The 72089-nt window shown below is 43.1% G+C and overlaps 1 protein-coding gene and 3 non-coding genes across 4 annotated transcripts; 1 reads left to right on the top strand and 3 right to left on the bottom strand.

Moving 5' to 3' along the window:
- Nucleotides 1–11710: 11710 nt before the first annotated feature.
- On the bottom strand, nt 11711–15016 carry LOC112089849. The gene is made up of 4 exons (XM_024160603.1): nt 14149–15016; nt 13986–13992; nt 13315–13456; nt 11711–11821 (listed from the first exon to the last, which is right to left on the bottom strand). The coding sequence occupies exons 1-4, from the start codon at nt 15014–15016 to the stop codon at nt 11711–11713; spliced, it is 1128 nt and encodes a 375-aa protein (XP_024016371.1).
- Nucleotides 15017–25335: 10319 nt separating this feature from the next.
- On the bottom strand, nt 25336–25442 carry LOC112090153. Its single transcript, XR_002901503.1, has one exon. It is a non-coding gene; the product is annotated as a small nucleolar RNA R71 (small nucleolar RNA).
- Nucleotides 25443–54465: 29023 nt separating this feature from the next.
- Nucleotides 54466–54572, top strand: LOC112090142. The gene has a single exon (XR_002901492.1). It is a non-coding gene; the product is annotated as a small nucleolar RNA R71 (small nucleolar RNA).
- A 7921-nt stretch (nt 54573–62493) lies between these two features.
- Nucleotides 62494–62600, bottom strand: LOC112090055. Its single transcript, XR_002901414.1, has one exon. It is a non-coding gene; the product is annotated as a small nucleolar RNA R71 (small nucleolar RNA).
- Nucleotides 62601–72089: the final 9489 nt, after the last annotated feature.

Raw genomic sequence — 72089 nt, 5'->3', positions numbered from 1 at the left:
AGAATTGGAGACAAGAAGCAAGAGGATCTGGATACCTTTTCTCGGATATTCACCACCGCGGTCGCGTGTGCGCTACCAGCGGCCAAACCACCTTTCCCCGTGGTCGCGTGTGCGCTACCAGCGGCCAAACCACCTTTCACCGTGGTCGCGACACTTCTACCAGCGGCCAATGCTCTTTTTACCAATTCTCCAACAGTTCAAGCCATGGCGACACCTCTCCAAGCAAACTGTCCTCACCTTGGATGCTTAACCATCTCCACCACTTCAGATCATAAAGAATCATCTGTCCTTGTATCTTGCAACATGGTTTAGACTCATGTCACAAGTGGTGTTGAAGACTCATACCTCAAAGAAGTTCCAAGACTGATTTTTGATCCTGGAGGAGGCTACCATCTCGAACCTGCTAAGCAAAGCAAGGAGATGTCGAAAAAGACTTGTCTCAGGACAAGGTCTTCTTCATCAGACTAAGCAACGTCCAACACCAAAAGTCGAGCTAAACGACTTAAAACAAAAGCGCTTAATGGGAGGCAACCCATTTAGGTATTGTTTTCTTTAGAATTTTTCTTTCTTTTTCTTTTGATCTTTTTCTTTTTCTTAGTTTCAGGTGTTTCTTATAAAACAAAAAAGCCAAAAAAATCAAAAAACCAGAAAAAAACCAAAAAGAAGGAAGGTACCTGACTGCTCGGCCCAGCAGGAACCAAGGAGAAGCAGGAAGAGGCCGCGATATTAGCCCCCGCGGTCGCAGGTGTTTGGACCACGGGAAACACATCATCGACCGCGGTCGCGTGAATATGATCGCGGCCAAGTACTTGTTTGCCGCGGTCGTATGGCCCTTGACCGCGGCACTTGGTCGTTGAGATCCAAACCCGACCCAAACCACCCCTTTCACCCCATTCCACCTCACCAATCACCCTCCACCTCATTCATCACCTTCCACCACCTTCATCACCACCTAATCACCTTCCTAAACCCCTTCGAATGAATCCGGTTCATCTCCACCAGCATCCCAGATCCAGGTAAGTTCTCTTTGTCCTTACCAATTCGACTATCTATGCATTTTTCTCATCCAATCTCGACTTGTTTCACACTGAGGACAATGTGATTTAAGTCTGGGGGAGGATTTCATCCCTATCTAACCACTTTTCTTTCATGATTCTTGCATTATCTACACTTTTTGCATTTTCCTTAAAGTTTTTCAAAACCGGTTTTCAAAACAAAATACGTTTTAAAGGGAATGGTGAACATGAATCAATGATAGTTGACTGTGTGCTTTAGACTGTTCCTAGTGACATGCTCATTCATGATTTAGGACTAGACTAGGCGGTAGCTAAGCACATTTGAAACGAAGTACCCCAGAGGAATTTGAATGATTTCGATTTAGATGAAGGGATACACTAGCTCTGTTTTATTTGGACTTAATTTGGACTTAATTTTCTCATTGAAGCATTAGACCAGGGAAACGAATCATACATTCAGGACTCCTTTATCCTTTTACCACTCTCTGTTGATTCTGAATGGCTAGTTCATCTTTAGCTTGTTCCCTACCTTAACCAATCTTCTTTCAAACCACATGCACTCTTGTTTTCTATTGTCTTATATGCAGATAAGTGCAAAAACGTTGGAGAGAAAGAGGAACGACGCAGTTTTCAGTCACCAAGGACAGAGACCTGCGATATGCCGGAAAAGTTCCCGGAAGAATTCAACACAAGAGGAAGCTCAGTTGCCTTAGAAAAATCTCAAATTTTGGTACAATCTCGTCCTCTAGTCTCTCTCTCTCTTTAAAATGCATTTCCTTTCCAAAAAAAAAAAAAAATCCGAAAATAAGAAAAGAAAGGAAATAAAAGCCTTAGAGAGTCTAGAGAGGTCGAATTTTAAGTCCCAAGGCAACTGGAGTTTGATTTTATGGAGTTTTTGAGATTGTTTTCTGATTCCCGGAAAGAATCTAAGTCTGGGGGAATAGCTATTTACAACAAAGGAGGAAGGATTATGCAACAACATTTGGCAAGAAGAAGTGACTGAAAACTGTGGTCATCAACAGCTCCTTATCTCTCTTGCGGTTTTGCATATTATCTTGCATCCTCCAGATCTTCTGGTAACCCGAAACACTTTAACTCCACCACTTAAATAGCCCTTTAATGCCAAACGCCGTCTACCCTGGATGATGTCTTTAATGAGAACTCACTACTGAACTTAATGAATGTAGAGAGCTAGTTGACTGAAATCAAGATTTAAATTGTTTAAGTTTTGCATGACGGAAAAAGTGGACTAGTATCTCTTGTGCATTAGTGAGAATTTTCTAGACTAAGTTGTGGATTGATGCACTATCTTTGGTCCTAGTTTAGGAGTTCATTTCTATGAGATTTGTGCATTCCCTATTTTTTTTTTCACTTAACCAGTTTAGGCTTTTGCTTTGTTTAAAGACAAACAAAGGTTTAAGTCTGGGGGAGTTGATAACACCGTATTTTGATCACTTTTATGGATCGTTTTGAAATACTTTTTCTATGTTTTTAATTGCTTTTAAGTACTTTTATTACGGTTTTCTAGTATTTGTAGTTCCAAGACTCTTTTCAGGTAACTTAGGGAAAAGCTTAACAAAATGGATAGAAAACCAGATTTCAGCTCAGAGTCAAACCATCAGAAGTTCACCCCTGATTGAAGACCTTCTCACCGTCTGATCCAGCTCAAATTTGGAAACCTTAAAGATAGAAGTATCAGCTTTCCAGTGCACTTTACAGCTTGGCAATCCAACGGTTCAATCAAAAGATACGCGAAGAGCAAGATTTTCTGTAAACCAGCCGGCAAGCACTTCCACCCGCGGCCAACAAGCAATTTCCCGCGGTCAGGAGCATCCCGACCGCGGCAAACCACTCATCCACCGCGTTCACACTTGTCCCGACCGCAGCCTTCAACCTCCGAGCCCAAAAAGCCCATTTCTGAAGCCCACATTTGGAGAAACCCTAAGTGACGTCCAGAGAGGTCTTGAGGACTATAAATACATGTCTTAGGAGCCATAGAAATCGTGGAACCGAATATCATCTATCATTACTTTATAATTTTATTGTTTTTGCCTTAGCTTTTAGGGAGAGAGAGATTTGTTCTCTTGAACCCTTGTTCTTTCATTTTCAATTTCGGTTTCTATTCTACTTTTTAATACTATGTCTTTGATTTCGTTTATTATGTCTGAGTAGTTTTATTGTTGGGATTAAGGGATTTTCGATGGGGATTTATATGTTCGATGAGGATTCCATGAGCTTTTGAGCCGAATCTTAGAACTTTTTCTTCTGAATTCGTTTTTACTGCATGAGAGTAGCGTCATGAACTACAATCTGATCCAGATGCTTGGTGACACGAAAGTGTTCATCAGGTATCAGATCTAGTTTGGGAGAGCAAAACAAACATAGGAGTGGAAACCTACCTATGGGTGATTTGTGAATTAGGACGAGTCTTAAACATAATGCATCTCATCTCTTCCAGGGCCAGAGTGGAAACCTACTGGTCAGGGTTGAGAGAGATAGTTGTCTATGATCACGACAGTGGAGTCCATGACTCCAGTTCGAAAAGTTTAAGCTAATATCTTATAAAATTTCCTCTCTAGCAATGTTTTGAATCGTTCGTACCTCTGAGAAAACTTCCCTGAACCCCAACGCTTTCTTCTCCATTGATTTACACCGATTTTCTTTAAAGCTTTAGTTCAATATTGTCTTTCCTTTTTAGTTCATTTTCATTTAAGCATTAGAATATCCGTTTTTATCATTTTTAGTCATTTTCATTAAGTTTAGTTATTACGTCATTTAATTCTCGTATTCTCTTTTAATATTTCGTTTTTACATTTTAAACACACTACCAAACCCCCACTAAACCGTTTTTGTTCTAGACTTCCTTACTTTAACTTATTTCAAAGGCTTTTTACAGGAAAAGATCCTCCTTCCCTGTGGATTCGATCCCTAAGTACTACAATCGATCAGCTGTGCACTTGCGGCTATTGATTTCAATTAGGGTAAAACTTGACAACCCTCGACACACACATCAAGTCACCACCACTAGTTGAGAGGCAAGGCAAGGTGTGTGAGAATATCCTTCATAAGGCTTCCCATTCTCATAAGTTGGCATCAACGGTTTCAGTCCCACACCAAGGAGGTTCAGATCACCTTTGTGAACTCTCCCGACATCAAGCTTGAAATAGAAGCTGTGAGCAAGGATCTTATGAACATATCTTAGCACATGGCTACTCCAAGAAGCCTTAGCTACTCCATCTGTGTACTTCCCACATGCAATTGATCCCGACAAAGCTTGAAGTTCTTCCTTGTAAAGACCGATCTTGTTGGAGAGAGGTGTGTTTTCAGGTGCAGAGAACCCAAATATCTGAGTCAACTCCTTGAATGTTACTGATACGATCCTAGGTGATCAACTCTGAAGCAAGGGCAATAGATGTGGCGATATGATGGGTGGAATGCAGCGATGATGCGATGGGGTGGCGATGGTGGCTGGTGGATCGGATCGATGGTTTGAGATGGTGGTGTGATGCGGCGGATCGAGTGAGATGAGAAGGTGGACGTGGTGTGATGATCGATTAGGTGATGATGGAGAGATAGAAAAATCTCTTGTAAACAGATTAGTTTTTAAGAGATTCGAATTTCAGAGTTTTTAGTTCTCAGTAATCAAGGAGAGAAGAACACGTTAAAAGTTTGATCAAAATTCTTCACTGAATAACACTTAGGAGATTTTCTCTCTTAAATAGACTTAGAGAGAAATTGCAGCCCTAAGAAACAAACTACATGAAGTTTGAAATCTAAAACAACAAGAAGTTTGATTTAAAAATAAAACAGCGAGGCGTCCCTAAATTCCTAAGTGGTGCGCCAAAATACTAAGTGCACAATTCATTGTGACTTTGCACATTATTACCCATTAGTAACAACTTCTAAGTAACTCGACGTAGCAATGATTTCTGCCTCGTTAAAAACCTTGGAGAAGAACCTCCTTGCCTTCCAAAATCTTCACCAAGGAAAAGAGTACAGAATCATCACCTAAGTTACCTAGTCATTGTTACTGGGTTCTTCATTCTTCAAGATAGAGATGTTGAAGATGTGAGCTCCAGCCTCCTAGTGATCGCTGTCCTCTATGGCAATGAGTGCGTGAGCCTCCTTAGCCATCTCTCTAGCTCTGGAACGAGTGATCCTGCCAGCTACCTCTGGTTCCTCCTCCTCTGAGCTGGTCACGATCATATCATCCTCTCCCTCTTGAAAAGGATTTGTCCTCAAATCTGAATCTGCAACATAAGGAAGCAAGTCAGAAACATTGAAAGCATCAGAAACGTCATACTTACCTTGAAGATCAATCTGATAGGCGTTGTTGTTGATTCTTTTGATGACTGCGAATGGTCCATCAACTCTGGGCATTAGCTTGTTCTTTCGCTCAGCTGGAAATCACTCCTTCCTCAGATGGATCCACACCAGATCGCCTTCTTCAAAAATCAGCTCCTTTCGTCCTTTGTTGGCATGCTTCTCATACTGCTTTGTCTTCTTCTCGATATTCTCCTTAGCCTTAGCATGTATTCTTCTGACCTGTTCAGCTTTCTCCTTGCCATTCAAACTGCATTTTCCACTTAAAGGCAAAGGTATCAAGTCTAGAGGTGATTGTGGATTAAACCCATATACAATTTCAAAAGGAGAAAAGAGAGTAGCAAAATGCTTAGCGTGATTGTAAGCAAACTCGACATGAGGCAGGCACTCTTCCCATGTCTTGAGGTTACTTTTCACCAACGTCCTTAGAAGTGTGGACAACGTTCTATTCACCACCTCGGTCTGTCCATCTGTCTGAGGATGACACGTAGTTGAGAATGAGAGCTTTGTTCCCAGCTTAGCCCAAAGCGTTCGCCAAAAATGTCCTAAGAAATTCGTGTCTCGATCTGAAACGATGACCTGTGGCATTCCATGCAATCTTACTACTTCCCTGAAAAACAAGTTAGCTACATTCACAGCATCATCTGTCTTGTGGCTAGCGATGAAGTGAGCCATCTTGCTAAACCTGTCAACAACTACAAAAATAGAATCTCTACCATTTCTGGTTCGAGGTAAGCCAACTACAAAATCCATAGAGATATTAGTCCAAGGTTGAGAAGGAATAGGCAAAGGAGTATACAAACCGTGAGGTTGAACTTTACTCTTAGCCATCTTACATACGACACATCTAGAGCAGATTTTCTCAACGTCCTTCTTCATGTTCGGCCAGTAGAAGTGCTCTTGTAGCCCAAGAAGTGTCTTTGTGACACCGAAATGTCCAGCTAATCCACCACCATGAGCTTCTCGTACCAGTAAATCTCGAATAGATCCTCGTGGTATGCACAATCGGTTACTGAAGAACAAGTATCCATCCTGTCTATAAAATTTCTCACAGGCAAACTTATGACATTTGGCATAGCTCTTAGAAAAGTCAGTATCAGATTCATAAAGATCCATAATGTGTTCAAATCCAATTAACTTTGATGTTAAAGTCGAAATAAGAGTGTACCTCCGGGATAATGCGTCTGCGACCACATTATCTTTACCTTTTTTGTACTTAACAATGTAGGGGAATGTCTCAATGAACTCCATCCATCGCCCATGTCTTTTGTTAAGCTTCTGCTGACCCTTGAGGTGCTTTAGAGACTCGTGATCGGTATGAATGACGAATTCCTTAGGCCATAGGTAATGCTGCCATGTCTGGAGAGCTCGAACCAATGCGTATAACTCCTTGTCATAAGTGGGATAATTCAACGTCGAACCTCCTAACTTTTTGCTGAAGTAAGCGACGGGCTTCTTATCCTGCATAAGAACTGCTCCAATACCTACACCAGAAGCATCGCATTCAATCTCAAAAGTCTTAGTAAAATCAGGAAGTACTAGTAAGGGCGAATTGATAAGCTTCTCTTTAAGGGCTGTAAAAGCTTGTTCTTGCGCCTCTCCCCACTTGAACCCACGTCTTTCTTTATCACTTCTGTTAAAGGCGCGGCTATGGTGCTGAAGTCTCGAACAAAACTCCTGTAGAACCCTGCTAAACCATGGAAGCTTCGGACTTCTCCAATATTCTTGGGGGTTGGCCACTCCTTGATAGCTTTTATCTTCTCTTCATCTACTTTAACTCCTCCTGCACTGACTACAAAGCCTAAGAAAACAATTTCGTTAGTGCAGAATGAACATTTAGATAAATTAGCAAAGAGAGATTGAGAGCGAAGAACATCAAGAACCGATCTGATGTGATCTAGATGTTCTTCCAAACCCTTACTGTAGATGAGGATATCGTCGAAATAAACCACTACGAACACGCCAATAAATGGTCTCAGGGCATGATTCATTAATCTCATGAAGGTGCTGGGCGCATTGGTGAGGCCAAACGGCATAACTAGCCACTCGTAGAGTCCTTGCTTTGTCTTGAATGCCGTCTTCCATTCGTCCCCTTCCTTCATTCTGATCTGATGATACCCACTCTTCAAATCTATCTTCAAGAAGATTGTCGATCCACAGAGCTCATCCAGCAAATCATCTAGTCTTGGATGTGTGATAGCTCGGCAGTCTACACACATCCTCCAGGAACCATCTTTCTTTGGTACTAACAGAACTGGAACCGCACATGGACTCAAGCTTTCTCGGATATGGCCTTTGCTCATCAGCTCCTCCACTTGCTTTTGCAGCTCCTTAGTCTCTACAGGATTGGTTCGGTATGCTGGCCTGTTAGGTAAGACTGATCCTGGTACCAAGTCAATCTGATGCTCTATCCCGCGAATTGGAGGTAGCCCTGGTGGAATTTCTACTGGAAAAACGTCCTTATATTCCTGCAAAATCTCAAACATAGCACTAGGAAGCTCCTGTGAAGGGTTAGTACTAACAAGGGATTCCTTGTACACAAACATAAAAGTAGTCATTTCAGGATCAAAGAGTTTAGAAAATTCACTGTGGTTTATGTAGAGGCTGTTGGCGACTTTCTCCTTCTCCTTGAGCTTCATTTGAATCTGATCTTGGTAAATCTCGGTAGGCGTGAGAGGTAGGAGGGTAATTTTACGACCTTTGAACTCGAATGAGTGCTTGTTGGTATAACCGTCGTGTATCACCCTACGATCTGATTGCCACGGCCTGCCTAGCAACACATGACTCGAACCCATGGGAATGACGTCACATAGAATCTCATCTTCATACTTCCCAATAGATAGAGAAACCATAACTTGCTGAGATACAGTCAAGGCTCCACTGTCATTCAACCACTGAAGCTTATACGGTCTTGGATGAGGAATAGTCTTGAGCTGGAGCTTCTTAACCATCTCTTCACTTGCAGCATTAGTACAACTTCCTCCATCTATGATCAGGCTACAAACTTTTTCCTTAATGAAGCATCTCGTATGAAACAGGTTCTCTCGCTGACAAGTCTCTTCAGGTTGACTCTGAACACTCAAAGTCCTTCTGGCAACCAGCATCTCGCCCACGGCAGCAGCTTCTTCCTCTTCCTCTATTTCATATTCGGCCTCTGAATCCTCTTGAGGAACTATCTCTCCTCCCTCTTGTAACAAGAAAACCTTCTTGTTTGGACAATCTCGAGAGTAATGTCCCATTCCTTGACATTTGAAACACCTCACATTGCTGATAGAAGTACCACTTCTAGGTTTGGAATCAGCTTTAGCTTCTTCTTTAACTCCAGTAGAGAGTGGTTTGATGTCTCTGGAGTAAGCTGGTTTGCTGATCTCCTTAGGCTTAGGCACACTAGGCGTGAACGTGGACTTGATGATTCGCCTCTTGACTTGAGATTCTACCAATTCAGCCTTATGCACCATCTCTTGTATGTCTGCAAAATCCTGAAGTTCCACCTTGTCTTGAATTTCTCGGTTAAGTCCTCCAAGAAATCTTGACATTACCATCTCTTCTCCTTCTCGTAAATCTGCACGAATGAGCAAAGTTTCCAATTCCTGATAATAATCTCGAACAGATTTCGTACCTTGGACGAGGCGCCTAAGCTTGTTGAGTATTTCGCGCTGATGATGGGCCGGAACGAACCGCTTCCTTATTTGTATAACAAGCTGATCCCAAGTAGTAATCGGAAGTTCCCTAAGGCGATTTCTGGTGACTCCCAACTGCTCCCACCATAGAAGCGCATACCCATGAAATTCTGAAACTGCAATTTTCACCTTGTTGAGCTCGTAGGTTCCTTGGACCAGAAAATTAGACTCCATCTTCCTTTCCCAATCTAGATAAGCTTCGGGATCATTGTTTCCATGGAAAAGAGGATACTGGATTTTGATATGACGCAGCTGCTGACGTAGATGATCATAATCTCGACCATGTCCTCGGCCTCGATCTCGTCTCACAGTTTCTCTGCTATGATCAGAAGCTTCGTCCTCCTCATAGTATTCTGGATCTGATTCCAGGGTAACTCGATGCCCAGCAATATATTCCTCTCGGCGGTGCTGACGATCTACCCTTGGGCCATCTCGTTCTGCACCAGTAGGATTCCTCCTCGGATTAAACGTAGTCTCTCTGCCCCCAATCTGGCTTCGACTGGACTTAGCTTTAGTCCTGGCTTCGGAAGCTGTTGGGTGGCGTGGAAGTTTCCGGGAAGATCCTATGTGCCCTTTACCCTTTGCTAAGCGCATTGCTTCCGAAGGAGTTGGAGTTTGAGACGACTCTTCTCCACTTGCACTGAGGTCTTTGAGCAGATCATTCATCTTTGTCTCGAACTTGTGATTGAGTTGTTCGATTTGTTGTGTGAGCTGAGTTGCTATGGCTTGATTCGCTTCTTTAATTTGTTGAGACATTGCTCGGTTCAGAGCTTCCATCGCCTCAGCCGAAAGCTCCATGGTACCTAAAAAAATTAAAAAAAAAACTCGCAGTAACTTGTTCTAGAAGGAATCACAAAAACAGCAAAACTAAACTCATCATAAAAAAAAATTAAACGATCCCCACGAAATCTAAAAACAAACTTAACGAAACTAATGAAATTTAACGAAATTTTTTTTTTTTTAATCAACCCTAAAAAAAAACAAAAATACGAAGTCTCTTATCAAATCTAAACGAGAACGACGAAACAGCCGAAAAAAAAGACTCTTAACAACCTAATCGAACACGAGAACAATGGATAAACAGACTTGAATTCAGACTCGCGATCTATCAAACCTAACGAATACGATGAACACGAAATATCAAACCTAACTAAATCGCAAATTAACGAACCCTAACACGATCTCGCAAACTCGATCTAACAGCAAACGACGATACGAAACTTGGGAAACAGATCGATGCACAGAACTCGCTAAACCCTATTGACACAGATACGAAAATTTAAAGCACAGAGATTAGGGTTAGAGTTTCGCTCAGCCTTTGGTTCAGAGTTGGCTCTGATACCACGTGATACGATCCTAGGTGATCAACTCTGAAGCAAGGGCAATAGATGTGGCGATATGATGGGTGGAATGCAGCGATGATGCGATGGGGTGGCGATGGTGGCTGGTGGATCGGATCGATGGTTTGAGATGGTGGTGTGATGCGGCGGATCGAGTGAGATGAGAAGGTGGACGTTGTGTGATGATCGATTAGGTGATGATGGAGAGATAGAAGAATCTCTTGTAAACAGATTAGTTTTTAAGAGATTCGAATTTCAGAGTTTTTAGTTCTCAGAAATCAAGGAGAGAAGAACACGTTAAAAGTTTGATCAAAATTCTTCACTGAATAACACTTAGGAGATTTTCTCTCTTAAATAGACTTAGAGAGAAATTGCAGCCCTAAGAAACAAACTACATGAAGTTTGAAATAAAAACAACAAGAAGTTTGATTTAAAAATAAAACAGCGAGGCGTCCCTAAATTCCTAAGTGGTGAACCAAAATACTAAGTGCACAAGTCATTGTGACTTTGCACATTATTACCCATTAGTAACAACTTCTAAGTAACTCGACGTAGCAATGATTTCTGCCTCGTTAAAAACCTTGGAGAAGAACCTCCTTGCCTTCCAAAATCTTCACCAAGGAAAAGAGTACAGAATCATCACCTAAGTTACCTAGTCATTGTTACTGGGTTCTTCATTCTTCAAGATAGAGATGTTGAAGATGTGAGCTCCAGCCTCCTGGTGATCGCTGTCCTCTATGGCAATGAGTGCGTGAGCCTCCTTAGCCATCTCTCTAGCTCTGGAACGAGTGATCCTGCCAGCTACCTCTGGTTCCTCTTCCTCTGAGCTGGTCACGATCATATCAGTTACTGTGTAGACCTTTCCTTTCACCTGAAACTGTATAATTCCAAGACCTCTTCCTTGAATCACTCTTGGATCCCTTGGCATGTACATATCAACATCAAAAGAAGCTGAGAACTCTTGAGACTCCTTTTCATAGGCTATTTCTCTCAGTTCCAAGAGTGATTCAATCCCCATGTTCCCAAACAAAGTCTTGACATCCTCATAGATGCCAATCTTCTTCAAAAATTCCACATCAGGGAACTGCCCTTGCTGGATCCCCATCTGTTGAAACTTGGCCAAGTAGTCAGCAGTCTCTGGTTATCTTTTCTTAGCCCTCTTATTTACCTCTTGAATGGTGCGTTGAGAATGCCCCAGATGAGCTGCTTGAACCACTCTCGGTCTGTTCATCATCAGAGACCACAGCCAATTGTTTTCCTTTCTTCTTGGGGCTAGAAGCAACCACCAAAGCTTTCTCCTCATTCCTTGTTCTTTTGGCACTTGTTCACCCTTTCCTTGCTTTGTACCCTTTTAGGTGCCTTTTCCATTTCCTTTTGGCCTTGAGGACTCTGAGACCAAGCTCTTGTCTTTTGATGCAAGACTCTTCTTCATGCGAGCAATGGCCTTGGTTCTATCAGTCATCTGCAAACAATTTTCTCAAAAACCAGTGAGCACAAGAACAAGTTCCACAAAAGTTCTCAAAAACTTTGAAGAATTGTTGGAAAAACCGATTTCTAAAGAACATGAACAAGTTTCTCAAGCCAAGCATCAGTCCAATAAATTCACAGCAATGGAAAAACAAGAATGCAAGGCAAGGATTAAGCAAGAAACAAGTTCATCTCTTTTTTAAAAAAATCGGTTTTCAAATGAATTATCTTGCAACAATTTTCAAAACTCAAGAACAATGAATCACCAAGAAAAATCTCGGTTTCCCATGATAATCTAGCACCATAGCATTTATGAAAATAATCATAAGGTCTCTAACAACCTATTAAAATGGATTCCACACATTGAAGCTCAAAAATCACCATTTAAGAACATGGAAAAAGATGAGTTTTAACAGAGTGGATACCTTGGGATTATGATGCAATGAGTTCGAAATGCTAACAGGATGAGATTACCAACTCAAAAACGAGCTCAGAGCACTTTGAATCAGAGAATTTTGTGAAGTAATGAGAGAGTTATGAAGGAAACAATGGAGAAGATGGGTTTAAGAAAGCAAACTCGTTTTCTCTTGAAGAATAGAGAGTGTGGGACTACGTGCATGCTTTTGTCCTTTGGTCAATAGATCCACTTTGACCAGTCAAGGTTTGACTTCCTCTTTTTTGTTGACCAGGCTCCTTTTTGACCACTTGTGCGACCTAGACGCGGCTCGGCCATCTCACAGACTTAACTCGGTCCGTTCAATAAGTTTATGTGCAACTTGGGACCTTCTCCTTCCTGTCTTGCACACCCAAGTGTCACATAGAATTCTTTTGTAAGCTTTGGCCTTCTCTTTTGTTGTGCGACCTGGGCTGATCTCAAAACGACCCGCAGGCCCAAGTCGGTGTAAACCGCGAGTTTCTGTGCGACTTGGGCTCTTCTCTTGACTGTATCGCACACTCAAGTCGCACGGCTCAACTCTTGCTCGATATGGCGTCCTCCTTTGGTGTGCGGCCTGGGATCCTTCTGGTCTGTCTTGCAGGACTAAGTCGCACTTTTTCATCTTTCGACGACCTGGCACCTTTTTTTTTTAACCTGCGACCTGGCTCTTTGTTGAACTGATCCGCAAGGCCATCTCAGTGTAAACCGCGAATGTTTGTGCGGCCTGGGCAGATTCTGAACCATCTCGCACGACTAAGCCACACAAATCAACACCTGAACATCCTGGCTGCTTTTCCTGTTGTGCGACTTAGGCTGCTCTTAAACCATCTCGCATGCCCAAGCAGGTCTAAACAGCCAGCATCTATGCGACTTGGAATCTTCATGATCTATCTCGCAAGACTAAGCCGCACAGATCATTCCTTTAAGAGCCTTGTCTCATGCCTGGTGTGTGGTATGGTCTTCTGTTGGAACTGTGTGGCATGCCCAAGGTGGTCCGTTCAGCGAGTGTTTGTGCGGCCTGGTTTTCACTTTGTCTAACTCGCAGGCCTTACCCGCACTTTTCCTCCCTTGAATGCCTTGGACTCTTCCTTTTGTGTCCGGCCTGGTCTCTCCTGAATCAACTCGCAAGACCAAGCAGGTCTCTTTTGCGCGTATTCGTGCGACTCGGTCTCTCCTCGGTTCAAGCCGCGTGCCCTAGTCGCACATATCACCACTTGGACGTCTCAGCTCTTTTACTCGGTGTGCGACTTAGTTTGCTCCTTGACCGTCTCACATGTCCAAGCCGGTTCATTCAGCGAATACTTGTGCGGCCTGGTCTTCTCTTGTTCCAACTCTCAGGCCTGAGTCGCAAAGAATACGAATTGAACGCTTTCTTGGTGTGCGGCTTGGGATGATATTGAGCTAACTTGCAGAACCAGGTAGGTCCATTCAGCGAGTATATGTGCGGCTTGGTCTAACATTGATCCATCTCGCAGACCCGACTCGCACCTCAGCAACACTTAGCATTTTTCTTGCTCAAATCCTTTGCTGCTAGATGACTAACCCGCAGACCCAAGTAGGTCTTTTCTGCGAGTTCATGTGCGACTTGGTTTGCAGCTTGATCGAGTCGCAAACCCAAGTAGCACACCAGGCTTCCCTCTAGTTTTCATGCCTTAAGCCCTTTCTCAGCTTTCTCACAAGCTCCATTCCACTTTGTTTTTGAGCCATAGCCCCCAAAAGTTACCTGGGACCTGAGAACACTTCACAAAACCCATCAAAATATCCTAAAACATAAAAAAAAAAGGAAAAGAAAAGTTTAAAAAGAACTATGTACAAGGATAAATGGGGTGTCTCCCAAGAGCATTTTGTCTAATGTCACTAAGTTTGACATTGAAAACCTGTTTAACAGGTTGGTGGATCATAAAGAGGAACTGTAGAAGCTTCCTCTCTCTTCTCTGAAATCAGGTAATGCTTGACTCTTTGTCCATTCACAACAAAACCCTTTTCATCCTTTCCCTCGAAGACCAATGCTCCATACCTTCTAACCTCTAAAACCCTGAATGATCCTGACCATCTTGACCTTAACTTATCAGGAAAGAGCTTGAGCTTTGAGGTAAACAAGAGAAAAAGGTCTCCTTCCTTGAATTCCCTCTTAAGAATCTTCTGATCATGCAAGATCTTGGTCTTTTCTTTGTAAATCCTTGCACTCCCAAAAGCATTGAGTCTTATCTCTTCTAGCTCATGTAACTGAAGAATCCTCTTCTCTTGGGCTGTCTTAATGTCAAAATTCAACATTTTAACAACACAGAGAGCCTTGTACTCAAGCTCTACTGGTGAGTGGCAGCTCTTTCCATAGAGAAGGTTGAAGGGAGATGTGCCAATATGTGTCTTGAAAGTCCTATACGCCCAAAGAACATCATCTAACTTCTTGCTCCAATCCTTCCTTGAGTTGCTCACTGTTCTCTCCAAAATGGCCTTGATCTGCCTATTAGAAACCTCCACTTGACAACTAGTCTGAGGGTGATATGGACTTGATATCTTGTGTTTGACACCAGGCTTCCTTAACAACCCCTCTAGAGTCTTGTTCACAAAATGTGTGCCACCATCACTTATCACTCTATGAACCCAAAACCTTGGGAAGATGATACTCTTGAAGAGCTTGCATAACACCTTAGAGTCATTGGTTGGGGAGGCAATGGCCTCAACCCACTTTGAGACATAATCAACTGCTACAAGGATGTACTGGTTCCCATATGAGCTCACAAAAGGACCCATGAAGTAAATACCCTAACAGTCAAAGAGTTCCACTTCCAAGATGGGATTTTGGGGCATTTCACTTCTCTTGGAGATGTTGCCCTGTCTTTGGCATTGATCACAGCTTGACACAACACCATGAGCATCTCTAAACATTGTAGGCCACCAAAAACCGCATTGTAGCACCTTGGCCATTGTCTTGAAAGCTCCCAAGTGACCTCCATAAGCAGAACCGTGACACTCCTGCAACACAGGTTGAACCTCTTCTTCAGCCAAGCACCTTCTATAAAGATGATCCTTGTTGAGCACATAAAGGTATGGCTCATCCCAATGGTATATCCTCACATTTTTAAAGAACTTTTTCCTTTGATAAGAATCCATTTCAGGTGGCTCTAAACCGCATGAGAGGTAATTAACAAGATCAGAAAACCATGGAAGACTCCTCTCTCTGATTGTCTTAGCTTGTTCAACCTCCAAGTAGGACATGATCACCATTAGATTCTCCTCAGGTAAAGAATCATCTAGGGGCACATCTGAGTCCACCTTTTGTTAGAATATTTAGAGACTAAGCGGAATAAAGAGATTTGAGAGAGTGTGCAAAAGAGATGAGAGAAAGAGTTCCCAAAGTAGTGTGTTTATTCATTCTCGTCTTTGATACATATATAGAGGAGACAGAATAGAAACTAGGTTTAGCTAAGCTACAATACAAAAGAAAGTGGTTAGAGACATAAGGAAACATGTGAGTCTTGAGCATGGATCCCGAGAGATAGTGACAGCTCCAACGGTCACAAGACCAAGTGTAAACGACGCGCCAAGGGGGGACCATTGTACGGACACCAACTCTCTTCTTCCTTAAACATCACACGTGATCCCTTGAGCCTTCTCTCCTTATTAAAGGCTAACACCGATTCAAGCCCTAAAGCATAGAACCTTTCTTGACCAATACTCCCCCTCAAGCTTAGCCATCGAAGTTGTTTAGATTGCTAAGCTTGAAGACCCATGAGCATCACCTCATTAAAAACCTTAACAAGGAAAACCTCATGGGACAAAACCTTGTTAAGGGGAAAAGAGTGTGATGTCCATGGATCAAGGACTATGATCAAGGGCGACTAAGGTCCACAAGTCCTAGCTTGCTAAAGAGATTGTTGCAAACTTTAAGACTTGCGGCCTTAGTGAAAATATCAGCCAACTGGTCTTCACTTCTTGTGTAGCACGGTAACACCACACCTTCCTCAATCTTCTCACGGACCTTGTGGCAATCTATTTCAATAGACTTTGTTCTCTCATGAAACACCGAGTTTGTTGCAATGTGTATAGCAGCTTGGTTATCACAATGCATTGTAATCGGACCTTCTTGCTCAATGCCAAGGTCTTTAAGGAGCGCCTTAAGCCAGGTTAATTCACTTGTAAGCTTCCTCATTGCCCTATATTCAGCTTCTGCGGTTGAGCATGAGACCACCTTTTGCTTCTTAGTCTTCCAGGTTACAAGATTTCCACCAATGAAAGTACAATACCCACTTGTTGACTTTCTATCAACACGATCACCAGCCCAATCTGAGTCACAATATCCCACAATCTCTGTATTATTGTTCTTTCCCATCCAAATGCCTTGTCCTGGACTCCCTTTGAGGTATCTGAGAATTCTTTCCACCATACCCCAATGATACACTGTCGGAGCTTGCATATGTTGGCTTACTTGATTCACGGCAAAGCAGAGATCTGGCCTTGTGAGAGTGAGATAGATCAATTTGCCAACAAGTCGTCGATACCTAAATACATCCTTGAAGGCTTCATCTGATTTCTCCCCCTTTCGATTGACTTTGTAGCCCTCTTCAAGCGGCGTTTTGGCTGGTTTAGCTCCAAGTTTTCCTGTCTCTTTGAGAAGATCAACTGTGTATTTCCTCTGAGACAGAAAGAGACCCTCAGGAGACCTACACACCTCAATGCCAAGGAAATACTTGAGCTCGCCGAGGTCTTTAATGTCGAATACCGAGTTAAGAAAGGCTTTTGTAGACTGAATTCCCTCCTTGTCATCTCCAGAAATGATAAGATCGTCTACATAAACAAGAACAACCACCAGACCTTGAGAACTTTGGAGGGTAAACAAAGTATGATCCGAGTGAGACTTCTTGAACCCCTTTTCCATCAGAGTGGTACTAAGCTTGTTATACCAGGCTCTTGGAGATTGTTTCAATCCATATATAGCTTTCCTCAATCTCAAAACGTTACCGGGTGCAACAATATCCTCTAAGCCTGGAGGAGGGGTCATATACACTTCTTCCTGAAGTTCCCCTTGAAGGAATGCATTTTTCACATCCATTTGCCACAGATCCCACGAGTGATTAGTAGCGAGTGAGAGGACTACTCTTACAGTATGGAGCTTGGCAACCGGAGCAAACGTGTCTGTATAATCTTCTCCAAAGGTCTGAGTGAACCCTCTTGCAACCAACCGAGCCTTGTATCTCTCAATTTCACCGTTACTCTTATACTTGATAGTGAAAACCCACTTTGAGCTCACAGCTCGCTTCCCTGGTGGTAACTCGGCTTCATCCCAAGTATGGTTGCGCTCCATAGCTCCTCTCTCGTCACCTATAGCTTCAATCCACTCCTTCTTGTCTTTAGCTTCTTCATAGATTTGAGGAATTTCGTGTTCCTCAATTTTTCCCATGAACGCTTGATGATCAGAGGGCAACAAGGCAAGAGAACAAACAGCCTGAATTGGATGAGCTACAGCTTGACTATTGTAGTAGACTCTGGTGTTCTTGCTGAGCCTAGTACTTCTTCTTAATGGCTGAACAGGTTCCTCTACAATACAATTAGATGGATCCTTGATGAGCCTAGTACTTCTTCTTAATGGCTGAACAGGTTCCTCTACAACCGCCTCTCCTTGTTCTTGTGGGACTGATTCCTCTGCCTCCACTTCTAAGTCATCTGGAGTTGGCTCTTGACTCTGCTCCTCTTCTTGATTTACTTCTGTACTCAATGGTACCGGCTCAGCTTCTTCTTGAGTACTTGTAGGAACCAGCTTATGCACTTGCTTGGGCAGGACTGGGTTCCCAAGGTGATCCAGCAAGAACCGCAGACTGGTAGCGAGATCTGATTGGGAGCTTGACAGGTCTTTGAGACTCTCCCAATTCTTCTTGTCATAGTATCCCTGGTTCTCAAGAAATTTGACCTCCCTGGACACATAAGTGCGGCTATTAACAGGATCATAGCACTTGTACCCCTTCTGAGTTGTTGAATACCCAAGGAATATACACTTTATGCTTTTGGCCTCAAGTTTGTTTCTCTGTTCACCTGGAACAAACACAAAACAAACACACCCAAAAACACGTAAGTGATCTAATGAGGGTTTAGTTTTGTTAAGTACCTCAAATGGTGATGAGTCTTGTAAGACTTTTGTTGGGGTCCGGTTAATGAGATAGCATGCGGCTAAGACAGCATCTCCCCAAAAACGTTTAGGCACATTTGTATGGAACATCATCGACCTGGCCACCTCCATTAAATGTCTATTCTTCCTCTCAGCAACTCCATTTTGTTGTGGAGTGTAAGGGCAACTGGTTTGGTGTAAGATGCCATGCTTTGCTAGATGTTCTTTGAATCTTTGACTTGTATACTCACCGCCATTATCTGATCTAAGAATCTTAATCTTGGCATTAAAATGATTAGTCACATAATTTTGAAAGTTTGTGAATGCTTCAAATACACGATCTTTAGAGGGAAGTAAAGTTATCCAGGTATATTTTGATTTTTCATCAATGAAGGTCACAAAGTATTTATTACTATCCCTAGACATGCAAGGTGAAGTCCACACATCAGAATGAACCAAGTCAAAGCAATGTTCATAAATAGTAGATAATTTAGGGAAAATAACTCGACAATGTTTACCAAGAATACAAGATTCACAACTTGTGTGATCAAAAGCAACATCAGGTAACATTAATTCAAGAGCACGCGAGTGAGGGTGACCTAATCTAGCATGCCAAATAGAGTTCAAACTTGCAGAAAAACATGAATTAAAAGAGAAAGCATTTGAGTCGCTTGGTGAAGAATCCTCGAGAACATATAGATCATCTTTGGTTCCCCCTTTTCCAAGTACCTTCCCATTCTTAATATCCTGAAAGTGAACATCATTAGGACCAAATATCGCATAAAAGTCTAAGTCCTTGGTAGCTCTACTAACCGATAATAAGTTAGAAGTGAACTTAGGCACAAACAATGCTTTACTATCTTTATCAAATAACTTTAGGTTACCAGTTACTTCTATGGGAATTCCATCACCATTAGCTATCACAACATTTCCTAAAGCCGGTTTTATGTTGTTTAACAGTTCAGGGTTACTAATCATATGATGAGATGCACCTGAATCTACAACTAAAGCGGTTTTAGGTTTATTAGAGAAGAAGGTGATACCAGACTGTTTTGCGGCTAAGGCTTTGATAAGAGCCTCAAGGTCGGTCTTTCTCACAAACTCAGTCGAGACATTCATGGCACCATCTCCACCTTGTGTCAATGCACCGGCTCCTTCTTGAGCAAAGCTAGCTCTTGCATCCTTGAACTTGCTCGGCTTCAGGTGGGGATGAAGAATCCAACATTTATCTTTGATGTGGCCCTTCTTCTTGCAATGGTCACAGATCCATGGCTTCCTGTCATCGGGTTTAAAGACACCTTTGTTGGACGAGATGAGCTCTTGCTTCTTGAAGAGACCAATAGAACCTTGCTCCTTTTGGATCCTTGCAGAAACGTCTTCAAGGCTTGGGAGCTTATCCTCTCTCAAAATGTGCTTGATGAGGTCGTTGAAGATGGGGTTTAGCGTGAGAAGAAGTCCAAAGACTTTGTCTTGCTCTCGCCTTTCATTGAGAACTTTAGGATCCAAAGTGCTCGGCCTCAGCATCTCTAGCTCAGCCCACAAAGATCTGAACTTCCCAAAGTGAGCTTTGAACTCCATGTCTTCCTGGCTCAGGTCATTAATCGCCTTCTTGACTTCAAAGACTCTGCTCAGGTTTGTATCATTACCGAACACATTCTTGAGAGTTTCCCACAGAGATTTTGCTGTCTCACAGTAGGAGTAAGCTTCAAGAATCGTCGGCTCAAGGGAGTTTTGAATGATGCCAAGCACGGTCTGGTCTTCTTGGAACCATTTTGCTTCCACAGCTTTGGCTTCTTCATCCTTCTTTCCGTCTTTGGTGGCGTCTTCTTCGGGAATCTGTTCTTATAAGACGTGATTCCAAAGCCCTCGTCCACACAACGCCGTCTTTGTGGTTCTAGACCACAACAAGTAGTTTCCTCCTTTGAGGATAACAGGAATCACCACCGGTTTTGAGATCTCGGTGTTTGCATCGTTTGAACTCATTTTGTTCTTGAGGGGTTTTGAGAAACAAGAGAATAAGAGATGAGCGAACTAGAGAATGAGAGATTTAGAGAATAAGGTTTGAAGAATAGAGAAAAGAAACTCAGGAAATCGGAACCAATTGCTCTGATACCATGTTAGAATATTTAGAGACTAAGCGGAATAAAGAGATTTGAGAGAGTGTGCAAAAGAGATGAGAGAAAGAGTTCCCAAAGTAGTGTGTTTATTCATTCTCGTCTTTGATACATATATAGAGGAGACAGAATAGAAACTAGGTTTAGCTAAGCTACAATACAAAAGAAAGTGGTTAGAGACATAAGGAAACATGTGAGTCTTGAGCATGGATCCCGAGAGATAGTGACAGCTCCAACGGTCACAAGACCAAGTGTAAACGACGCGCCAAGGGGGGACCATTGTACGGACACCAACTCTCTTCTTCCTTAAACATCACACGTGATCCCTTGAGCCTTCTCTCCTTATTAAAGGCTAACACCGATTCAAGCCCTAAAGCATAGAACCTTTCTTGACCAATAGTGATAAAGTTCACTTGCACGTTCTAGTGTATGTGGGTGATCTTGTGGTGACAGGAAGCTCTCCTGAGGTGATACAAAAGTTTAAAACATATTTAAGCAATTGCTTTCATATGAAGGATTTGGGAAAATTGAAATATTTTCTTGGATTGGAAGTTGCAAGAAATGCAGAGGGTATATACTTATCACAGAGAAAGTATGCTCTGGATATTATTGCTGATGTACGTTTGCTTGGTGGTAGGCCTGTAGAGTTTCCGATGGAGCAAAATCATCAGTTGGGAAGGTCGACGACAAAGATTTTGACTGATCCAGAGAAGTATCGGAGACTGGTTGGAAGGTTGATTTACTTGGCTGTGACTAGACCAGATCTTGCCTACTAAGTTCACATCTTATCTCAATTTATGAATGAGCCAAGAGAAGATCATTGGATGGCTGCATTGAGAGTTGTTCGTTACTTGAAAGGGTGCCCGAGAATGGGAATTTTGTTGAAATCTGATTGTAATTTTCATCTTACAGCTTGGTGTGATTCAGATTGGGCTGGATGTCCAATCACGAGGAGATCTTTGAGTGGATGGTTGATACAATTGGGAAATTCTCCTGTGTCATGGAAGTCAAAGAAGCAGGATGTTGTATCATGCTCTTCAACTGAAGCAGAGTATCGAGCTATGGTTTTGGCATTGAAGGAGTTGAAGTGGTTAAAGAGTGTGTTGTTAACGATGGGTATTGCACATTCTGGTCCAATGGATTTTTATTGTGACAGACACTCTGCGCTTCATATTGCAGCTAATCCTGTGTTTCATGAGAGAACGAAGCATGTGGAGATTGATTGTCATTTCATTCGAGACGATATACAGGCTGGAATTGTTCAGACCCAACATGTTTCTACTACTCAACAGTTGGCGGATATCTTCACTAAAGCACTTGGAGGACGTCCGTTCAAAGGAATTTTGTGCGAGTTGGGCATTCGAGATCTGATATGTCTATATTTTACATCATTTAGAGAGCATTTTAGAGTCCTCATCATGTGTTTTCCCATGTAAATTGTGTCTTTAGGCATGAAAATAGGATTTAGGGCTTGCATTAGGTCCCAAAGAGTTTTGCATGTTTTGAAGTCTTTATCAGGTGCTTTGGGAGTCGTTTGGAGCTTAAGAAGAGGAGCAGAGGAGAAAACGATGAAGAAAAGGATCAAAAATGGTGAAAACCGCTTGGAGGAATTTCTCGGCCAAATCGCGTACCGGACGGACAGAAACCTCGGTCAAAATCCTTACCGATCGCTCATTACCGGCCAAAATCCTTACCGATCGCTCATTACCGGCCAAAACCCTTACCGATCGTTCAACCTCGACCAAAAAGCTTACCGATCGCTCAGCACCGACCAAAACCCGTACCGATCGACCAAAGTCAGCCTGGGTCGAAGATCAGGTGCAAATACCATGGGTTGAGTTTTTGGCCGAGGCGAAGGAATTTTTACGACCAAAAAGCTTACCGCGGTACACAGCCCTCGGCCATTTTCCTTACCGCGGGAAGCTATTCTCGACCAAAATTTGTCCTTGTCCGCGCGTTCCAAAGATCAGCAATCCGGGGAACCTTCCGGTCCGAACCAGTTGGCGGGGTCTTCAGCAAAGTCGGAGATAATCCGGCAAAGATCCCAGAACAGTTGGAATCATCCAATTCGGACCAATGGGGAGAAAGATACAGCCTCCGGAAGATGCACCAACATTACGCGCACCCGAGAACCGAACGGCGGAGTACGAAGGCTACGGCGGACGGAGCCTTTCCGGACCAAATCAGCTTGCCCGGTCTTCATCAAAGTTTGAGATCTGTGAAAGACCTTTTCAGAACAGTTGGGATCGCTCAATTCGGAGCAGTGGTTTGAGAGATAAAGTCTCCGGAGTTCACATCGGTCTAAAAAGCTTATTTTCTGGTGATTCCAATGCGGTTCAAAGATGTGAAATCCAGGAAGCCCTCCGCTTCCCAAGCTCCGACGGTTTCTTCACCAAAGTTCGAGCTTATTGAGTCATCTTGACTATGGAACTGGTCTCAGAGCATTTGGAGTCGTGGGTTGAAAGTTACTGTTTCCGGAGGGTGACATGGTCGATACGAACCCAAATATGTTGCGATACGCGCTAAGTGTTTTCTCAGGGCTCGGCATCGTTACCTCGACATCGGCCAAGTCAAGGCTCGTATTTTGAAAGTATTCTGAACTAGGCCTCGTGCTGACGCCTCGGCACGTTGGAATCAAGGCATGCACACGTAAAAAAATGAAGCTGGAAACGACTAAGTGTTGAACGTGCACCTCGGTGTAGCGACCTCGGCGTGCATGCCGGACCCTGTTCGCTCAAACCCCTCGATTACCAAGCGCCTCGGCATTTCATGCCGAGGTCCATTGTCACAAACCCAGAATCAAGAACAAAGCTGCCCAAGAATACACACGTGAAGATGGATCAAAGACTAGGGTTCATGCATGTTCTTGACGTGTTCTTCACGAGATCTTCATTTGGATCTGGACTCACGTGCACCCCTCGGCATGAAGACCTCGGCTTCACTCTCCGACACACCGTGGCACTCACCCATCAACCCAAGATCGCGGTTCAGTACCCGGTTTGTTCCGGGCTGACCCGCGACACTTTACCTTTCCTATATATACATTTTGAGACTAAAAACCTAAGAATCTGATCTCTAATCGGATCTCTAATCTGATCTCTAATCGGATCTCTAATCTGATCTCGAATCTTATTTCTTACCTGTTTTTAGTTTGAAGAACTTGCCTTTTTAGTGAAACTTGATGATTCTAATTCGATATCTTGTTGTTGCATGAGAAATCTTGTTCTTACTTTATTTCTTTTATCATCTAACATTAAACTCCTCATCATGACCAGCTACATGTCTTGCAAAGGACTTAGTGAGCTCGTTATGATTAGTGAGTAGTCGTTTAAGCGGCTTTAGATGAGTAGATTAGGGTGATTTCAAGGTAGATTAGTGGGTTTAGGTGTCTAGTCTTGCATGTTTCATTCTTTAACCGACGAGATCTCTAGGCTGGATCCAAGCACATCACTTGAGGTTCAGATCTGAGACATATCTCGCATCAAAAGTGTTTGTAGAAATGTCTGAACCACTCGGTTAAGGGTTTAAGAGTCTTTCATCGCGAGAGTGATAGTTTGTTCTTTTAAATGACATTTTTGAACTGATTCTTATTGCTGATTGATTCGATGCTTCTCAAAAGACATTTTTGGTATGAAGGAGGATCAATTTAGATGCTTAATACTTTCATGAGAAGATTAACATGCCTTGAGTTCAAAGTTAAATGAAACCGCTTGATGTTTTGATTCATTGACCCACTAGTTGAACTTGGAAGCACCCGAGTCAAGTATCTCGTCTAAAGTCTCTTGCTTTATTACATATTATCATCATCTGAACCGCTTAGTTATCATTTGCATCTTTGCTTTGTTTGATTCTCATCATTTACCTTACTTACATGCTTAATCGTTGTTATTTAGCTTAGAAAAACCTTCACCTTTTTATCTTGAGTTAAATAAACAAACAACATAGACTAGTGTCTCGTTGACAAGTCTGGATTGACACCTCTTAGTACTACTTTGACAAGGGGATTGATAGCCCTGAGACTTAAAAACTCTTACCTATCAATTGGCGCCGTTGCCAACTTCTCGGAGCATTAGTCTTTTGTTTGTTATTGAGCTCAAGATTTTAACTTTCTTTGTTTTACTAACTTCTTTGCAAGTTCTTGTGTTACTTTCAGGTGCATGAAAACCAGGTCTCGGAGCACAGAACCGCCTTTACCGTACGACGACAACATCAACCGGATTGAGAGGCGAGCTCGCGAGAGGGAACGGCATTTTGAACGACTTGGAATGGCAGAACAGAAAAGGATCGAGCAACAGGCTCAAGAAGCCGACCACCAGGCTCATGCTAATCAGGCGCAGGCAGGCAGGAATGAACAACAAGCCTATGTTAACCAACAACAGGCTCAAAGGAACGAGAGGCTTGCTCAGCAAAACCAACAACAAGCTAATAGGAACGAGCAACAAGCCCACCATGTTCACCCGCCACCGCCACAAGCTCAGAGACAACCTCCTCCGGTCTTTGTTGGAGAGAACGACCGAGCTAATGCGCACCAATACCGAGCTGGGATTCAAGCTCCACCGGTTCAAAACAACAACTTTGAGGTTAAAGCTTCCCTGCTCAATATGGTGCAGAACTCAAAGTTCCACGGTCTAGCCGGCGAAGACCCTCTTGAGCATCTAGATCAGTTTGATCGGGTTTGCGACCTAACTAAGATCAATGGTGTCTCGGAAGATAGCTTCAAGCTACGCTTGTTCCCATTCAGCCTCGGTGATAAAGCTCACCAGTGGGAAAAGAACCTCCCGAGGGGTTCTATACAAACCTGGGAGCAGTGTAAACTGGCGTTCTTATCAAAGTTCTTTTCCACATCACGCACGGCTAAGCTCAGAAACCAGATCTCAAGCTTCACGCAGCACAACAACGAGAGCTTTAGCGAAGCTTGGGAACGGTTTAGAAGCTACACTAACCAATGCCCCCACCACGGCTTCTCAGAGGCATCCCTCTTGAGTACTTTATACCGAGGTGCACTCCCCAAGATCAGAAACCAACTCGACACAGCTTCAAATGGAAATTTTCTTGGGAAAGAGATCAATGCGGCAATGGAACTAGTCGAGAACCTAGCCATGTCTAATGATACTTATGGAGAAGACTTTGATAGAGTAGACCGTACAGAGGGCTCCAATGAAGAACAGCGTATGAAAAAGGATATAAGAGAGCTTCAGAGCAAGCTTGACAAGGTTCTGATGGCGACAGAAAAGCCAATGCACTTTGTAGGCGAGTTTGATGAGCAAGGGCCAAGTTTTGACAATGTTAATGAAGATGGTCTAACTCAAGAGGAGCTGAACTACATAGGGAATCAGCAGAGGTATCAGCAGTTTAACAACTACAACAGTAACCCAAACCTCTCATACAGAAACCCGAATGTAGCTAACCCTCAAGACCAAGTGTACCCTGCTCAGCAACAACAACAAAGCTATGCTCCGAAAGCTCCTTTTCAGAATACCTTCCAGCCCAAACAACAATTCAGTGGGCAACAGCACGGCTACACTCATCAGAATCAAGCGGCTCAGGGTAACAACTTCACCAGCCAACCGCAACATCACAAGTTTCCACCAGGGTTCAATCCGCAGCCGATGGGTAATCAGCGACAGAATCAGGGAACGGGTCAGAATCAGATGGGAAACGATGTCTGTGGGATATTACAGGAACTGTTACAGGGTCAGCAGAGAGTTGAGAGCCAGCACGCGACAATGCAGCAAGATATCAGAGAGCTTAAGCAGAATCAAGCCTCTACATCATCCCGAGGCCCGGCTTTACCAGGTAAACCGGAGCCCAATCCCAAGGAGTACGTGAACGCCATTACATTGAGAAGTGGCAAGGAACTACAAGCTCCGAAGCCTAAGACTAAGCTCATTGAGGCCAATGAGCAATTAGAGGGGGAGGCAGCCTCAGGTGATGCGTGTAAAGAAGCAGATTTTGAGAAAGAACCGATCAAGGACAAAGGAAAAGAGGTGGAAAAGACAACTGAGCTTGAAAAGCCATACGTTCCACCACCACCTTACCAACCCAAGATACCGTTCCCAGGGCGTTTCAAAAAGAAAATCTTAGACAAAGCCAAAGCGGTCTTTGAGAAACACTTGGAGAACACGCAACTCACCTTACCCATTATAGATGCTTTCTTAGCTATACCACAGCTTGGGAAGTTTCTAAAGGATGCGATCCTCAACAAGACAAAGGAGCTCCAGGGTATGGTAATACTGAGCCATGAATGCAGCGCCATAATACAAAGGAGGTCTATACCAAGGAAGCTATCCGATCCGGGCAGCTTTACCTTACCGTGTGCTTTAGGTCACTTGAAGTTCTCAACTGCTTGCGTGATCTAGGAGCTTCGTGAGCCTAAATGCCCATAACACGGTTGCGAAAGAGATTGGGATACCAAGAGTTACAAGCCGGCCCAAGATCTCCTCCTCATACTAGCTGATAGATCGGTTCGCTTACCGGTGGGTTGCTTGAGGAATTTACCCTTTAAGGATCGGTGAGATAGAAATCCCCACGGACTTTCATAGTTTCTTGAGATGGACGAGGAACCATTGGACCCTATCATCTTGGGCCGACCGTTCCTAGCGACCGCAGGAGCCATTATAGATGTGAGAGGAGGAATGATTGAACTACACATCGGTTCCGAGCATATGAAGTTCAATGTGAAAGAGATGATGAAGAAACCGACCATTGGAGGTCAAGTTTTCTATGTGGAAGTGATGGAGGAGCTAGCTGATGAGCTCCTGGAAGAGTTGAACGCAGAGGATCCGTTACAAGTGGTCCTTACACGTGAACAAAGCGAGCACGGGTACTTGAACGAGGAAAGCGAGGTGTACAAGCAACTTTTGGACCAACCGAAGGAACTTGGAGCTGAGGCTAGGTTTTTGGAGCTCAGGAAGAGTGGCCTCGACATCTTAGACAGCGAGGGGTCCATGGGAACAGAGGAGACACCTCGGGATATCATGGCCGTGGCAACTCATATCGAGGCCGATGGTAATCCGCGCGAGAACAAGGAAAAGGCCGAGGAAGCTGTTCCGGGCCAATGGAGCTTTGATGCCGATTGGAATGAGGCAGACGCTCCCCCTGTTGAGCTCAAGCCTCTACCAACAGGGCTCAGGTATGCGTTCTTAGGCTTGAACTCCACTTTCCCTGTGATCATAAACGATAGTTTGCTTGAACATGAAGAACGTGCATTGCTTAATGAAATCAAGAAATTCAGGAGAGCAATAGGGTACTCCTTGGCCGACATAAGAGGAATCTCACCTGATATATGCACTCATCGGATCCACCTGGAGGACCAAGCCATGTCCTCTATTGAGCACCAACGTCGCCTTAACCCGAACCTCAAAGAGGTGGTTAAGAAGGAGATACTAAAGCTCCTTGAGGCAGGGATCATATATCCAATCTCTGACTCTCGGTGGGTATCTCCTGTGCACGTTGTGCCCAAGAAAGGTGGTATCACGGTGGTAAAAAATGATAAGGATGAACTCATAGCCCAAAGAACTATAACCGGCCATCGCATGTGCATTGACTATAGGAAATTGAATTCTGCATCAAGAAAAGATCATTTCCCTTTACCATTCATTGATCAAATGCTTGAACGGTTAGCCAATCATCCTTATTTCTGTTTTCTCGATGGATACTCTGGATTCTTCCAAATACCAATAGATCCAAGAGACCAAGAGAAAACGACATTCACTTGCCCTTATGGCACTTATGCTTATAGGAGAATGCCTTTCGGTTTGTGTAATGCACCGGCCACTTTTCAAAGATGTATGATGCACATTTTCTCTGATCTAATTGAAGAGAAAGTCGAGGTGTTTATGGATGATTTCTCCGTATACGGCTCCTCTTTCTCCGAATGTCTTGCTAATCTTCCTCAGGTTCTAAAGAGATGTGAGGAGCATAGGCTTGTATTGAACTGGGAGAAGTGTCATTTCATGGTACAAGAAGGCATTGTCTTGGGGCACAAGGTATCAGAGAAGGGAATAGAGGTGGACAAGGCCAAAATCGAGGTGATGGTGAACCTACAAGCTCCGAATTCTGTAAAAGGGATAAGAAGCTTTCTTGGGCACGCTGGGTTCTATAGGCGGTTCATTAAGGATTTCTCCAAGATAGCTAGGCCTTTAACTAGGCTATTGTGCAAAGAGGTGGAGTTTATCTTTGATGAAGAGTGTGAGGAAGCGTTTAAGAGGATCAAGGAGGCTTTGATCAGTGCACCAATTGTACAAGCTCCCGATTGGTCTTTACCATTCGAAGTGATGACTGATGCATCTGACTATGCCGTGGGAGCTGTCTTGGGGCAGAAGAAAGATAAGAAACTCCATGTGATTTACTATGCCAGCCGCACCTTGGACTCAGCTCAAGAAAAGTATGCAACCACCGAGAAGGAAATGCTTGCCATTGTGTTTTCATTTGACAAATTCAGGAGTTATCTAGTGGGATCAAAAGTCACGGTTTACACAGATCACGCGGCCTTGAGGTACTTGATGTCTAAGAAGGACGCTAAGCCGAGGCTTTTGAGATGGGTCCTATTGCTCCAAGAATTCGACATGGAAATACTTGACAAGAAGGGCATTGAAAACGGGGCCGCAGATCATCTCTCAAGGCTGAGGATTGAAGAAAAGGTCCCCATAGACGATGCTTTACCTGAGGAACATCTCATGCTGGTACGGTCTTACTTAGAGGTGGAAGAGGCCAACACGATCAAGGAAAGAAGCCTCCCATGGTTCGCGGATTTTGTGAACTACCTGTCTTGCGGTTTAGAGCCACCGGATCTTGATGCCTATCAGAGGAAAAAGTTCTTTAGAAATGTGATGAGATATCATTGGGATGAGCCGTATCTTTACGTGCTTAACAAGGACCATCTCTATAGGCGATGCTTGGCCGAAGAAGAGATCCATCCGGTGCTACAAGAATGCCACGGTTCAGCGTACGGTGGTCACTTAGGTGCATTCAAGACGGTTGCCAAAGTTTTGCAAAGCGGCTTCTGGTGGCCGACTATGTTCAAGGACGCTCAAGATGTGGTATCGAGATGCGAGGCTTGTCAAAGGCACGGTAACATATCCAAGAGGAATGAGATGCCCCAAAACCCAATCTTTGAGGTCGAGGTCTTCGACTGTTGGGGCATTGACTTCATGGGTCCCTTTGTGAGTTCATACGGAAACCAGTACATCCTTGTCGCGGTGGACTATGTGAGCAAGTGGGTTGAGGCTGTTGCATCCCCAACCAACGATTCAAAAGTGGTGGTAAAGCTTTTCAAAAGTATCATTTTTCCACGGTTTGGAGTTCCAAGAGTAGTAATCAGTGATGGGGGAAGCCACTTTATCAATAAGACTCTTGAGAGTCTTTTAAGGAAGCATGGGGTAAGGCACAAGGTGGCCACACCTTATCATCCGCAGACTAGTGGTCAAGTGGAGGTCTCTAACCGACAGATAAAGGCTATTTTAGAAAGAACTGTGAGCTCATCTAGGAAGGATTGGAGCAAGAAACTTGATGATGCTTTGTGGGCTTACAGAACCGCGTACAAGACCCCCATTGGAACCTCACCGTTTAACTTGCTCTATGGGAAAAGCTGTCATCTACCGGTTGAGTTGGAATACAAAGCATTGTGGGCAGTGAAACTTCTAAACTTTGACATCAAGACTGCACAAGAGAAGAGGGTTTTACAGCTTCATGAGCTTGAGGAAATCAGGTTAGATGCTTTTGAGAGCTCTAAGATCTACAAGGAAAGGACCAAGGCGCTTCATGACAAGAAGATACACAAGAGAGAGTTCAAAGAAGGAGACCAAGTTCTGCTGTTTAACTCGAAACTCAAGCTATTCCCTGGGAAGATGAGATCCAGATGGTCCGGTCCATTTAAAATTCTTGAAGTAAGACCTTATGGAGCGGTTGTTTTAAAAGGAAAAGATGGACAAGGCTTTGTGGTAAACGGTCAGAGGGTAAAGCACTACCTGGCATCAGAAACAAGAGAGGGAGCTACCTCAGTTCCTCTTCTTGAACCAGAATCAGCCTGAAAAGGTATGAAAAGTCAAACTTAGTGACGTTAAACAAAGTTCTCTTGGGAGACACCCCAAGCTTATCCTTGTACATATTTCGCTTTTCATCTTCTTTTTCTTTTTATTTGAAGCTTTTTGAAGGGTTTGTTAAGTGTTTCAGGAGTTAGATGGTGAATCTTGATGATGAGAGTAAGAAAAAGCTTGAAAATGACACGGCCTGATGAATTAAGTCCTAGAGTGTACGTAGCCTCGGTATCGACCCTTGGTATATACATACTGCGGTCACCTTTTACCGAGTAAAGCCTGAGAACCTCGGCTAGACTCCTCGACTCGATTTCATCATAGCCGTGTCCGAGAAGTGTCATAGTGAAATGACTAAGTGTGGGGGAAGGCCACGGTGTAAACACCTCGGTATAACTATACCGAGGGGCAAAGTTTACTTAAAACAGTCTATAACCTTGATCCGAGACCGCGACCAGTCTACACCGGGGCCGGACCGTTTAAACCCCCTGCACCAAGTGATTCTTTGTTAAAACAAGTGACCTCGGCATGATACCCTCGTGATGGAGCATACCGAGGTGCCCAGTTTCAAGAATGATCAAAAACATAAACACTTGGGACACTTGAGTCAAAGAAGAAGGTTTGCGCGGACTAAGGAAAAGATTTGAAGACCGCGGGGAAATTCTTGTTAACTTGAGCTTAGGCCACTCGGCTTGGTGCCCTCGGGGTAGAACAAGTCGAGGCCGCTCAAGAGAACACGAGAAAAACCACTCTAGTCCGTACGGCTCACGTCATTCCCAAGTCGCGCCATTTGGAAGCTTTGCGCGGTAATTTGAATTTAAACAACCGGTCAAAGCTGTTTTGGCGCGGGTCAACGGTTGCAGCTGGAGGAGAAGGGGGGACCAGTCCCACTACAGTCCAAACGCCAGCTGGAAAGCGCGACACCGCCCATACCAGCCTCCATCCCGAGCCAAAACCGAGAGTTCGCCTTCTTCTCTCTTTTCTCTGCATTTCACGAGCACATCTCTCTCATTTCTCATCCATTTCTTGTAATTCCAAGCGTTCTAGACTCGTTAAGGTGTTGTATATTCATCATAAGCATTCCACTAAGCTTGAATCTTGGATTCCCAAAGGTATTTGCATCTTAAAGAACTCATCTTTTTCGTTCATTCTTTGTGAGCTTTATTGTTTGTGAAATGTGGAATCGATTCTTTTAGAACATGTCGGCCTTTGGGAACAATTTTAAAAATTCCATCACGATAGATAACATAAGAAAAACCGGTCTTTGCTCTGAAAATCACTTGTTCTTGAATTTTTAAAATTCTTGAGAAAATGCGCTTGGAATCGGTCTTAATGATGCTTTGAGATGTTGAGCTGAACTGTTTAGATATCGTGTCTTTCTTTGCTTGTTCTGGCTTGTTCTTACTTCCTTTGATGTTTGGAAAAAGCTATAACCCTGGTCTTGTTAGAGAAAAAGCTCTGTTCTTGCTATCTTAAGAGACATGTGCTTGTTGATGTACATGATTCTAACGGTCTTTTTGAGGATCTGCCTTGCAGATGACCGGTGACCGAGCTGTTCCCACTCATGAGACGAACAAAAACGAGGTCCAGAGGAGGAGTACAAAAGGGAAAGCCGTGGCACGCAATGGTGGAACAAGCAAGAAACCCTCCGTGAGGTCCGATGGTGAGCCAGCCGCCAAGCGAGCAAGGAACGCCGAGCTCACTCTGGTTCCAACCCTTGAACCAAAAAGGAATGGGGAGCAGGCAACCACTGAGAACGATGGGGACGAGCTGAGAGCCATAGTCCCTCATGAACCCGATTGTGGCAAGAAGGCCAAGAAGGAACCAAAGCCCGAGCCCGAGGAGGAACATTTCCCGACTACTGAGGAGTACTTGGACCACTTTAACTCTATAAGAGTAGCTCAAGGTCGGTTCTCTGATATGGAGCTCTTGAGGAAGCTTGAGATACTCGATGATGTTACACTCATCTTTCAAAACATGGGCTTGGCCGAGTTCTTCATGATGAGCGATGTTGCTTACGAGGGGATCACACAACAGTTTCTTGCCACTTTGGAGGTTGTCATCTACCCCAAGAGAGATTCCAAGCGTCTACATGGCAAAGGGTTCGGACACATTGAGTTTGACATAGAAGGTGTGCACTACAAGGTCAGTTTCAAGGAGCTTGATGAGATATTTGGATTTGAAAGGAATGGAAGCTCGCTTGACAAGTTTGTGTACCCTCGTGATGAGTTGGCCGCGTTGTGGGAAACGATATCTTTTGGGCCTTACTTGGGAGGCAAGAGCAAGACAAGCTGCATCAGGAACCCTGCGATCAGATACACCAACCGGGTCCTGGCCTCTACGTTCTTCTCTACATACAACCCTGGTGTCATTCACACGGCAGAGCTTGAACTGTTGGGACTTGGACTTAAGCCGCTCATCACTCAAATGAAGAACAAAAAGGAGTTCCAAGGGCCAATGCATGTACCGTCTTTAGGAGCGTTCTTTGCGATCCAAATGCTCACCTATAGACACAATGTGTGGTGTGACCGAAAGAAGAAGGGAGCAAGGAGGCTTCAGAACGGTTGGATTGTCACTAAAATCTTGAGAGCTCAAGGGTTCATACTCCCTGATTCACCATCGAGGCCGAGTCTCATTAATGAGCAATACCTAAGTAAAAGTGGTTTCTTTGGAGGCAAGTCAGGGGATAGATGGGTTTACAACTTCACACTGATGCACAGGGACGGTACACAAGTTCTACTGCCTAACCGAGGCCTCACCATGCTTGATAAGCAGTGTAACGTCTCCTTCTATATCCTCAAAGATCAGTTGTACAACCCATCTCTCGGCCCACCAATGCGCAAGTGCACCAAAGCCATACCTAACAAGCCTCAGAACGAGAACGGCCCGGCCGGAGGTGAGAATGAAGAAGAACGGCACGCTGAGAGAAGGATGGGAGCAAGCCGATATCATTTTGATCCATACGTGTGGGGTGAGCCTGAATACCACACCAAGAAGCTGTATTTGCGAGTGAACACTCTCCAAAAGTGGTGTAAGTGGCAAGACAAGACCATTCATGCCTTGGTGGACTGTGTAAGACACCTGAAGAAGAAGGTCAAGCAGCTCACACGGCCATCTTCTCCGGACAAGAACTCGGGGACCTCAACCGCACCAGTTACACAAGAGGAGGTTGGGGAAAGCTCATACGCAAGGAACCCGGAGTTTCCACCAGGCAAAGAGGATTGGATCGACCCTGCCTTGGCATTCTTACCTGAACCCTCGGATAGCAGCCCACCACGTCAGTCCACACCTTCCTGCTCAACATCAAATCCCTCGTACTACTTGGGATCAGACCTCTCCGACTAAGGTATCGACTTCAAACTCTTGTACATATGCATCTTGTGTATATCATCCTGCATTCGTTTAGTTTGTCTTTTTACTTCTCTCACACGCTTTTATAACACACGGGACTGTGTTATTCAAGTGTGGGGGAGGAGCTTTGTGTTTTCTGATCTTGTTTTCTTTGTTCTTATTTGACTTTTGCATTCTTGAGTCTCATTTAGCTTTGTACATATGGTAAAACCGCATCATTAACATTCTAGTTGCATCTCGCATTCTAAGATCGAGTCTAGTTGCATCATTTAGGATTGCATCAGTGCAAGGAGCAATGATAGATTTTTTCCTAGAGAGTAAATCACTTGAGAACTTGAACTAAATATGCTTGTGAAACTCATTCTGTGCTTGTAAAGCTTGAAACGATTTGAATCTGAGAAGCAAGTCTAAATTACACTCAACTCTAGTTAAGTGATAACCCTGAACTTGAATTGTAAATATCTTTTGATGCATTGCTTGAATTGGCTTGTGGATACCGATATACATACTTGAGCTAGAATCATTGTTTTCACCACCCTCTTTTCCTTAGCTCAAGTAGCTGAATCCGCATCATGGATCAGTTCCCTCACCTTGAACCCAACTTTCTTTTCGAGCCAATGTTTGTGTGTGAATTGTAAGGCCACCTTGGACTGAACTTAGCAGAAAGTGTTAGGTTTAGAGCGACAAGGGCATGTCTCATTGAGTGATACGTTCCAACATCAAGGAACTGAGAGTATTGGCTAGAAATAAGTGTGGGGGAAAAGATCTATTGGTGAGTGGAAAAAGGTGAGCTGAGAGAAAAAGAGAGAGTGGGAATAGCTAGGGGAATGAAAGAAAAAGAATCGAGTCTTGAATTTGAAAAGAAGAGCTCTGTTGTTCTAAAAAGAAAAGTATAGTCTCTGAAATGAAAAGAAGCCAAAAAGGCTCAAGTGTTCTAAAAAAAGAAAAGAAAAGAGGCTAATCGCTGTAAAAGAAAAGAGCTGTTTGAATAAGTAAACACCAAAGGCTTGAAAATCAAAACAAAAGTGAGTCCCCTAGTGAAAAAGAAAGCGATTGAGAGAGTGAGGATCTTGAGAGGGTGAGCAAGTGAGAAAAGCTTTGAGTGGAGTGTGGGGTGTGATGAGTCTTGCCCTTGTATGCATCGGTTGCTTTTTACCTTTAGCATTCTGCCAAAGTTTGGTCGTTCATTGAGTGATCCCATTGTTGCATTGCACCCGCTTGAATATTGATGAGATCATTTTTATCTCATGACCTTACCCTAGCCAAGCCAGCCTATTTGAACATTGCATCATTTGATTCACCGGTTACGAGCTTAATGAATGTGAAAGAGTTGAATGTGATAATGACTTGTGGAGATTCTGTGCCTTAGTTGTAAAATATCTGAGTATAGCTTTGCATTGCATATTTGAGCATGAATCCGAGTTCTCTTTGTGATCACTTCTCTCTAAAAAGGAAATATGAGCTCCATCTGCATTACAACCTCTTTCTCTCATTTGTTCTCTTCGCTTGAGGACAAGCAAAGGACAAGTGTGGGGGAGTTGATATGTCTATATTTTACATCATTTAGAGAGCATTTTAGAGTCCTCATCATGTGTTTTCCCATGTAAATTGTGTCTTTAGGCATGAAAATAGGAGTTAGGGCTTGCATTAGGTCCCAAAGAGTTTTGCATGTTTTGAAGTCTTTATCAGGTGCTTTGGGAGTCGTTTGGAGCTTAAGAAGAGGAGCAGAGGAGAAAACGATGAAGAAAAGGATCAAAAATGGTGAAAACCGCTTGGAGGAATTTCTCGGCCAAATCGCGTACCGGACGGACAGAAACCTCGGTCAAAATCCTTACCGATCGCTCATTACCGGCCAAAATCCTTACCGATCGCTCATTACCGGCCAAAACCCTTACCGATCGTTCAACCTCGACCAAAAAGCTTACCGATCGCTCAGCACCGACGAAAACCCGTACCGATCGACCAAAGTCAGCCTGGGTCGAAGATCAGGTGCAAATACCATGGGTTGAGTTTTTGGCCAAGGCGAAGGAATTTTTACGACCAAAAAGCTTACCGCGGTACACAGCCCTCGGCCATTTTCCTTACCGCGGGAAGCTATTCTCGACCAAAATTTGTCCTTGTCCGCGCGTTCCAAAGATCAGCAATCCGGGGAACCTTCCGGTCCGAACCAGTTGGCGGGGTCTTCAGCAAAGTCGGAGATAATCCGGCAAAGATCCCAGAACAGTTGGAATCATCCAATTCGGACCAATGGGGAGAAAGATACAGCCTCCGGAAGATGCACCAACATTACGCGCACCCGAGAACCGAACGGCGGAGTACGAAGGCTACGGCGGATGGAGCCTTTCCGGACCAAATCAGCTTGCCCGGTCTTCATCAAAGTTTGAGATCTGTGAAAGACCTTTTCAGAACAGTTGGGATCGCTCAATTCGGAGCAGTGGTTTGAGAGATAAAGTGTCCGGAGTTCACATCGGTCTAAAAAGCTTATTTTCTGGTGATTCCAATGCGGTTCAAAGATGTGAAATCCAGGAAGCCCTCCGCTTCCCAAGCTCCGACGGTTTCTTCACCAAAGTTCGAGCTTATTGAGTCATCTTGACTATGGAACTGGTCTCAGAGCATTTGGAGTCGTGGGTTGAAAGTTACTGTTTCCGGAGTGTGACATGGTCGATACGAACCCAAATATGTTGCGATACGCGCTAAGTGTTTTCTCAGGGCTCGGCATCGTTACCTCGACATCGGCCAAGTCAAGGCTCGTATTTTGGAAGTATTCTGAACTAGGCCTCGTACTGACGCCTCGGCACGTTGGAATCAAGGCATGCACACGTAAAAAAATGAAGCTGGAAACGACTAAGTGTTGAACGTGCACCTCGGTGTAGCGACCTCGGCGTGCATGCCGGACCCTGTTCGCTCAAACCCCTCGATTACCAAGCGCCTCGGCATTTCATGCCGAGGTCCATTGTCACAAACCCAGAATCAAGAACAAAGCTGCCCAAGAATACACACGTGAAGATGGATCAAAGACTAGGGTTCATGCATGTTCTTGACGTGTTCTTCACGAGATCTTCATTTGGATCTGGACTCACGTGCACTCCTCGGCATGAAGACCTCGGCTTCACTCTCCGACACACCGTGGCACTCACCCATCAACCCAAGATCGCGGTTCAGTACCCGGTTTGTTCCGGGCTGACCCGCGACACTTTACCTTTCCTATATATACATTTTGAGACTAAAAACCTAAGAATCTGATCTCTAATCGGATCTCTAATCTGATCTCTAATCGGATCTCTAATCTGATCTCGAATCTTATCTCTTACCTGCTTTTAGTTTGAAGAACTTGCCTTTTTAGTGAAACTTGATGATTCTAATTCGATATCTTGTTGTTGCATGAGAAATCTTGTTCTTACTTTATTTCTTTTATCATCTAACATTAAACTCCTCATCATGACCAGGTACACGTCTTGCAAAGGACTTAGTGAGCTCGTTATGATTAGTGAGTAGTCGTTTAAGCGGCTTTAGATGAGTAGATTAGGGTGCTTTCAAGGTAGATTAGTGGGTTTAGGTGTCTAGTCTTGCATGTTTCATTCTTTAACCGACGAGATCTCTAGGCTGGATCCAAGCACATCACTTGAGGTTCAGATCTGAGACATATCTCGCATCAAAAGTGTTTGTAGAAATGTCTGAACCACTCGGTTAAGGGTTTAAGAGTCTTTCATCGCGAGAGTGATAGTTTGTTCTTTTAAATGACATTTTTGAACTGATTCTTATTGCTGATTGATTCGATGCTTCTCAAAAGACATTTTTGGTATGAAGGAGGATCAATTTAGATGCTTAATACTTTCATGAGAAGATTAACATGCCTTGAGTTCAAAGTTAAATGAAACCGCTTGATGTTTTGATTCATTGACCCACTAGTTGAACTTGGAAGCACCCGAGTCAAGTATCTCGTCTAAAGTCTCTTGCTTTATTACATATTATCATCATCTGAACCGCTTAGTAATCATTTGCATCTTTGCTTTGTTTGATTCTCATCATTTACCTTACTTACATGCTTAATCGTTGTTATTTAGCTTAGAAAAACCTTCACCTTTTTATCTTGACTTAAATAAACAAACAACATAGACTAGTGTCTCGTTGACAAGTCTGGATTGACACCTCTTAGTACTACTTTGACAAGGGGATTGATAGCCCTGAGACTTAAAAACTCTTACCTATCAAGATCTCCATGCTCCAACTTGAGGGGGGGTATTAAGAGATATTAGGCTTATTGGGACTTGTATAGTTAGTTATTAGAATTATTAGAGTAATTTGTCCCACATTGCTAGTTTCTAACTTAAGGTTGACTAATGTACTTGTATATATATGTGCCTTTAGGCTGATGAATAAATGACTTCCGCAAATTACTTTGACAGAGTGGAACAAATGGTAAGAAATCGCGAGTATCCATCCTAGGTTTGCTCCATCTCGAATTCGGAGCACTGAATCTGATGGTAGGAGAACCCTGTACTCGGTGGTACTAGTGCAGAACTTTTAAGCAAATCCAATGGGATCCATCTTGACTCTGGTGATAGTCCTGTCCCTGGAGAACTGAGAGAGATCAAATCAATCTTCCTTAAGAGGTGTCTCGGCTGAAAAATCAGCTCCTGCTGCTATCATAAGCAAAGTAGTGATTCTTCTAAAGGATGGTGAGTAGTCCTGACACTCAGATGTAAGCATCTTATGCTTAACCTTCACTAGGTTCCTTGCAATGATGCAAGCAAAGCAAGAAAACCTTGGATTATCTGCGAAAGGTAGCTGAAGTGTCACCAGCTCGAGTTTGAGCATATTTGCCTGGCTGGCTCTGAAAAACACAGTGTGTGCCAGCAACTTGTGCACATATCGAACAGCAGGGTGAGAGAGAAGTGAGGCTTTTGACATTCCTTTGTCATACACTCCATAACCCATCAATTTCCATAGATCCTCATCTGGATCTTTCTCCAAAGAAATCTCATCACAATATGGCAGCTTCAAAGCATCACATGACCTTCAATAGAGAAGGAGAGTGTGCCATCTAGAGCTTCTAGGAGTAGCTATTTTGTTGTAGCACAAGGTCGCTGATGCAAGGAACTCTCTGGTGTGGCTCTCATAGGTTGGAAAACTCTGCTCCATGAATGATCTCATTTCAAGCCTATCAAGATACCATATCACATATTCTCTGATTTCAAGCATCTGAAGAGCAGAGTAATCAATTGCTGGAGTTGGGTTGATCTTCAGCTTCTCAAACTGCTCCAGGTAGTTGATGTCTGGATCAATGGCTTTACTAACAAACTTCACCTTCGGCCTAGAGGAAGACTTAGCTCTCCGAGGTACATATTTTCGAGTGGGGGCTCTCTCAATCTCTCCTGGAAAGATTATTCTCTGTGCAGATATGAAGGTGGAGAAAGCTTTATCATCACTCAGCTGCGTCTCGTTTAATGCATTGTATGTCTCCTGCGAGTAGGGCTTCTTTGCATGAGGACTCTTCTTAGTTCGAATGAGTAGTACCTGAGAGAGATCCATGGCCTGCAAAACAAAATTCTCGAGACAAAGAATAAGTGAAGCTGCTTTTGAATCGATTTTGTGAGCAAGATATTGATACAGCTATCACAAACATATTCTCATGACAAAACAAACTGTAATTGCATCAAACATTGCAAAATCCGGGAGTTCCTGGTCAAAATCGATATAGTGATGTTCAACATATATGAGATCTCTAAAGAAAAATGATGTTAATGTTCATTCATATGTTCTAATCATGTTATCTATCAACAGTAACCAAACAATCCAGATTTGCTAAGCTGAGTCAAACAGTACCTCAAATTTTGATTTCTCAAGTGTCCAAATCTCAGATTTTGAAAATTTCAAATCTATATGGTCCAGGTTTGCATGCAATTAAACTATCCAAAAGTCTAGTCTTGAGCTCAAAGATGATCTCCAATCATCCTAAGGTGAATTTCTACTTATTCTAAGAAAACTCTAAATTTGAATTCATAAGAAAAAGTGAGAAATTTGGATCCACACCTTGGTGAAAGTGTGATGTGATGCTTGATTTGGAATCTCCTTTGAAAAAGAGTGAGATAAATTCAAAAATTTGAAAGAGATTTGTCAAGTTTGAAATCTGGTGTTTTCTCAATATCTCCAAGCTTGTTGGAAAAGATGATGAAAAAGAGCCTTTTGATCTTTAAAATTTTCATTTTCTTTTAAAAAGGTGTTTTTCCTAAAAAAATTATTTTAAAATCTTTTAAGGACTTACCTTGGTGTGTTTAATGTTTCGGGAACTTCTCGGTTTAATCGCGGAATAAATCAGGATTTTGAAGTTCTGGTTTGCGGGAAATCGTGAAAACAAGTCGGGAAGCAGAAAAATCCCGGCCGCAGGTCAGGTGTGCGCGGCCCGCGGGTGAAGGTCGTGGACCGCGGCAAATGAAGGCCTCGCCGCAGCTGCCACAAAATGGCTCTGGCTTCGCATGCTTCTTTTCGGTTTCCGGTTTCTTCCTCCTATCTTTTTGTATTTTTCTGATTTTTTTGAATGTTTTTGGTTTTTCTGGGTTTTATGAAAACCTGAAATGCATAAAAAGAAAAAGATCAAATGGAAAAGAAATTAAAAGAAAAGAAAATCATACCAAATGGGTTGCCTCTCATCAAGCGCTTTTATTTAAAGTCTTTTAGCTAGACTCTTGGTAGGATTAGGATTGAGAAGAAGAGGCATGATCTCTTGAAATATGAGTCCTTGGGATCCTCTTTAGCCTGTACTTTGGATCTCCTTCATCTTAAATCTCAATTTCCTTTCCCTTCTTAAGGATTTTTGCATCCTTGAAGACATGTTTTTTCTTCTCAACAATTTCTTTAAGGTTTTCTTCCTTCTCCTTACTAATGTCTGGTGGTACCACTATCTTGATCTTTGCAAATTGCTTGGATGCAAGTGCTTTTAGTTCCTTTTTGTTTTCCAACATATTCTCTTTGCTCTTGTCCTTGCGGTTTGGAGCTTGATCCGGTGTGGTCTTATAGAACTTCTTCCTGTCCATATTTAAGAAAACTAAACAGCGATTTGCATGATCAATTATAGCACCTACAGTTGCTAAGAATAGGCGACCAAATATCAAAGGTCCTTCTTTGTCTTTGTCCATCTCTAAGACTTGGAAATCGGCTGGGATGATTTTGTTTTTTAATGACCAGTAGCAAGTCCTGGATCATTGATAACACCTGATTTTTGACCACTTTTCACCATTGATTTCAAATACTTTTTCAAAGGTTTTGCTTTGTTTTAGGAACTTTTATTATGATTTCTATGTATTTGTAGTTTCAAGGCTCTTTTCAGGAAACTTGGGGAATATGATGGCAAAATGGAAGAAATCCACATTTTTAGCTCAGAGTCAGACCGTCAGAAGTTTAGCCTCAAATGAAGACTTTCTCACCGCCTGCTCCAGCTCAAATTTGGAGACAATCAAGAGGAGACAACCAGCTTTCCATAGCACTTTACATCACAAAGATCCAACGGTGCAATCAAAAGATACATGGAGAACAAGTTGACCCAATTCACCAGTCCCGGAAGACTCTCACCAGGGGGAAACACATGTTTTACCTGCCCTGGAAGACTCTCACCCCAGGTGGACCTTAGGACGAGCCACAAGGCCCAACTTCAAAGCCCACTTCGCCATTTCTCCTCAGAGAAGCCCTAAATGAGACCTGGAAGACCTTAGGACCTATAAATACATTGTTTAGCAGCCCTAAATGGGTGTGTGCTCCTGTATTGAGATTTTGAGCCACCAAACTCTGTTTTTCTAGGGTTAGGCGATGGAAAAGGGGATTCTTTCCCAGATCCATTGTTTTTTCTCCTTTTTATCTTATTAACTTTTCTGTTTTATTCTTTTGCATTCTTCAATGTCTAATTTATCATTCATTGCATCATGTAGATTAGTTTCAGAGAGTCAAGTTGTTTGAAGATATCGATAAGCATATATATCGATTAGGATATCTATTGTTCTTAGCCATATTCTGGATCTCATCTCTTCTAAGTTGTTCATACAGCATGAGAGTAGATTCATGACCTATTATCTGAGCCTAGGATCGATCAGAGCCACGAGAGTGCTGTATCAGATCATCCATACCTAGCTTCAGAAGAACATAGTCACTATAGGAGTTGATAGATAATACTTTTTAAGTCTCAGGGCTATCAATCCCCTTGTCAAAGTAGTACTAAGAGGTGTCAATCCAGACTTGTCAACGAGACACTAGTCTATGTTGTTTGTTTATTTAAGTCAAGATAAAAAGGTGAAGGTTTTTCTAAGCTAAATAATAACGATTAAGCATGTAAGTAAGATAAATGATGAGAATCAAACAAAGCAAAGATGCAAATGATAACTAAGCGATTCAGATGATGATAATATGTAATAAAGCAAGAGACTTTAGACGAGATACTTGACTCGGGTGCTTCCAAGTTCAACTAGTGGGTTAATGAATCAAAACATCAAGCGGTTTCATTTAACTTTGAACTCAAGGCATGTTAATCTTCTCATGAAAGTATTAAGCATCTAAATTGATCCTCCTTCATACCAAAAATGTCTTTTGAGAAGCATCGAATCAATCAGCAATAAGAATCAGTTCAAAAATGTCATTTAAGAGAACAAACTATCACTCTCGCGATGAAAAACTCTTAAACCCTTAACCGAGTGGTTCAGACATTTCTACAAACACTTTTGATGCGAGATATGTCTCGGATCTGAACCTCAAGTGATGTGCTTGGATCCAGCCTAGAGATCTCGTCGGTTAAAGAATGAAACTTGCAGGACTAGACACCTAAACCCACTAATCTACCTTGAAAGCACCCTAATCTACTCATCTAAAGCCGCTTAAACGACTACTCACTAATCATAACGAGCTCACTAAGTCCTTTGCAAGACGTGTAGCTGGTCATGATGAGGAGTTTAATGTTAGATGATAAAAGAAATAAAGAAAGAACAAGATTTCTCATGCAAAAACGAGGTATCGGATTAGAATGATCAAGTTTCACCAAAGAGGCAAGTTCTTAAAGCAAAAAAAACAGATAAGAGATAAGATGATTAGGTTTTTAGTCTCAAAATGTATATATAGCAAAGGTAAAGTGTCGCGGGTCAGCCCGGAACAAACCGGGTACTGAACCGCAATCTTGGGTTGATGGGTGAGTGCCACGGTGTGTCGGAGAGTGAAGCCGAGGTCTTCATGTCGAGGAGTGCACGTGAGTCTAGATCCAAATGAAGATCTCGTGAAGAACACGTCAAGAACATGCATGAACCCTAGTCTTTGATCCATCTTCACGTGTGTATTCTTGGGCAGCTTTGTTCTTGATTCTGGGTTTGTGACAATGGACCTCGGCATGAAATGCCGAGGCGCTTGGTAGTCGAGGGGTTTGAGCGAACAGGGTCCGGCATGCACGCCGAGGTCGCTACACCGAGGTGCACGTTCAACACTTAGTCGTTTCCAGCTTCATTTTTTACGTGTGCATGCCTTGATTCCAACGTGCCGAGGCGTCAGCACGAGGCCTAGTTCAGAATACTTCCAAAATACGAGCCTTGACTAGGCCGATGTCGAGGTTACGATGCCGAGCCCTGATAAAACACTTAGCGCGTATCGCAACATATTTGGGTTCGTATCGACCATGTCACCCTCCGAAAACAGTAACTTTCAACCCACGACTCCAAATGCTCTGAGACCAGTTCCATAGTCAAGATGACTCAATAAGCTCGAACTTTGGTGAAGAAACCGTCGGAGCTTGGGAAGCGGAGGGCTTCCTGGATTTCACATCTTTGAACCGCATTGGAATCACCAGAAAATAAGCTTTTTAGACCGATGTGAACTCCGGAGACTTTATCTCTCAAACCACTGCTCCGAATTGAGCGATCCCAACTGTTCTGAAAAGGTCTTTCACAGATCTCAAACTTTGATGAAGACCGGGCAAGCTGATTTGGTCCGGAAAGGCTCCGTCCGCCGTAGCCTTCGTACTCCGCCGTTCGGTTCTCGGGTGCGCGTAATGTTGGTGCATCTTCCGGAGGCTGTATCTTTCTCCCCATTGGTCCGAATTGGATGATTCCAACTGTTCTGGGATCTTTGCCTGATTATCTCCGACTTTGCTGAAGACCCCGCCAACTGGTTCGGACCGGAAGGTTCCCCGGATTGCTGATCTTTGAAACGCGCGGACAAGGACAAATTTTGGTCGAGAAAAGCTTCCCGCGGTAAGGAAAATGGCCGAGGGCTGTGTACCGCGGTAAGCTTTTTGGTCGTAAAAATTCCTTCGCCTCGGCCAAAAACTCAACCCATGGTATTTGCACCCGATCTTCGACCCAAGCTGACTTTGGTCGATCGGTAAGGAATTTGGCCGGTGCTGAGCGATCGGTAAGGATTTTGGCCGAGGTTTCTGTCCGTCCGGTACGCGATTTGGCCGAGAAATTTCTCCAAGCGGTTTTCACCATTTTTGACCCTTTTCTTCACCGTTTTCTCCTCTGCTCCTCTTCTTAAGCTCCAAACGACTCCCAAAGCACCTGATAAAGACTTCAAAACATGCAAAACTCTTTGGGACCTAATGCAAGCCCTAAATCCTATTTTCATGCCTAAAGACACAATTTACATGGGAAAACACATGATGAGGACTCTAAAATGCTCTCTAAATGATGTAAAATATAGACATATCAACTCCCCCACACTTGTCCTTTGCTTGTCCTCAAGCGAAGAGAACAAATGAGAGAAAGAGGTTGTAATGCAGATGGAGCTCATATTTCCTTTTTAGAGAGAAGTGATCACAAAGAGAACTTGGATTCATGCTCAAATATGCAATGCAAAGCCATACTCAGATATTTTACAACTAAAGCACAGAATCTCCACAAGTCATTATCACATTCAACTCTTTCACATTCATTAAGCTCGTAACCGGTGAATCAAATGATGCAATGTTCAAATAGGCTGGCTTGGCTAGGGTAAGGTCATGAGATAAAAATGATCTCATCAATATTCAAGCGGGTGCAATGCAACAATGGGATCACTCAATGAACGACCAAACTTTGGCAGAATGCTAAAGGTAAAAAGCAACCGATGCATACAAGGGCAAGACTCATCACACCCCACACTCCACTCAAAGCTTTTCTCACTTGCTCACCCTCTCAAGATCCTCACTCTCTCAATCGCTTTCTTTTTCATTAGGGGACTCACTTTTGTTTTGATTTTCAAGCCTCTGGTGTTTACTTATTCAAACAGCTCTTTTCTTTTACAGCGATTAGCCTCTTTTCTTTTCTTTTTAGAACACTTGAGCCTTTTTGGCTTCTTTTCATTTCAGAGACTATACTTTTCTTTTTAGAACAACAGAGCTCTTCTTTTCAAATTCAAGACTCGATTCTTTTTCTTTCATTCCCCTAGCTATTCCCACTCTCTCTTTTTCTCTCAGCTCACCTTTTTCCACTCACCAATAGATCTTTTCCCCCACACTTATTTCTCGCCAATACTCTCAGTTCCTTGATGAGAACGTAGCACTCAATGAGACATGCCCTTGTCGCTCTAAACCTAACACTTTCTGCTAAGTTCAGTCCAAGGTGGCCTTACAATTCACACACAAACATTGGCTCGAAAAGAAAGTTGGGTTCAAGGTGAGGGAACTGATCCATGATGCGGATTCAGCTACTTGAGCAAAGGAAAAGAGGGTGGTGAAAAGAATGATTCTAGCTCAAGTATGTATATCGGTATCCACAAGCCAATTCAAGCAATGCATCAAAAGATATTTACAATTCAAGTTCAGGGTTATCACTTAACTAGAGTTGAGTGTAATTTAGACTTGCTTCTCAGATTCAAATCGTTTCAAGCTTTACAAGCACAGAATGAGTTTCACAAGCATATTTAGTTCAAGTTCTCAAGTGATTTACTCTCTAGGAAAAAATCTATCATTGCTCCTTGCACTGATGCAATCCTAAATGATGCAACTAGACTCGATCTTAGAATGCGAGATGCAACTAGAATGTTAATGATGAGGTTTTACCATATGTACAAAGCTAAATGAGACTCAAGAATGCAAAAGTCAAATAAGAACAAAGAAAACAAGATCAGAAAACACAAAGCTCCTCCCCCACACTTGAATAACACAGTCCCGTGTGTTATAAAAGCGTGTGAGAGAAGTAAAAAGACAAACTAAACGAATGCAGGATGATATAGACAAGATGCATATGTACAAGAGTTTGAAGTCGATACCTTAGTCGGAGAGGTCTGATCCCAAGTAGTACGAGGGATTTGATGTTGAGCAGGAGGGTGTGGACTGACGTGGTGGGCTGCTATCCGAGGGTTCAGGTAAGAATGCCAAGGCAGGGTCGATCCAATCCTCTTTGCCTGGTGGAAACTCCGGGTTCCTTGCGTTTGAGCTTTCCCCAACCTCCTCCTGTGTAACTGGTGCGGTTGAGGTCCCCGAGTTCTTGTCCGGAGAAGATGGCCGTGTGAGCTGCTTGACCTTCTTCTTCAGGTGCCTTACACAGTCCACCAAGGCATGAATGGTCTTGTCTTGCCACTTACACCACTTTTGGAGAGTGTTCACTCGCAAATACAGCTTCTTGGTGTGGTATTCAGGCTCACCCCACACGTATGGATCAAAATGATATCGGCTTGCTCCCATCCTTCTCTCAGCGTGCCGTTCTTCTTCATTCTCACCTCCGGCCGGGCCGTTCTCGTTCTGAGGCTTGTTAGGTATGGCTTTGGTGCACTTGCGCATTGGTGGGCCGAGAGATGGGTTGTACAACTGATATTTGAGGACATAGAAGGAGACGTTACACTGCTTATCAAGCATGGTGAGGCCTCGGTTAGGCAGTAGAACTTGTGTACCGTCCCTGTGCATCAGCGTGAAGTTGTAAACCCATCTATCCCCTGACTTGCCTCCAAAGAAACCACTTTTACTTAGGTATTGCTCATTAATTAGACTCGGCCTCGATGGTGAATCAGGGAGTATGAACCCTTGAGCTCTCAAGATTTTAGTGACAATCCAACCGTTCTGAAGCCTCCTTGCTCCCTTCTTCTTTCGGTCACACCACACATTGTGTCTATAGGTGAGCATTTGGATCGCAAAGAACGCTCCTAAAGACGGTACATGCATTGGCCCTTGGAACTCCTTTTTGTTCTTCATTTGAGTGATGAGCGGTTTAAGTCCAAGTCCCAACAGTTCAAGCTCTGCCGTGTGAATCACACCAGGGTTGTATGTAGAGAAGAACGTAGAGGCCAGGACCCGGTTGGTGTATCTGATCGCAGGGTTCCTGATGCAGCTTGTCTTGCTCTTGCCTCCCAAGTAAGGCCCAAAAGATATCGTTTCCCACAACGCGGCCAACTCATCACGAGGGTACACAAACTTGTCAAGCGAGCTTCCATTCCTTTCAAATCCGAATATCTCATCAAGCTCCTTGAAACTGACCTTGTAGTGCACGCCTTCTATGTCAAACTCAATGTGTCCGAACCCTTTGCCATGTAGACGCTTGGGATCTCTCTTGGGGTAGATGACAACCTCCAAAGTGGCAAGAAACTGTTGTGTGATCCCCTCGTAAGCAACATCGCTCATCATGAATAACTCGGCCAAGCCCATGTTTTGAAAGATGAGTGTAACATCATCGAGTATCTCAAGCTTCCTCAACAGCTCCATATCAGGGAACCGACCTTGAGCTACTCTTATAGAGTTAAAGTGGTCCAAGTACTCCTCAGTAGTCGGGAAATGTTCCTCCTCGGGCTCGGGCTTTGGTTCCTTCTTGGCCTTCTTGCCACAATCGGGTTCATGAGGGACTATGGCTCTCAGCTCGTCCCCATCGTTCTCAGTGGCTGCCTGCTCCCCATTCCTTTTTGGTTCAAGGGTTGGAACCAGAGTGAGCTCGGCGTTCCTTGCTCGCTTGGCGGCTGGCTCACCATCGGATCTCACGGAGGGTTTCTTGCTTGTTCCACGACTTTCCCTTTTGTACTCCTCCTCTGGACCTCGTTTTTGTCCGTCTCATGAGTGGGAACAGCTCGGTCGACGGTCATCTGCAAGGCAGATCCTCAAAAAGACCGTTAGAATCATGTACATCAACAAGCACATGTCTCTTAAGATAGCAAGAACAGAGCTTTTTCTCTAACAAGACCAGGGTTATAGCTTTTTCCAAACATCAAAGGAAGTAAGAACAAGCCAGAACAAGCAAAGAAAGACACGATATCTAAACAGTTCAGCTCAACATCTCAAAGCATCATTAAGACCGATTCCAAGCGCATTTTCTCAAGAATTTTAAAAATTCAAGAACAACTGATTTTCAGAGCAAAGACCGGTTTTTCTTATGTTATCTATCGTGATGGAATTTTTAAAATTGTTCCCAAAGGCCGACATGTTCTAAAAGAATCGATTCCACATTTCACAAACAATAAAGCTCGCAAAGAATGAAGGAAAAAGATTAGTTCTTTAAGATGCAAATACCTTTGGGAATCCAAGATTCAAGCTTAGTGGAATGCTTATGATGAATATACAACACCTTAACGAGTCTAGAACGCTTGGAATCACAAGAAATGGATGAGAAATGAGAGAGATGTGCTCGTTAAATGCAGAGAAAAGAGAGAAGAAGGCGAACTCTCGGTTTTGGCTCGGGATGGAGGCTGGTATGGGCGGTGTCACGCTTTCCAGCTGGCGTTTGGACTGTAGTGGGACTGGTCCCCCCTTCTCCTCCAGCTGCGACCGTTGACCCGCGCCAAAACAGCTTTGACCGGTCGTTTAAATACAAATTACCGCGCAAAGCTTCCAAATGGCGCGACTTGGGAATGACGTGAGCCGTACGGACTAGAGTGGTTTTTCTCGTGTTCTCTTGAGCGGCCTCGACTTGTTCTACCACGAGGGCACCAAGCCGAGTGGGCTAAGCTCAAGTTAACAAGAATTTCCCCGCGGTCTTCAAATCTTTTCCTTAGTCCGCGCAAACCTTCTTCTTTGACTCAAGTGTCCCAAGTGTTTATGTTTTTGATCATTCTTGAAACTGGGCACCTCGGTATGCTCCATCACGAGGGTATCATGCCGAGGTCACTTGTTTTAACAAAGAATCACTTGGTGCAGGGGGTTTAAACGGTCCGGCCCCGGTGTAGACTGGTCGCGGTCTCGGATCAAGGTTATAGACTGTTTTAAGTAAACTTTGCCCCTCGGTATAGTTATACCGAGGTGTTTACACCGTGGCCTTCCCCCACACTTAGTCATTTCACTATGACACTTCTCGGACACGGCTATGATGAAATCGAGTCGAGGAGTCTAGCCGAGGTTCTCAGGCTTTACTCGGTAAAAGGTGACCGCGGTATGTATATACCAAGGGTCGATACCGAGGCTACGTACACTCTAGGACTTAATTCATCAGGCCGTGTCATTTTCAAGCTTTTTCTTACTCTCATCATCAAGATTCACCATCTAACTCCTGAAACACTTAACAAACCCTTCAAAAAGCTTCAAGTAAAAAGAAAAAGAAGATGAAAAGCGAAATATGTACAAGGATAAGCTTGGGGTGTCTCCCAAGAGCACTTTGTTTAACGTCACTAAGTTTGACTTTTCATACCTTTTCAGGCTGATTCTGGTTCAAGAAGAGGAACTGAGGTAGCTCTCTCTCTTGTTTCTGATGCCAGGTAGTGCTTTACCCTCTGACCGTTTACCACAAAGCCTTGTCCATCTTTTCCTTTTAGAACAACCGCTCCATAAGGCCTTACTTCAAGAATTTTGAATGGACCGGACCATCTGGATCTCAACTTCCCAGGGAATAGCTTGAGTTTCGAGTTAAACAGCAGAACTTGGTCTCCTTCTTTGAACTCTCTCTTGTGTATCTTCTTGTCATGAAGCGCCTTGGTCCTTTCCTTGTAGATCTTAGAGCTCTCAAAAGCATCTAACCGGATTTCCTCAAGCTCATGAAGCTGTAAAACCCTCTTCTCTTGTGCAGTCTTGATGTCAAAGTTCAGAAGTTTCACTGCCCACAATGCTTTGTATTCCAACTCAACCGGTAGATGACAGCTTTTCCCATAGAGCAAGTTAAACGGTGAGGTTCCAATGGGGGTCTTTAACGTCACTAAGTTTGACTTTTCATACCTTTTCAGGCTGATTCTAGTTCAAGAAGAGGAACTGAGGTAGCTCCCTCTCTTGTTTATCTGTCGGTTAGAGACCTCCACTTGACCACTAGTCTGCGGATGATAAGGTGTGGCCACCTTGTGCTTTACCCCATGCTTCCTTAAAAGACTCTCAAGAGTCTTATTGATAAAGTGGCTTCCCCCATCACTGATTACTACTCTTGGAACTCCAAACCGTGGGAAAATGATACTTTTGAAAAGCTTTACCACCACTTTTGAATCGTTGGTTGGGGATGCAACAGCCTCGACCCACTTACTCACATAGTCCACCGCTACAAGGATGTACTGGTTTCCGTATGAACTCACAAAGGGACCCATGAAGTCAATGCCCCAACAGTCGAAGACCTCGACCTCAAAGATTGGGTTTTGGGGCATCTCATTCCTCTTGGATATGTTACCGTGCCTTTGACAAGCCTCGCATCTCGATACCACATCTTGAGCGTCCTTGAACATAGTCGGCCACCAGAAGCCGCTTTGCAAAACCTTGGCAACCGTCTTGAATGCACCTAAGTGACCACCGTACGCTGAACCGTGGCATTCTTGTAGCACCGGATGGATCTCTTCTTCGGCCAAGCATCGCCTATAGAGATGGTCCTTGTTAAGCACGTAAAGATACAGCTCATCCCAATGATATCTCATCACATCTCTAAAGAACTTTTTCCTCTGATAGGCATCAAGATCCGGTGGCTCTAAACCGCAAGACAGGTAGTTCACAAAATCCGCGAACCATGGGAGGCTTCTTTCCTTGATCGTGTTGGCCTCTTCCACCTCTAAGTAAGACCGTACCAGCATGAGATGTTCCTCAGGTAAAGCATCGTCTATGGGGACCTTTTCTTCAATCCTCAGCCTTGAGAGATGATCTGCGGCCCCGTTTTCAATGCCCTTCTTGTCAAGTATTTCCATGTCGAATTCTTGGAGCAATAGGACCCATCTCAAAAGCCTCGGCTTAGCGTCCTTCTTAGACATCAAGTACCTCAAGGCCGCGTGATCTGTGTAAACCGTGACCTTCGATCCCACTAGATAACTCCTGAATTTGTCAAATGCAAACACAATGGCAAGCATTTCCTTCTCGGTGGTTGCATACTTTTCTTGAGCTGAATCCAAGGTGCGGCTGGCATAGTAAATCACATGGAGTTTCTTATCTTTCTTCTGCCCCAAGACAGCTCCCACGGCATAGTCAGATGCATCAGTCATCACTTCGAATGGTAAAGACCAATCGGGAGCTTGTACAATTGGTGCACTGATCAAAGCCTCCTTGATCCTCTTAAACGCTTCCTCACACTCTTCATCAAAGATAAACTCCACCTCTTTGCACAATAGCCTAGTTAAAGGCCTAGCTATCTTGGAGAAATCCTTAATGAACCGCCTATAGAACCCAGCGTGCCCAAGAAAGCTTCTTATCCCTTTTACAGAATTCGGAGCTTGTAGGTTCACCATCACCTCGATTTTGGCCTTGTCCACCTCTATTCCCTTCTCTGATACTTTGTGCCCCAAGACAATGCCTTCTTGTACCATGAAATGACACTTCTCCCAGTTCAATACAAGCCTATGCTCCTCACATCTCTTTAGAACCTGAGAAAGATTAGCAAGACATTCGGAGAAAGAGGAGCCGTATACGGAGAAATCATCCATAAACACCTCGACTTTCTCTTCAATTAGATCAGAGAAAATGTGCATCATACATCTTTGAAAAGTGGCCGGTGCATTACACAAACCGAAAGGCATTCTCCTATAAGCATAAGTGCCATAAGGGCAAGTGAATGTCGTTTTCTCTTGGTCTCTTGGATCTATTGGTATTTGGAAGAATCCAGAGTATCCATCGAGAAAACAGAAATAAGGATGATTGGCTAACCGTTCAAGCATTTGATCAATGAATGGTAGAGGGAAATGATCTTTTCTTGATGCAGAATTCAATTTCCTATAGTCAATGCACATGCGATGGCCGGTTATAGTTCTTTGGGCTATGAGTTCATCCTTATCATTTTTTACCACCGTGATACCACCTTTCTTGGGCACAACGTGCACAGGAGATACCCACCGAGAGTCAGAGATTGGATATATGATCCCTGCCTCAAGGAGCTTTAGTATCTCCTTCTTAACCACCTCTTTGAGGTTCGGGTTAAGGCGACGTTGGTGCTCAATAGAGGACATGGCTTGGTCCTCCAGGTGGATCCGATGAGTGCATATATCAGGTGAGATTCCTCTTATGTCGGCCAAGGAGTACCCTATTGCTCTCCTGAATTTCTTGATTTCATTAAGCAATGCACGTTCTTCATGTTCAAGCAAACTATCGTTTATGATCACAGGGAAAGTGGAGTTCAAGCCTAAGAACGCATACCTGAGCCCTGTTGGTAGAGGCTTGAGCTCAATAGGGGGAGCGTCTGCCTCATTCCAATCGGTATCAAAGCTACATTGGCCCGGAACAGCTTCCTCGGCCTTTTCCTTGTTCTCGCGCGGATTACCATCGGCCTCGATATGAGTTGCCACGGCCATGATATCCCGAGGTGTCTCCTCTGTTCCCATGGACCCCTCGCTGTCTAAGATGTCGAGGCCACTCTTCCTGAGCTCCAAAAACCTAGCCTCAGCTCCAAGTTCCTTCGGTTGGTCCAAAAGTTGCTTGTACACCTTGCTTTCCTCGTTCAAGTACCGTGCTCGCTTTGTTCACGTGTAAGGACCACTTGTAACGGATCCTCTGCGTTCAACTCTTCCAGGAGCTCATCAGCTAGCTCCTCCATCACTTCCACATAGAAAACCTGACCTCCAATGGTCGGTTTCTTCATCATCTCTTTCACATTGAACTTCATATGCTCGGAACCGATGTGTAGTTCAATCATTCCTCCTCTCACATCTATAATGGCTCCTGCGGTCGCTAGGAACGGTCGGCCCAAGATGATAGGGTCCAATGGTTCCTCGTCCATCTCAAGAACTATGAAGTCCGTGGGGATTTCTATCTCACCGATCCTTAAAGGTAAATCCTCAAGCAAACCCACCGGTAAGCGAACCGATCTATCAGCTAGTATAAGAGAGATCTTGGCCGGCTTGTAACTCTTGTATCCCAATCTCTTCGCCACCGTGTATGGCATTAAGCTCACAGAAGCTCCTAGATCACACAAGCAGTTTGAGAACTTCAAGTGACCTAAAGCACACGGTAAGGTAAAGCTGCCCGGATCGGATAGCTTCCTTGGTATAGACCTCCTTTGTATTATGGCGCTGCATTCATGGCTCAGTATTACCATACCCTGGAGCTCCTTTGTCTTGTTGAGGATCGCATCCTTTAGAAACTTCCCAAGCTGTGGTATAGCTAAGAAAGCATCTATAATGGGTAAGGTGAGTTGCGTGTTCTCCAAGTGTTTCTCAAAGACCGCTTTGGCTTTGTCTAAGATTTTCTTTTTGAAACGCCCTGGGAACGGTATCTTGGGTTGGTAAGGTGGTGGTGGAACGTATGGCTTTTCAAGCTCAGTTGTCTTTTCCACCTCTTTTCCTTTGTCCTTGATCGGTTCTTTCTCAAAATCTGCTTCTTTACACGCATCACCTGAGGCTGCCTCCCCCTCTAATTGCTCATTGGCCTCAATGAGCTTAGTCTTAGGGTTCGGAGCTTGTAGTTCTTTGCCACTCCTCAATGTGATGGCGTTCACGTACTCCTTGGGATTGGGCTCCGGTTTACCTGGTAAAGCCGGGCCTCGGGATGATGTAGAGGCTTGATTCTGCTTAAGCTCTCTGATATCTTGCTGCATTGTCGCGTGCTGGCTCTCAACTCTCTGCTGACCCTGTAACAGTTGCTGTAATATCCCACAGACATCGTTTCCCATCTGATTCTGACCCGTTCCCTGATTCTGTCGCTGATTACCCATCGGCTGCGGATTGAACCCTGGTGGAAACTTGTGATGTTGCGGTTGGCTGGTGAAGTTGTTACCCTGAGCCGCTTGATTCTGATGAGTGTAGTCGTGCTGTTGCCCACTGAACTGTTGTTTGGGCTGGAAGGTATTCTGAAAAGGAGCTTGCGTACCATAGCTTTGTTGTTGTTGCTGAGCAGGGTACACTTGGTCTTGAGGGTTAGCTACATTCGGGTTTCTATATGAGAGGTTTGGGTTACTGTTGTAGTTGTTAAACCGCTGATACCTCTGCTGATTCCCTATGTAGTTCAGCTCCTCTTGAGTTAGACCATCTTCATTAACATTGTCAAAACTTGGCCCTTGCTCAACAAACTCGCCTACAAAGTGTATTGGCTTTTGTGTCGCCATCAGAACCTTGTCAAGCTTGCTCTGAAGCTCTCTTATATCCTTTTTCATACGCTGTTCTTCATTGGAGCCCTCTGTACGGTCTACTCTATCAAAGTCTTCTCCATAAGTATCATTAGACATGGCTAGGTTCTCGACTAGTTCCATTGCCGCATTGATCTCTTTCCCAAGAAAATTTCCATTTGAAGCTGTGTCGAGTTGGTTTCTGATCTTGGGGAGTGCACCTCGGTATAAAGTACTCAAGAGGGATGCCTCTGAGAAGCCGTGGTGGGGGCATTGGTTAGTGTAGCTTCTAAACCGTTCCCAAGCTTCGCTAAAGCTCTCGTTGTTGTGCTGCGTGAAGCTTGAGATCTGGTTTCTGAGCTTAGCCGTGCGTGATGTGGAAAAGAACTTTGATAAGAACGCCAGTTTACACTGCTCCCAGGTTTGTATAGAACCCCTCGGGAGGTTCTTTTCCCACTGGTGAGCTTTATCACCGAGGCTGAATGGGAACAAGCGTAGCTTGAAGCTATCTTCCGAGACACCATTGATCTTAGTTAGGTCGCAAACCCGATCAAACTGATCTAGATGCTCAAGAGGGTCTTCTCCGGCTAGACCGTGGAACTTTGAGTTCTGCACCATATTGAGCAGGGAAGCTTTAACCTCAAAGTTGTTGTTTTGAACCGGTGGAGCTTGAATCCCAGCTCGGTATTGGTGCGCATTAGCTCGGTCGTTCTCTCCAACAAAGACCGGAGGAGGTTGTCTCTGAGCTTGTGGCGGTGGCGGGTGAACATGGTGGGCTTGTTGCTCGTTCCTATTAGCTTGTTGTTGGTTTTGCTGAGCAAGCCTCTCGTTCCTTTGAGCCTGTTGTTGGTTAACATAGGCTTGTTGTTCATTCCTGCCTGCCTGCGCCTGATTAGCATGAGCCTGGTGTTCGGCTTCTTGAGCCTGTTGCTCGATCCTTTGCTGTTCTGCCATTCCAAGTTGTTCAAAATGCCGTTCCCTCTCGCGAGCTCGCCTCTCAATCCGGTTGATGTTGTCGTCGTACGGTAAAGGCGGTTCTGTGAACATTGCATCATTTGATTCACCGGTTACGAGCTTAATGAATGTGAAAGAGTTGAATGTGATAATGACTTGTGGAGATTCTGTGCTTTAGTTGTAAAATATCTGAGATAAAATATCCCCGGCAACGGCGCCAATTGATAGATAATTCTTTTTAAGTCTCAGGGCTATCAATCCCCTTGTCAAAGTAGTACTAAGAGGTGTCAATCCAGACTTGTCAACGAGACACTAGTCTATGTTGTTTGTTTATTTAAGTCAAGATAAAAAGGTGAAGGTTTTTCTAAGCTAAATAATAACGATTAAGCATGTAAGTAAGATAAATGATGAGAATCAAACAAAGCAAAGATGCAAATGATAACTAAGCGATTCAGATGATGATAATAGGTAATAAAGCAAGAGACTTTAGACGAGATACTTGACTCGGGTGCTTCCAAGTTCAACTAGTGGGTTAATGAATCAAAACATCAAGCGGTTTCATTTAACTTTGAACTCAAGGCATGTTAATCTTCTCATGAAAGTATTAAGCATCTAAATTGATCCTCCTTCATACCAAAAATGTCTTTTGAGAAGCATCGAATCAATCAGCAATAAGAATCAGTTCAAAAATGTCATTTAAGAGAACAAACTATTACTCTCGCGATGAAAAACTCTTAAACCCTTAACCGAGTGGTTCAGACATTTCTACAAACACTTTTGATGCGAGATATGTCTCGGATCTGAACCTCAAGTGATGTGCTTGGATCCAGCCTAGAGATCTCGTCGGTTAAAGAATGAAACTTGCAGGACTAGACACCTAAACCCACTAATCTACCTTGAAAGCACCCTAATCTACTCATCTAAAGCCACTTAAACGACTACTCACTAATCATAACGAGCTCACTAAGTCCTTTGCAAGACGTGTAGCTGGTCATGATGAGGAGTTTAATGTTAGATGATAAAAGAAATAAAGAAAGAACAAGATTTCTCATGCAAAAACGAGGTATCGGATTAGAATGATCAAGTTTCACCAAAGAGGCAAGTTCTTAAAGCAAAAAAAACAGATAAGAGATAAGATGATTAGGTTTTTAGTCTCAAAATGTATATATAGCAAAGGTAAAGTGTCGCGGGTCAGCCCGGAACAAACCGGGTACTGAACCGCGATCTTGGGTTGATGGGTGAGTGCCACGGTGTGTCGGAGAGTGAAGCCGAGGTCTTCATGTCGAGGAGTGCACGTGAGTCTAGATCCAAATGAAGATCTCGTGAAGAACACGTCAAGAACATGCATGAACCCTAGTCTTTGATCCATCTTCACGTGTGTATTCTTGGGCAGCTTTGTTCTTGATTCTGGGTTTGTGACAATGGACCTCGGCATGAAATGCCGAGGCGCTTGGTAGTCGAGGGGTTTGAGCGAACAGGGTCCGGCATGCACGCCGAGGTCGCTACACCGAGGTGCACGTTCAACACTTAGTCGTTTCCAGCTTCATTTTTTACGTGTGCATGCCTTGATTCCAACGTGCCGAGGCGTCAGCACGAGGCCGAGTTCAGAATACTTCCAAAATACGAGCCTTGACTAGGCCGATGTCGAGGTTACGATGCCGAGCCCTGATAAAACACTTAGCGCGTATCGCAACATATTTGGGTTCGTATCGACCATGTCACCCTCCGGAAACAGTAACTTTCAACCCACGACTCCAAATGCTCTGAGACCAGTTCCATAGTCAAGATGACTCAATAAGCTCGAACTTTGGTGAAGAAACCGTCGGAGCTTGGGAAGCGGAGGGCTTCCTGGATTTCACATCTTTGAACCGCATTGGAATCACCAGAAAATAAGCTTTTTAGACCGATGTGAACTCCGGAGACTTTATCTCTCAAACCACTGCTCCGAATTGAGCGATCCCAGCTGTTCTGAAAAGGTCTTTCACAGATCTCAAACTTTGATAAAGACCGGGCAACCTGATTTGGTCCGGAAAGGCTCCGTCCGCCGTAGCCTTCGTACTCCGCCGTTCCGTTCTCGGGTGCGCGTAATGTTGGTGCATCTTCCGGAGGCTGTATCTTTCTCCCCATTGGTCCGAATTGGATGATTCCAACTGTTCTGGGATCTTTGCCTGATTATCTCCGACTTTGCTGAAGACCCCGCCAACTGGTTCGGACCGGAAGGTTCCCCGGATTGCTGATCTTTGAAACGCGTGGACAAGGACAAATTTTTGTCGAGAAAAGCTTCCCGCGGTAAGGAAAATGGCCGAGGGCTGTGTACCGCGGTAAGCTTTTTGGTCGTAAAAATTCCTTCGCCTCGGCCAAAAACTCAACCCATGGTATTTGCACCCGATCTTCGACCCAAGCTGACTTTGGTCGATCGGTAAGGAATTTGGCCGGTGCTGAGCGATCGGTAAGGATTTTGGCCGAGGTTTCCGTTTCTCCAAGCGGTTTTCACCATTTTTGACCCTTTTCTTCACCGTTTTCTCCTCTGCTCCTCTTCTTAAGCTCCAAACGACTCCTCTTCTTAAGCTCCAAACGACTCCCAAAGCACCTGATAAAGACTTCAAAACATGCAAAACTCTTTGGGACCTAATGCAAGCCCTAAATCCTATTTTCATGCCTAAAGACACAATTTACATGGGAAAACACATGATGAGGACTCTAAAATGCTCTCTAAATGATGTAAAATATAGACATATCAGGAGTCGAGAGCTACCTATAGAGAAGATGTGAGCAGACGAATTCAATGTCCAATGCATGATCTTAAGTATATCATGAGAGCGAGAGTTAATTGCTATATCTAAGAGATTAGTTGATTAAGGTGACGACAGTTGGTTAATCATACATATGTCTATTCCAGTTCAATGCAGATTCCCAGAAACAGATGAAGATAAATCGCCCGGAAGCTAATTGGAAATGCCATCATACATTGATTAGAGTAACCCGGAGAAATCTAAATCGCCACCTATGAGTTTAAGAGTCTTTAGTTTGAGTCGATATGCTTTAGATGTTCTTTTAACAATTCATCCTGTATTGCATTTCTTGTGAATATTAGATTAGGTTTAGTTTAGGATCTTAACCAAAACCCCAAAACTTTTATTGGTTTATGAGTTTGCTTATTTCCCAGTTTGTTGTTTCTCGTATATTAGACATCCACCCTGTGGATCAACACCCTAAGTCCTACAACGTACATCTGTGCACTTGCAGACACTAGGGTTTTATAAATTTAAAACTTAAGGAGGACCAACGGGCTTGTTAGAAAACAACCCTAGGCCCGCAGACCCATCAATCATTCCTTCTGTCCTATTTTGAGATGAATCACCAAAGATTATCATTACTGGAAATGGGACACATGTTCCTATACCAAGTTTCTCAGAAACAAATTTTGACGTAACATTCACATTAGCACCAGAATCACATAAACAATCTGAAAATTCAATTCCAAAAATATAGCAAGTGAAAGAAAAACGCCCTGGATCCTTACACTTTTTGAGTCTTCGGTCAGGCAAGCGTTTTGATACCTTGACCGGAATGATCTAGCTTCTTTCATACTCGGTTTTAGTGTCCTTCATGAGAGGTTCAGGTTTCGACTTTTCCTTAGAGTCTACGATTGATAACACCGTATTTTGACCACTTTTATGGATCATAATGATGTCTTATGCAGGTGTTTATTGGTTTTTTAAGTTTTTTCAATGTTTTAGAGTTTCAAAAGACTTTTCAGGAAACTTGGGCAAAAGATATGCAATTTGGAACAAATGAGCAATTTTGGATAAATGCAGACCGTCATAAGTATGGCAAGTGATGAAGACCTTCTCACTGTCTAATCAACCCCAAAATTTGTGACAACATAGAGGATACAACTAGCTTTCTAATTCACTTAGTTTGGAGACAATCCAACTGTTAGATCTTCAGATACACCCGATGCAATAAAGACAGAAAATGCTGTCTCGAAAGACGACACAAGCCGGGACCGCGGCCAAGCCTCATTTCCCCGCGGGTAGAAGCACACCGCGGACAGTAGTTGTTCACTTCTCAGACGACCTAATTAAAGCCCAAGTCAATTCCCTTTATTATTTTTGAAGCCCTAAGTGTCCAGGACAACTCCAGAAGCTATAAATACCCTCTTTAGGTCATTATAAAGAGGGGAGACCAAAAATTTAGATAGAAAGAGAGAGAGAGAGTTCGTGTGTGTGCTTCAAAAACCCTAGGAGCCGCCGTTTTCAAAGAGGAGCCGTCGAGGAGAGCATCATCTCACCTCCATCTGCGACTCTGTCCTTCGTTTTTCTTCTATGTTTTCTTTAATTTCCTGCAACTTTCAATACTCTGTGATGATTGTCTACAATATGTTTGAGTAGTTTTCCAGTTGGGTTTAAAGGGATTTTTCAAAGGGAATTTTCGTTTGCCTTTGATTTTACTGCGTGATTATCTGCTGGCTACTTAGAAGCCGATCTGATATGATATGTTGCGAAAGCTTTCATTGATTGTCTGAACTAGGGTGAAACGAGCAATAATTCTATAGGAGTGGAAACCTACCTATAGTTGAGTTGTGAAAGTTGATGAGTCTTGTTCAATTATTGCATCTTCTCTCTTCAAGGATCAGAGTGGAAACCTACTGGTCAGGGTTGGGAGAGATAGTTGTTTAGTTCTGCGAAAGTTGGCTATTCATACTTCTGTGCCTCGAGTTCTAGAACATACGTAGTTGATTACCTTTATTATTTGTTTAAATTCGACATTGGTTTATGATAACATCGGATTTTGACCATTTTTATAGATCATTTTAATATCTTTTACAGGTGTTTTTACTCCATTTTCAAAGGCTTTCAAAGGATTTCTATGTTTCCGGATTTTAAAAGACTTTTCAGGTAATTCGGGATAAAGAGGCACAAAATGGAACAAAAAGACTCTTTTGGATAAATGCAGACCGTCAGAACTCTCATGGAGAGACGAAGACCTTCTCACCGTCTGATCACCCTCAAAATTGGACAACTTATAGAAGAATCAACCAGCTTTCAAATGCACTTGGTTTGGAGACATTCCAACGGTTGGATCTGAAGATATTCCATTAGCCCCGGAGCCACTCGAAGTCGGTCAGCAACTCACGCGACCACGGCCAACAAGCTATTTGCCGCGGTCAGAAGCTTCACGACCGCGGTCAACAAGCCAATTGCCACGGTCACAACACTCCTGACCGCGGCAATCAATCTCCGAGTTAAAGCCCACTTATCTGAAGCCCAAAGTCATTCTCAGCCTCAATTCCGGAACCCTAGAGACCATGGAGTATTGGAGACTATAAATACATGTCATTTAGGTCGTTTTCAGCAAAACCTTTCATACTTTACAAAAACACTTTTCCTTTAGCCGTTTTTATGAGATTTTTGTAGAAGATTGTTCAAGTCCGAGTTCTTCAATAGAGAAGCTTTCTTTATCTCTTTTCTTTACTGTTTTTCATTACTTTTATTAAAACCAATGATGATGTCGAACTCAGCCATGTCTGAGTAGATCCCGAGTTGGGCTAAGGGTTCCCGAAAGGGGCTCTCATAATCGATTAAGACATCTAGGTTTATAGATCTGGGATTTCGACCTGTTCTCTGTTTATTCTTGTTCTTATTGCATGTATGCTTGATTGATCACCTAGTATCTGATCTAGATAGTTAGTGTTGCGAAAGTTCTCATTAAGTATCAGCCCTAGAATGAAACAGGCGATTTTTCCGTAGGAGTGGAAACCTACCTGCGGCGAGATCGTGAGTATTGACGAGTCTTGTGCAGCTCTTGTGTTCTCTCCCTTCCAGGGCCAGAGTGGAAACCTACTGGTCAGGGTTGCGAGAAACAGTTGGTTATGATCACGACAGTGACGTAGTCATACCGCCGTACTCTAGCTCTAGAACCCATATATCGTTATCCGTCAATCCCAATCTATCTACCTTAGTGTTAAAACCGATTATGATCCCTTAGAGTTCCCAAAAGCTCAGCGTTTTTAGCCATAGTTTACAATTCCATCGATTTTTTCTTGCTTTCTTAGACCTGCATTTCAATTTCCTTAGTTCATTATTTACTTGCTTTATTTACCTTTCATGCGATATTTTACTTGCCTTATTAGTCTTTCATTCGATATTTGCTTATTCTAATTGCATTTCATTCCATTTTCTTACCTGCTTTTTAGGATAGATTTATTTGCTTTCTTTTGTTGTAGTTTAATTCGCAAGAAAAACAACCAATCTTTAAAACCAATTTAGTCTAGACATAAAGTTAAAAACCGTAGAAGAATACCAGGCACACAAATCCCTGTGGATTCGATCCCTAAATACTGCAACTGATTAGCTGTGCACTTGCGGCTTTCATTTGTTTTGTTAAGGGTAAAACTTGTTCCCTCACGCAGTTGACACGACCATCAATTTTTTGGCGCCTTTGCCGGGGATTTGTTTCGCTGCCTTTTGCTATTTTTCTTGTTTTAACTTCTGTTCTAGACACCTGATCTCTAGTTCTTTCTTAAAGTTTTTCTGAACTATCTTTCCCTTCTTTTGTTTTTCTCTGAATTGCATGAATACCAGGCGTAGACCTGCAGAAGACATTCCAATTCTAGACGAGATAGACAGACACGAAAGAGAACTTCGAAGACTTAGACGAACGCAAGGAATGGCCAACGACGACCAGCCTGGAGATCCTATTAATCGAAATTTAAATATGGACCAAGACGGGTCCCAACATGGAGAAAACGAAGAGAATGATCACATAGAAGGTGATCATGCTCGACAACATGGAGGATGAGGTTCTTCCAAGAAACCACCAGAACCGAGAGAGAGAAAGACGTGAAGACCTTGATCCACCCATCAATGCAGCCGATGGTGACCACCCAGCAATGCAGCCGAATGAACGCATTCACCGCCCCATTCCACCAGCAAATCAACACCGAAGACAAGCCAGGAACCATCGCATAGCTGATTTTGATGCACCTACTCAAAATTTTCAGAATCGATCTGCAATTCAAGTACCATTTCCAAACCGGAATGAGTTTGAAGTCAAGCCTCAAATCATCTCATTGGTGAAGCAAAACCAGTTCCATGGATTTCATTCTGAGCACCCAATGGACCATATCGAGCTTTTTGAAGAAATTTGCAGCATGATGAGAACAAACCAAGTTCCACCTGACTATTTAAAGTGTAAGTTGTTCCCTTTTTCATTAGCAGATAAAGCTCACCGTTGGTTAAAGTCTTTGCCTGCAGGATCGATTATCAATTGGGAAGAATGTAGAACTGCTTTCCTAAACCACTTCTACACTAAGTCAAGGTCGAACAATTTGATAACGAAGATCTCAACCTTTCAACAAGGTCCAACTGAATCTTTCTATGAAGCTTGGGAACGTTTTAAGGAGTATGAACGTGATTGTCCTCACCATGGATTTCATGGAACAAGCCTGCTGAGCACATTTTATCGAGGTTTGCAACCAAAATACAAACTTTCACTTGATACAGCTAGCAATGGAGATTTTGGGCAAAAGACGATAACCCAAGGAAGAGCTCTCATCGAAAATTTGGCTCAAGCCAATAGCAATGACTTTCCTGAATACGATCGATCGATGAAGCAAGCCGGAACAGACAACAAGGAGATAACCGAGTTGAAGAACATGGTGAGCCAGCTTCTGAAGAGCAACAATCGCCCGATCCATGCCTGTGAAACCAACAATGGCGCAGAAGATGAAGGACCTAGTGATATCGATCACATTAATCAAGCATTTCAAGAACTACGTAGGAGCACTGGTGCCATACCAAAATCGCTCCAACAACAACTTCAACAACAACTTCCGGAATGCAAATTACAACAATCTCTCCTACCGCAATCCAAATGTGGAGAATCCTCAAGATCAGTACTACCCACCTCAGCAAAAATCCTTCCAAAACAAGTTTCAAGGTGGAAACTTTGGGGGAATAGTACCATATCAACCGCGACAGCCATATAACTACCAAGGTACGGATTTTAACAATCAATTTGTACAACAGCAGGGAGTCACGACGAACCAGCTAGCTTCACAAATCGTTAGACTTGAACAGTCAATCCAACAGCTTGTTATGACGAACGAAAAAGCATCTAAAGACGTGAACGTGAAAGTGGACTGCATGTACAATGATCTGAATGGTAAGTTTGAATCTTTATCTTTGCACGTAAAAAAGTTAGATGTGCAAGTCGCCCAAACAGCCGACTCTATGAAGAGGCAAAGTGGAGTTCTTCCAGGAAGAGTTGAAGATAACCCTAAGAAGTTTTGCAACGCCATAACCACATTGCCCAAAGAAGAGGCCGGAACCGATGGAAAGAAAGAAGAAACCCCAATCTTTGTACCACTGTAGAAGGATATCGATCCCATGCAGCCACCGTTTAAGGTACCTGAACGATCACCGTTTCAAAGGCTTACCAAAGCCGATGATCCAGGACGTTTTGTTTTCCAGTGTTTCATTTCAGGAATCAATTTTACAGACTGCTTGTGCGATTCCGGAGCCAATGTCAACATCATGTCTAAGGCATTTGCCGAAAAATTGGGCATAAAAACCTTAAGGACATCGACGGTTAAGGTTATCTTTGGAGATTCATCTCAAAAAGATACTGAAGGGGCGATTCATGATCTACAAGTTCTAGTGGGAGATAAGATTGTTCCAGCAGATTTCCAAGTCCTGGAGATGGATAAAGACAAGGAGAGGCCACTCAGTTTTGGGAGACCATTCCTAGCTACAGTAGGAGCAATTATCGATCACGCAAACCGGCATGCTGTTTTCCTCAATGTGGACAGAAAAAAGTACTATCCTACTATCTTAGATGAATTTCCAAGCAAAGGAAACAGGCCAAAAGAGAAAGAAAAGGAGAAGCCGAAAGCTTTTGCAAAGATCAAGATCATCATTCCACCAGATGCAACAGAAACTAGTGAGGAGCAAATCCAGGAGCTGATCGAAAATACAAAAAGGGTTTTGAACAACATTAAAGTCCGAAAGAAGAATAAAGGGAAGAAGACGGCTCCTCAAGGAGAAGAAGTAAAACCTCCAGCAACCGGAAGTAATAAAGGCACATCAAGTGGAGTGCCATTTAAATCAGCCTGATTCCTAATGCTTACGTCGAGCTAAACGACTTAAAACAAAAGCGCTTAATGGGAGGCAATCCATTAAGGTATTCTTTCTTTTAGTTTTCTTTTCCTTTTTACAATTTATGCTTTCTTTTTCTTTTTAAGTTATAGGTATGTTATAAAACAAAAACACAAAAAATCAGAAAATTAGAAAAACCAAGAAGAAAAGGTAGGTTTTTAGCTGCTCGGCCCGGCAAAAACGAGAAGATTGGACAATAGGCCGCAGGAGGAAGAGCCGCGGTCGCGATCGTTCGACCCGCGGCCAAGGAAGCATCGACCGCGGCACCGTGAATGTGATCGCGGCCGAGCCCTCGATCACCGCGGTCGCGCGTCTCCTGACCGCGGCCGTTGGTCGTTGAGGATACGCCGCGGATTTCTTCCACTTTTCGGTGTTGCCTGGTGTTTACCTGGTGATTCCCGGTGTTGCCTGGTGTTTCCCGGTGTTGCCTGGTGATTCCCGGTGTTGCCTGGTGTTTACCTGGTGTTACCTGGTGATTCCCGGTGATTCCCGGTGTTTCCCGAAATGTTCCCGGTAAAACCCGAAAAGATCCTCCGTAAGTTTTAAAATTTTCTAATGTGCAAACAAGAAAAGGTAAGTTCCCGTAAACTTACCGTTTTTGCTTCAAAAACGCTTTTTAAAAAAAAGAAACAAATTTTTTGGATCAAAACTCTTTCTTCTCTTCTCTTCCAAAAGACTTAGGGATTTAGGAGAAAGAACACATTTTTTAATTCTTAAGCTTTTTAAGAGATTTTTGGCTTAAACCTCGCTCTTTTTCAAAGCTGATTTCAATTCTGCCGTCAATTCTCTATTTTCAGCAAGGTATGAACCTCAAACTCGCCATTCTTACTCGATTTTGAACTTAGGGTTTTCTTTAAAAACCCAAAATCTTGGTCTATTGATGGTGGAAATAGCTTAAGAATGATAGATTATCCATTTAGGTTATCTAGAAATCGATTTTAGCACCTAGCTTAAGAGAAAGTGAGATTTTCGAAATTTGGATTCTACATGCTTAATAAAAATCGAATTTGGAACAGCAAAATTGATGAATTTGATTTAGTCTTGTGTGATTAGTGATTAGTATTGGGTAATCTTTAGAATTTACATGGAAATTGCTCATCAAAACCGATTTTTAGAAGATTTCTATGTTAAGAACATCAAAAATCCGAATTTAGTCATGAACTACTTGATTTCTCTGATTCAATATAAATTTTGCTTGCTCATGGTTTTAATTAATCTCTTTATACTAGTATTAGTATAACAGATCTTAATGTGTTAAAATCAGCATCCATATTCACTCTTTTTCCAAGAATCATTTCATTTTGCAGAAAATGGACGAAACCAGATCCCGAAGGAGCCGTCGAACTGGTGGCAGCTCCGAGGACATTCCCGATGATGTTACTCTAGGAGAGTACATGCTGAACCAAGCCAGACCGAGAAGAAGAAGCTATGTGATGAGATTGCTCCAGCACTCAAGAGAAACACGAGCAGCTCCCGAGCCACCACAAATTCGATACATTGGGAGGGAGACAAACCCGAGAGTGGACTATGCAAGGCGTTTCAAGAAGCTGAACATCAAACCCACGCCTTGCATTGATTATCATACACTCGAGATGCTTGGAATCAGAGAGGATGTGATCTGGTACATCGATGCACTTAAGCTGAGACCCTACATGGAGCTGAACCTTCCGAGTTATCCTGAGCTAGTCCGTGAGCTTTTTAGCGACTATTACACTCCACCACACGAAGAGGAGGAACCCCAGAACATCAAATGGCATCTTGTCATTCTCTATCCGCGGACAGCCTTATTCTCTCACCATTTTCGAGGTTTGTGAAGCTCTTAAGCTTCCATACACTGATGGCATTTACCTTGAAGATGAACCTGATCTTAACCTGTTGAGAGAGATGGGTCATGGAACCTATGATACTGGGAGATCAAAGTCAGCCTTTCTTAGCCACCCAGCAGTGAGAGTTGTGCACAAACTCTTAGCACACACGATCTTCTCTAGAGCCAACATGGGACGTGTTTTGAAGACTGAGCTCATCACACTTCAGATTCCGTTTATGGATGATCCACGACTTGCCTGCTTCGCATGGATCATAGCGCAGAATATGGTAAAGGTGAAGCATGATTTACATGGTTGCGAGGACGCTACTCCAGCTTTCAGGAGTGCTATAACAGCGATACTACAGGCTGTAGGATTCAATTTGTCATCTGATGATCCACTTCCCGATGTCTGGTATGATCTACTTTATCTCTCTCGCGATCACACTATCTCTCGTGCCGCTTTTGATCCAGACAGGTTTGGTTACAAGTATTGCACTGGCACCGAGGAGCACCGAGTCCGCTTACCTTCAGCATCTATCCCGAGATTGTGCAACGCAGGACGCCCACGATGGACTCCGGTATCCGATGATTTTCTGCCATCTGTACCTCGTCTACCATTCACCATTGGCCAATACATAGTGGCCAAGGCGAAGCGTGATGCAGCTGTGGCCCGTGCTCATTTTCAGCCATCTATTTCGACTGGCCACACCTCATCATCTACATCATCACACACTCATTCCGATCTGGAGCGCAGAGTTGAGAGACAGGGACGACGCTATGAGCGCGTTGTCGCCTTCTTACAGGAGCAGCACCAGTTCGCAGACGACACTTCGGAGGATGAGTGATTGATCAGCACTTCACTACCATCACGGTTCTATCATCATTTTCTTTTCTTTTATCTTCTTTTATTTTATTTTACTTTTATTCACCATCTTCTCACCAACTTTTTGACACTAGGGACATTGTGATTTAAGTCTGGGGGAAGATGTCTATCCATACTAATCATTTCCCTGCTTTGCTTTTAAATTTCTAGTACTTTTTAAATTTTAATATGTAACCTATTCGACATTAAGTATTTTTCAGGAATGTTTGACGCAAAACTATGATGATTTAGACCTGCACACTTCTACACTATGCATGATAGCTCATTTGTGGTTAGCACTAGACTAGGCGGTAGCTAGAGTACTTGCACTACGAACTCCCACCAGAGGATTTCTATTCATGGAGATTCTTTCTGACAGGATATAGTAGCTCATTTTATTTGGACTTAATATTGATATCTAATTTTCTCATCATTGATTTTAGGCAGGCATCGACATACACATCTAGGACGTCTTTTACCATCACTTTTACCACTATTTGTCGTCCTAGATGACCAGTTTATCTTTATCTGGTACCATACCCTAAACCAAAACCCTTGTTTTCAATCCTCATGTATTCTCTCTTTAGTTTATATCAGCAGATATGTGCAAAAACGTCGGAGAGAAAAGGAGCGACGCAGTTTTCAGTCACTCACAAAGGAGACTGAATGGAATTGGGAAGGAAGAGTATCGGAAACATAATAAAGCTTTACAAGACAGATATTAACTGGTAAATTCGTGCTCTCTAAGACTCTATATCTAAAGGTGTTCCCTTTCTTTAAAAAAAAAAAAAAAAAACGTGAAAAGAGAAAGGGAAACAAAAAGCCTAATGAGTCTTAGATTGTCGAAATTTGTGGAGCAATGAGCAACCACTATTCGTTTAAGGAGCTATTGTTTTGAAAGATTTACAAAAATCTAAGTCTGGGGGAGTTTGGAGAGAACCTGAGGAAGAAGACCATGAATCTACGTCAAGAAGAAAGTGACTGCTGTGGATACCAACAGCTTCACTCTCTCTTGCGGTTTTGCATAATATCCTGCATCCTCCAAATCTTCAGGTAACCCGTAAACACTTTAGGCCTTACCCCCCAAAATAATCCTTCTTGACACCTAGCCTAGATCGCCTTGCCTAGATTTTCTTTGATGAGAACCACTGAGATTTTTAATGAATGTTAAGAGCTAGTTGACTGGAATTTAGATCTTAGTGCATAGATTTCTGCATGACGGATTAACGGACTAGTTATGCCTGTATTGCTAGTGAGAATTTTCTAGGCTATTCCCGATTGATGTATACTGATTGATATTGGTCTAGAAGTTTGGTCTATGAGATTTTGTTTAGTTCCTGCGTTTTCAAACCTCTCCCCGAGATTTAGCCTTGTTTTGTTTGAGGACAAACAAAAGACTAAGTCTGGGGGAGTTGATTACACCGGATTTTGACTATTTTTATGGATCATATTAAAATCTTTTACAGGTGTTTTTACTCCATTTTCAAAGGTTTTCAAAGGATTTCTATGTTTCCGGATTTTAAAAGACTTTTCAGGTAATTTGGGATAAAGAGGCACAAAATGGAACAGAAAGACTCTTTTGGATAAATGCAGACCGTCAGAACTCTCATGGAGAGACGAAGACCTTCTCACTGTCTGATCACCCTCAAAATTGGACAACGTATAGAAGAATCAACCAGCTTTCAAATGCAATTGGTTTGGAGACATTCCAACGGTTGGATCTCAAGATATTCCATTAGCCCCGGAGCCACTCAAAGTCGGTCAGCAACTCACGCGACCACGGCCAACAAGCTATTTGCTGCGGTCAGAAGCTTCCCGACCGCGGCCAACAAGCCAATTGCCGCGGTCACAACACTCCCGACCGCGGCAATCAATCTCCGAGTTAAAGCCCACTTATCTGAAGCCCAAAGTCATTCTCAGCCTCAATTCCAGAACCCTAGAGACCATGGAGTATTGGAGACTATAAATACATGTCATTTAGGTCGTTTTCAGCAAAAACCCTTCATACTTTATGATGGTGGTCTTGATGTGGGGTGTCGAGGGTTGTCAAGTTTTACCCTAATTGAAATCAATAGCCGCAAGTGCACAGCTGATCAATTGTAGTACTTAGGGATCGAATCCACAGGGAAGGAGGATATTTTTCTGCAAAAAGCCTTTGAAATAAGTTAAAGTAAGGAAGTCTAGAACAAAAACGGTTTAGTGGGGGTTTGGTAGTGTGTTTAAAATCTAAAAACGAAATATTAAAAGAGAGTGCGGAAATTAAATGGCGTAATAACTAAACTTAACGAAAATAACTAAAAATGATAAAAACAGATATTCTAATGCTTAAATGAAAATGAACTAAAAAGGAAAGGCAATATTGAACTAAAGCTTTAAGAAAAAGCGCAGGAAATCAATGGATAAAAGGCGTTGGGGTTCAGGGAAGTTTTCTCAGGGGTACGAACGATTCAAAACATTGCTAGAGAGTAAATTTTGTAAGATCTTAGCTTAAACTTTTGGAACTGGAGTCACGGACGTATGAATACGCCACTGTCGTGATCATAGACAACTATCTCTCTCAACCCTGACCAGTAGGTTTCCACTCTGGCCCTGGAAGAGAAGAGATGCATTATGTTTAAGACTCGTCCTAATTCACAAATCGCCCATAGGTAGGTTTTCACTCCTATGTTTGTTTTGCTCTCCCAAACTAGATCTGATACCTGATGAACACTTTCGTGTCACCAAGCATCTGGATCAGATTGTAGTTCATGACGCTACTCTCATGCAGTAAAAACGAATTCAGAAGAAAAAGTTCTAAGATTCAGCTCAATAGCCAATGGAATCCTCACCGAACATATAAATCCCCATCGAAAATCCCTTAATCCCAACAATAAAACTACTCAGACATAATGAACGAAATTAAAGACATAATATTAAGAAGTAGAATAGAAACCGAAATTGATAAAGAAAGAACAAGGGTTCAAGAGAACAAATCTCTCTCTCCCTAAAAGCTAAAGCAAAAACAATAAGAATATGAAGTAAATATTTCGGTGGTGATAGGTTACACGATTTCTAGGGCTCCTAAGACATGTATTTATAGTGCTCAGGACCTCTCTGGACGTCACTTAGGGTTTCTCCAAATGTGGGCTTCAGAAATGGGCTTTTTGGGCTCGGAGGTTGAAGGCCGCGGTCGGGACAAGTGTGACCACGGTGGATGAGTGATTTGCCGCTGTCGGGATACTCCTGACCGCGGGAAAATGCTTGTTGGCTGCGGGTGGAAGTGCTGGCCAGCTGGTTTACGGGACATCTTGCTCTTCGCGTATCTTTTGATTGAACCGTTGGATTGCCAAGCTGTAAAGTGCACTGGAAAGCTGATACTTCCATCTTTAAGGTCTCCAAATTTGAGCTGGATCAGACGGTGAGAAGGCCTTCAATCAGGGGTGAACTTCTGACGGTTTGACTCTGAGCTGAAATCTGGTTTTCTATCCATTTTGTTAAGCTTTTCCCTAAGTTACCTGAAAAGAGTCTTGAAACTACAAATACTAGAAAAACGTAATAAAAGTACTTAAAAGCAATTAAAAACATAGAAAAAGTATTTCAAAACGATCCATAAAAGTGGTCAAAATACGGTGTTATCACTTTACAAAAACTCTTTTCCTTTAGCCATTTTTATGAGATTTTTGTAGAAGATTGTTCAAGTCCGAGTTCTTCAATAGAGAAGCTTTCTTTATCTCTTTTCTTTACTGTTTTTCATTACTTTTATTAAAACCAATGATGATGTCAAACTCAGCCATGTCTTAGTAGATCCCGAGTTGGGCTAAGGGTTCCCGAAAGGGGCTCTCATAATCGATTAAGACATCTAGGTTTATAGATCTGGGATTTCGACCTGTTCTCTGTTTATTCTTGTTCTTATTGCATGTATGCTTGATTGATCACCTAGTATCTGATCTAGATAGTTAGTGTTGCGAAAGTTCTCATTAAGTATCAGCCCTAGAATGAAACAGGCGATTTTTCCGTAGGAGTGGAAACCTACCTGCGGCGAGATCGTGAGTATTGACGAGTCTTGTGCAGCTCTTGCGTTCTCTCCCTTCCAGGGCCAGAGTGGAAACCTACTGGTCAGGGTTGCGAGAAACAGTTGGTTATGATCACGACAGTGACGTAGTCATACCGCCGTACTCTAGCTCTAGAACCCATATATCGTTATCCATCAATCCCAATCTATCTACCTTAGTGTTAAAACCGATTATGATCCCTTAGAGTTCCCAAAAGCTCAGCGTTTTTAGCCATAGTTTACAATTCCATCGATTTTTACTTGCTTTCTTAGACCTGCATTTCAATTTCCTTAGTTCATTATTTACTTGCTTTATTTACCTTTCATGCGATATTTTACTTGCCTTATTAGTCTTTCATTCGATATTTGCTTATTCTAATTGCATTTCATTCGATTTTCTTACCTGCTTTTTAGGATATATTTATTTGCTTTCTTTTGTTTTAGTTTAATTTGCAAGAAAAACAACCAACCTTTAAGACCAATTTAGTCTAGACATAAAGTTAAAAACCGTAGAAGAATACCAGGCACACAAATCCCTGTGGATTCAATCCCTAAATACTGCAACTGATTAGCTGTGCACTTGCGGCTTTCATTTGTTTTGTTAAGGGTAAAACTTGTTCCCTCACGCAGTTGACACAACCATCAGTTTAGCCCATGAATCCCTTCGAATACCCTTGAGCCTAGCGTTTGTTTTCCATTGCTTACAACCTTCGATTTTAGTTGCTTTTCATTTGATTTTTCTTGCTTTCATTCGCCTTTGATTTTACATGCTTTTACCTGTTTTCGTTTTCAATTGCTTTTACTTACTTGCTTTTTAGTTTAGATTTAGTGACAACCAAAACCCAAAACCAAAACCTAAACCCGTTTAGTTCTAGTCTGATTTAAGCATTAGTGCGAATTCATACTGAAACAACTAAGTCTCTGTGGATCGATACCCTAAGTACTACAGCGCACCTATGTGCACTTGCAGACATTTAAGGGTTATAAATTTAAAACCTGAAGCTTAGTAAAACGACAACAACAACCCCGTTTACAATCGCATCAAGTTTTTGGCGCCGTTGGTGGG

This window comes from Eutrema salsugineum, unplaced genomic scaffold, assembly GCF_000478725.1.
Source record: "Eutrema salsugineum unplaced genomic scaffold, Eutsalg1_0 scaffold_11, whole genome shotgun sequence".
Classification (NCBI taxonomy): domain Eukaryota; kingdom Viridiplantae; phylum Streptophyta; class Magnoliopsida; order Brassicales; family Brassicaceae; genus Eutrema; species Eutrema salsugineum.
The sequence above is the reverse complement of the archived record's forward strand: the minus strand, read 5'-3'. Positions and strand labels throughout refer to the sequence as shown.

Coding starts and splice junctions, on each gene's coding strand:
- LOC112089849 (XM_024160603.1), bottom strand. CDS start 15,016: ATGGGTCCTTTTGTGAGCTCATATGGGAACCAGTACATCCTTGTAGCA. Junction 11,822..13,314: donor TCAAGGGAGGAAAAGTGCGG/GTAAGGCCTGCG, acceptor AATTGTTTGCAG/ATGACTGATAGAACCAAGGC.